The sequence below is a fragment of the Culex pipiens genome, chromosome 3, assembly GCF_016801865.2.
Source record: "Culex pipiens pallens isolate TS chromosome 3, TS_CPP_V2, whole genome shotgun sequence".
In the NCBI taxonomy this organism is placed as follows: Eukaryota; Metazoa; Arthropoda; class Insecta; order Diptera; family Culicidae; genus Culex; species Culex pipiens.
Genome location: NC_068939.1, coordinates 76,143,919 through 76,216,007, shown reverse-complemented (window position 1 = coordinate 76,216,007; position 72,089 = coordinate 76,143,919). Strand labels below are relative to the sequence as shown.

Here is a 72,089-nt window from a genome sequence, read left to right as displayed (position 1 = left end):
AAATGTGCATTGTCCAGTAAAAATCGGTAAAATACCAGGAAATCATACCAAAAACATTGCCAAACTATTATACTCCAATCAGCAGTTCACAGAGAATTATCTCATTGTGATTGTCTGGAACCAAAAATGTAACATGAGTCACATGTGATTTCACAATCTAGTTCCAGTTTATTCCACCAAATATTAACGGTTAACAAGAAGTCACAATCACCGTGCCTTACTCTAAGTTATCTCCTTCTAGCTCATTATTTTTGAAAACCTAATGTCGATAATGACAATTTAAAATCATAAAAAGTAGTAAAAATGTCCCATAACTTTTCGAATAGGTTGTGACAGGTTATCAAGCAATAACTCCTCCGAGTTGCATCATCTATAGATGCCAGATTACTGGTTCTGCTTGAACTGGTTATGTTGAGATTCGTGGTCAAAAGAAATTACTTTTGAACAATTCTCGAAGAAAACGGTCTTTTTCTCAAATTTTAAATTTTTTTTTTTTGATCCGGCTGAAACTTTTTTGGTGCCTTCGGAAAAAATGCCATTTTGTATCATTAGTTTGTCCATAAAATTTTCCATACAAATTTGGCAGCGTTCTATAAAAAACTGAAAATATGGATTTTTTATGGTGTCTTGGGCAAAGTTGTAGGTATGGATAAGGGCTACACTGAAAACATATGATACACGGCATTTTTTTTTTAATTTCACTTTCTGTCACTTAAACTTGATTTGCAAAAAACAATATTCTTATTTTTTTCATTTTCTGATTTTTAAATCAAGACTAACATTTCAAAAAGGCGTAATATTGAATGTTTGGCACATTTTAAATGTTAGTCTTGACTAAAAAAAATGAAAATATTTTTTTAAAAGATCAAAAAATTTTACGAATGTTTCAAATGTTAACATTGAAAATCGGACTATTAGGTGCTGAAATATCGACATTAGAAAATAGTGGGTTGTTTGGGTGAGACTTGGAAAACTTCAATTTTCCTGTTTTTTAATCTTTGCGTGGCAATATCTCAGCAACTATGAGTCGTATGAACAAAGTTCAAAATTGCAAAATGTAGATAATTTTCTCAGCTCTTCAAAAATATTTTTTTCAAGAGTGGGCAAACATGTGTTACCTTAAAAATTGCTATTACTTGAAAACGGTGAACATTTTCCAATTTTCAGTGGAGTACTTTTTGATTGGAAATTTGATTTTACATCGAAAAATGAAGTTGAAAATTTGTTGCGACTAATATTTCGTTTTTTTCAAAAAAATCTTTATGGATTCAAAAATGCATAACTCGGTCAAAGATTTTTTGCCCATTCTGGAAATTTCTGAAAAGTTGGCATTTGATGTCCCCTAAAACATATCTGAAAATAAAAAATAAAATAAAAATATTGTTGTTTTGCAAATTGAGTTTTAGTAACATATAGTGAAATTAAAAATTACCAAAACATTTTTCACCTTGTATCATATTTTTTTCAGTTTAGTCCTTATCCATACCTACAACTTTGCCGAAGACACCAAATCGATCGAAAAAATCCTTCCAAAGATACAGATTTTCGAATTTTCTTAAATCTTGTATGTACAGCTGCCAAATTTGTATGGAAAATTATATGGACAAACTTATGATGCAAAATGGCTTATTTGGGCATACCGAAGGCACCAGAAAAGTTTTAGCCAGATTAAAAAATACAAAAAAACCTAATGACCAAAATCTGAGAATTACTCTTTTTCTAAAAAAGCCAATCAGTTTTAATACGTGAAAAGTAAAAAGAATACAGTTTCACGTTTAAGCCAAATTAGGAGTTTTTTTTGCAACCCATAAAGTGATCATTATACTGAACAAGCAATGCAATGCGGTTCAACAAAGTTTCCAAACCTAGAATTATGAGCCATTCCAGTATGTTTTCACGTCCGAACGCAATTCATTCATGCTACCGGTTACGTTCGTTTTGTTGCACCCTCCAGTTCGACTAAACTACTCATCATCCCATGGAAATAACGACCCGTTACGGGCTCGACACATCGCGTTACGTCGCGATACGGGGAAATTGAAAATTTATTGTGCTTTGTTTAAGGACGACTTGCAAGCTAAAGAAGAAATACATCTTGTTTTGTTTTCAACCATTTCTTAACTGTTTTGTTGAGTTCAAAAATAGGTTTAAGGGTATTGTGAGTTTAGCGCGAACAATTAATCAACTTTTCTTTGGAGTTACTAAATCATTCATTAAACAATGTTACCTAATTCAGCCGTAGCTGCTTGAGGCTTCCCTTAATAAATATAAAAGTATACCGGCATTTTTTGACAATAGTTTCCAGAAATTCAATTAATCGGAACTGCGGAGTCTGGTCTTATTTCGAATGACTCCGACTCCGACCTCGACTCAAGCTTCCTGAGTTAAGCCGGCTCCGACACCGGCTCCGGCTTTCAGCTCCAACCGACTCCGACCTAGAATCCGACTCCGGCCTACCAGCTCTAGCCGACTCCGACTCCGACTCCAGCTTTTAACAAATTGTTGACTCCTGCTCCGTTTCCGACTCCACACCAACTCGGTATTAAAAATATCTTAAAATATAGTATTACTAATATCACTCAAATGTTCAGTTCACAAATGCGCAAATACCATAAACCGGAGTGCAATTACCGGTGGGTAATTCTCCGCCAACTCACACAGCAGTTGCCCCGACCCCTCTTCGATTTGCGTGAAACTTTGTCATTAGGGGTAACTTTTGCAACTGATCACGAATCCGAGGTCCATTTTTTCATATCTCGTGACGGAGGGGCGGTACGACCCCTTCCATTTTTGAACATGCGAAAAAAGAGGTGTTTTTCAATAATTTGCAGCCTGAAACGGTGATGAGATAGAAATTTGGTGTCAAAGGGACTTTTATGTAAAATTAGACGCCCGATTTGATGGCATACTCAGAATTCCGATAAAACGTATTTTTCATCAAAAAAAAAAACACTAAAAAAGTTTTAAAAATTCTCCCATTTTCCGTTACTCGACTGCAAAAAATTTTGGAACATGTCATTTTATGGGAAATTTAATGTACTTTTCAAATCTACATTGACCCAGAAGGGTCATTTTTTCATTTAAAACAAAATTCTTCATTTTAAAATGTCGTGTTTTTTCTAACTTTGCAGGGTTATTTTTTAGAGTGTAACAATGTTCTACAAAGTTGTAGAGCAGACAATTTCAAAAATTTTGATATATAGACATAAGGGGTTTGCTTATAAACATGACGAGTTATCGCGATTTTACGAAAAAAAGTTTTGAAAAAGTTACTTTTTGCGTTTCTCTTTGTTTCGTCGTCCGTGTCTGACGCGGGTGGCGATGAACGGCCATGATCGACGACGACCAATTTTCACAAAATAATAAATATTAATTATTTTTTTCCGAAAATTTTTATTTTTCTCTTGTTTAGGAGGTTATTTTGAGCTACGAAAAACTTACTTCTCTTGTTTTATGAATTTCTTGTTTAATTTTTAGTATTTTAATTTGCTTTCCTCTTGCTTTAATTTTCAAAAACATTGGCTAAGTCACTTAATACAAGTTGAACTTCAAACTCATAAATTTTCTAAAATTTTATGAGTTCTTCTTTCTAATGTTTTTTTATCGATCAAAAATTGTTTGAGAAATTGATTTTCATCGATTTTTTAAATTGAAGCCCGCCTGAAGGCGGGGTTGGGTTGTAGAGGAGCAGTTCTCTCAGATTTATGTCATTCGATTTTTTTTTATTTTTCAATCCGACTGAAATTTTTTTGGTGCCTTCGGTATGCCCAAAGAAGCCATTTTGCATCATTACTTTGTCCATATAATTTTTCTTACAAATTTGGCAGCTGTCTATACAGAAATGATGTATGAAAATTCAAAAATCTGTATCTTTTAAAGGAATTTTTTTTATCGATTTGGTGTCTTGGGCAAAGTTGTAGGTATAGATACGGACTACACTGGAAAAAAAATGACAACTATTCAGAAATTTCCAGGTTGTGCAAAAAATCTTTGAGCGAGTTATGAATTTTTAAATCAATACAATTTAAAAAATAAATTGAAATATTGGTCCCAAAAATTTTTCGATGTAAAATCAAATTTGCAATCAAAAAGTACTTTACTTAAATTTTGATAAAGTGCATCGCTTTCAAGTTAAATCCATATTTAGTTGACTTTTTTGAAAAAGTCACAGTTATTCATTTATTTTTTTAAATTAGTGCACATGTTTGCCACTTTTGAAAAAAATATTTTTGGAAAGCTGAGAAAATTCTCTATATTTTGCATTTTTGAGCTTTGTTGACACGACCCTTAGTTGCTAAGATATTGCAATGCAAAGGTTTAAAAACAGAAATATTGATGTTTTCCAAGTCTCACCCAAACAACCCACATTTTTTTAGTGTCGATATCTCAGCAACTAATGGTCCGATTTTCAATGTTAAAACATGAAACATTCGTAAAATTTTCCGATCCTTTCGAAAAAAATATTTTCAAAATTTTTAAACCAAGACTTACATTTTTAAAGGTCTTAATATTGAATGTCTGGTCCTTTTGAAATGTTTGTATTGACTTGACATTTCTGACAAAGAACTTTGTCCTAAGGGCACTGTCTACGGGTGTCAATCCAAAATTTCGCGAAGCGAAATTAATTGAAAGAAACAATCTATACTATTAAAGATTCAATAACGGTATTTCAATATTTTTAATCACACATATCCCATCAATGATATATGCAAGAATAAAAATATTTTAGACTTATTGATGTTTAGATAAGTTTTAGCATTACTGTTAAAATATATAAAGCAAATATCACGGTTTTGTTTGATACGCATTTGTTAACTGTGTACGCCCCTGTATAACGCCTTATGGGAGGAAACATCCCCCATTGAAGAATCCTGGATATGAGCCTGAATGACGTCTAGATATCATTTCCATCAAAAGTTTGCTTCGACAGTTTATGGCAGGGTTGCCAGATCCATAAATTTATGTTTTTAATCGATTGGATATTTCAACAATATAATTCGAGTTTTTTCAAGAGGTCCTATTCCTATGGCACATCTTAAAAGTCATTCTAAAAGCAAACCATTGGCACAGGAAAACGCAGCGCACACAGCTCAAGCTGGGCGAGAAAAGTTTTACCTCAGGGTTCATTTGCAAAAACAAAAATGTTCATCCGACAAAACAAAAAACAAAAAATGTCTACCACGGGAATCGAACCAGAGTCCTTTGACAGACTATACCAACGTCTTGACTGCTTCGGCCACCACAGCTTGGTGACCAAAGAGTGGTGCGTAGAAGTGTCAGTTGTTGGAGATTTATTGTTTCAATTAACGAATGAACACATTGGTTCTGATGGGTCTGGTTGGTTCTTTCGATTTTGGCACTGAGCCCTCAATAAATTTTGAGGGAACGGTTCTCTCGATTCTAAATTGGTGTGGAATTTTGAAAATTTCAATGTTTCTCTTTTGCTCGATTTTGGCCAGATCTAGATCAAATACGTAATTACTAATAAAGTAAAATGGACAACTCTTCACAGTATGAAAAATAAAAACACAAAGAGAAATTGCAAGAGCAAATCAGAAACCGGGTCAAAATGATGAAGCCCGAAAAATCATTTTACATATGCAAGTTTGCAAATTTTGTTGAAGTTAAAAGTACGCAAAGACACACTCCAACTCATATAGAGAGAGAGAGAGAAAGAGCGGAAAGAGCAGTGCCAGCAGCGCAGCGCCGAGAAAGGAAAAGCAAAGGTAAAAATATTATGAAAAATACCTTTGATACATGTTACGGGTGTATAATTTATTAACAATAAACACGAGATTTGTGCGGTATATAATTTCCATCCACTTATTAATGCGCCGTATGTGTGTGTACTGTGTATGTACGTACATGTATGGGTCATTCCATCTGAAGCGGAACAGCATTTGAAAATTACCCTCTCCGATCCTGCTCAAATTTGGCAGAGCTGTTGATACTATCAAAACATGCAAGAATCCCGAATTTCATTCAATCGGACCACCCCCTCCTTTTTTGTACCTCCCCATAAAATCGACTTTTTGGCGATTTTTGACCAAACCTCCTAGTTTCAAACGACGATAACTCAGGAATCACAAATCTTAGAGGGTCGGTCTTAGACTCAATTTTGAAGGAAATTGGACGTAGAATCCATTTCCGTGATCAACATTTTGATTAATTTATTTTTTCTACCTGTATTGCGCAATTGAAAACTTTAAACGGCCGTATCTCAAAACACCCCAACTTATTTTTTTTATTTGACCTCACCATCGTGTTCCCCGGCCAATTTTACATAAGAATCACTTATCGACAAAAATGAATATGTTTCGTTTCAGAGATATCGAATTTTAAAGTTTTGTGTTTTCGAGATTACCTACATCAGCTTCATTCGCCGCATCTGCTAGAAGCACAAAGGCGGGCTGATCAATAACTGCTACCTGGCCATTTATTGAAATAATATTTCATCATAAATAATCTTTATCAAATTGGACAAAAATTGACTGTATAACACTGTAGGAAACTGGAGTTGAATCACGAATGTTTATCTGCTCAAAAAAAATGAATGAAGTGAATTTCTGTGCTAACCCATAGGACAGAGCAATAACGCGCACAGTAAAGGGCAGAATTGGATTCCGACGGAGCGAGCAGGAAAATGCAATTAATCTTGTTAGTAACACTGAACAATAAGTGCACGATACATTACTAAGTAAAAAATATGAACTAAAATTAATAAAATTTGTTTATACGTTGAACTCTAGTGAAGGACGATCACAAGGAGCAGGAAAAGGATTTCTGGAATGTATAAAACTGAAAAATGTAAGAAAATCACAAAGTTTGATCTGCTGCAAAGCGGCTAATTCCCCAAATTTAGTTGCGATGATTTTGACACCGTCCGAACAACAGTATTTTTTTTCTTATATCAATCTTGGATTCTTTTAATCAAATGGAGCTGGCTCACAATATAAAAATTGATTTAATATGATCAATCTTTTAAACCATAAATCGGATTTTCCAAATTATGGTAAAGTGTCAATAATAAACTATAATAATAATAATAATAACAATAATAACAATAATAATAATAATAATAATAATAATAATAATAAAGCAGGTTTTGGGGTTTTAGCTGAATGGCACTATTTTGCTACCGCCCATGATAAAGGCCCTAGTCATGGCCTCGGAGGTACTCTAAAATGGTTAGCAACACGTAAAATTACCCAATAAATATTCCTTTCACATAAATAGATTGATCAAGGTAGGGGAACAGCATCTAATTCCAGCGTTCCTCTAATGTTGCCATATCAGCGCTTTGGCATTAAATCGAGTGATAAATAGCTCAATAATAAGTGAACAAGCTAGTTTCTATCAAAAGTTAAATAGTGAAAATGAGCAAATTGGACGAAACTAGGAGCGAGGACTTAACCTGCCAAACATACTAAAATTTCTAGGTATTAGCTATATGAATAAATATTTGCGTAACATTATAAAAAGATAAATTAAATTAATCATCTCCCAGAACACCAGGTAGCAGTTATTGATCAGCCCGCCTGTGTGCTTCTAGCAGATGTGGCGAATGAAGCTGATGTAGGTTATCTCGAAAACACAAAACTTTAAAATTCGATATCTCTGGAACGAAACATATTCATTTTTGTCGATAAGTGATTCTTATGTAAAATTGGCCGGGGAACACGATGGTGAGGTCAAATAAAAAAAATAAGTTGGGGTGTTTTGAGATACGGCCGTTTAAAGTTTTCAATTGCGCAATACAGGTAGAAAAAATAAATTAATCAAAATTTTGAACACGGAAATGGATTCTACGTCCAATTTCCTTCAAAATTGAGTCTAAGACCGACCCTCTAAGATTTGTGATTCCTGAGTTATCGTCGTTTGAAACAAGGAGGTTTGGTCAAAAATCGCCAAAAAGTCGATTTTTTGGGGAGGTACAAAAATGGAGGGGGTGGTCCGATTTGGATGAAATTCGGGATTCTTGCATGTTTTGATAGTATCAACAGCTCTGCCAAATTTGAGCAGGATCGGAGAGGGTAATTTTCAAATTCGCACTTTTTCGTGCACAGTTGAGATGGAATGACCCGTATGCAAGTACCCCTCTCTCTCTCCCTCTCTCATATACACAAACAGTTGTTGTTTTTTTTTCTCTCTCGTTGCCAGTGAATTTAAAAATAATAACCAGAACTGAAAAATGGCAACACACAAAAAAGTGACTGCCTCCAAGTTCCAGTTCGGCAAGTTGTTCTTGGGGGCACTTTCTGCATATGTCCTACAACATTGTGTGTGATTTTCTTGGTACTGTGTGTGTGTGTTTGTGTGTTCACCTCCAGCACTAAATTGAAACTGTGTTCAGAGAAATGATATTGTTGATAAGATTTCTTGTTCGTGCACGGGGAACAGTGATCTGACCCAATCTGATAGGGTAACCAAACTTGTTGTTCATAATACTTTTTTCAACAAGAGTTAAGTAAAATATCAATATTTCTGGAGTTTTTTTTTTTTGAAAAGGTCCAATAAACCAAATTTTCAGTTTTTTGCTTTTTGGGTGTTTTTTAATACCCCTGACTCAAGGCTTTGGCCGTATTTGGTTTATTTGACCTTTTCAAAAAAACTCCTGATTTGTTTTTTTTTATTTGCATGAATGATAGATAAACAGATAGAAACTTTATGTTGAAAAGATTTTCCTTTAAAATCAGACGACCGATTTGATGACGTGCTTCAGGCTGAACAAATTTTATTTTAAGTTTTTTCCAGCTTTTTAAGCCTTTGCATGACAATATCTCTGCAACTATGGGTCGTATCAACAAAGTTCAAAAAGGCAAAATATAGAGAATTTTATCAGCTTTCCAAAAATATTTTTTCAAAGGTGGGCAAACATGGGCACTAATTTAAAAAATAAAAAAAACTGCTCATATATTCAAAAATGAAACCAAAAAATGACATTGATTTGAAAACGGTGCACTTGATCAAAATTTCACTAAAGTACTTATAGATTGTAAATTTGCTTTTTTTTTTATCGAAAAATGAAGTTGAAAAATTTATAACTCGGTCTATGTTTTTTTGCACAACCTAGAAATTTCTGAAAAGTTGGCATTTGATGTCCCCTAAAACATTTGAAAAATAGTGTTTTTTTTTTTATTTTTTGCAAATCACGTTTTAGTGACAAAAAGTGAATTTATAAATGACTATTTTTTTTACAGTGTATCATTTTTTTCAGTGTAGTTTTTATCGAATCAAAAAATCCTTCAAAAGATACAGATTTTTGAATTAACATACATCATTTTTGCATGGACAGCTGCCAAATTTATATGGAAATTATATGGATAAAATAATGATGCAAAATGGCTTCTTTAGGCATACCGAAGGCACCAAAAAAGTTTCAGCCGGATAAAAAAAATACAAAAATTGAAATTCATAAAATACCGATTTCGTAGACAATTGCTCTGTTTCTTTTTCTTTAAGCCGCTGTACAACCAGAGGTCCAATCTTCAATGTATCTTAGACAATTTTGTAGCTATTTTTCTGAACTATTAAAAAAAAAAAAATATTTTCAGAAATGGTCACTCATGGTCACTGTTCTAAAAAATCGAAAAGCTGCAAAAAATTTGCTAAAATCCAACTATTGGTGACTATATCTTGAAAACGGGGCCCTATTGAGCCAAATCAAAAATACAAAAAATTAAAATGATCGAAATTGGCCAATTTCGTAGGGAATGCTCATCAGTCAACTGAAAATCTTTCTGATAATTAAAAACAAACATCAAAATTACTTTGTTTTATCAAAAATTTATCGGGAATTGAAAACTTCACTTTCAGGCTTCAAATCTTTTTTCGATTTTAAAATCAAATGATTTGTTTGAAAAGGTCCTATGAAAATTCTTGATAAGCATATCTTTTGATTGTTCATTACATAAAAACAACGAAAATTTGTTTTGATTTAAAGCACATGACAAAATATAATGTTTAATGAGAATAATGAAATTCGAATAGCTTCTTCAAAAATTAAAAGGCGGGTAATTCTTGGAATTGTTTATACATACGGATATCTGATTTTTGAAACTTGAATTTTCTGATTGATTTGGTCTCTTAAGTAAATTTTATTAGTTTAAGACATATTCTGGAGGACATTGAAGGCCATATTAAAAGAGAGAGAACGACACGTATTAAATTAGAGTTTTCAAAAACGTTTTGAATTTAAATCTAGTTCAAAAATTGAAATGAATCGAGATTTTTTTGAAATTTATAATATATATTAAGAGTAATGTTGCAAAATTTAACAACCATTTTTTGAAAGTACTGAAAATCGAAGCAAAGTCATAATTAACAAAAAAAAATGAAGCAATCACGATTTTAACAGCTATTAGAAAAATTTTCAAATCTAAAATTTCTTATCCATTCTTAATTCACTTAAACTTCATTAAACAAAAAAGAAAACATCTACTTTACTAAGTATATCAATTAACACCAACTGCCAACTTTTATTATGCTTACCAGCAGCGATACTAAGTGAAAATATCGTGTTTTCCACATCGTAAATAATGACACAAACCAGAGCTGCATGCCGGCCCAGAATGCACGCACTTATTACCATAAAAAAATCATTATGGACCTACCTTTTAATGATCATTTGAAATTTATTTTCATCATTTCATTAGATTTAATAAACCCTGAAATAAGTGCGTGCGTAAACGAACTAAACTCCATTAAATAGAACTACGCCCAAATCCCTGAACCATTTCAGATTACTTCGGAGCAGGGCAGCACATAAAAATTTAATAAACTGCACTGCGTTGGCACTTTCATGTTTACTGATTTTTATTATTACTATTTTCCACAACGAAAACTATATCATCCAACTGACCGTTACATCTACAAAAATTACGACCACGGGTCGAGCCCCTCCAAAGCCAGCTGATTCGGAAGCGATCCATCTGGCTTAGGCGTTTTCGTGGTCATCGGCTTATCTAGTTTATTTGCCCATTCCGTGGCGAGCTAGCTTTTAGAATGTGATTGGAATGATCTCGAGTTAGGCTTAATTTCCCCGCCGTTAACTAGTTTCAGATGGTTTTTTTATTCGACAGGATTTGCATTTATAGCCCATAACGAACGAAAGGTTCAATTAGGGGACCATTATGACAAACTGTTATTGTGAAAGTAGAAATGCTAATTTACGATAAGACTATACTGTAGGTTTGACCGTTTGATTCCATTAAACTAACTAATTTGTTTTGAACTTAACGGAAACAAGAAAAACATTCGAATCTTTCAGTACTCACTTGTTTCTAAAATCATTTTTTTTAATACCGTCACCTGGGGTGACTTTGGTTCGGGGATGAGAATGGGTCATACACCCAGAACTGGGCATCGGCATACGAGAGGATAAAGAGCACGATTCGGTAGTAAAATGGTACTGTGTGCGGACGGAGAGGAAAAATCCCGAAATTACCGAGAGTACTTTACTCATGGTTCATTTTCCAAAAAAGTTCATCTATCAAAAAAAAAAAGTACCGGTACCGAGACTCGAACCCAAGACCTTCGGCATATTGAACCGTGCCTTTGCTGTATGGGCCACCATGGTTCGGTGACTAAGTGGCGGTCGTTTGTCCATATAAGCCACTCATAGGATGAACTGTTCCAATGAACGAATGAACACGCGAGAGGACTATACTCTCGCAATATAGCACTTTCCTCACGTTTCTTTTCGTGAGGACTATCCCCTCGTTCTTTAATTTTGGGTGTACAAATATGATGCAATTTTTATGAGCTACACCCACAGTAGAAAGCCGAGAGAATAGCTCTACCAAAATTAAATGGAAGAATAAACCTCTCGCGGGTGAACCACCACGAAATTGTGTTCATTTGTTCATTGAAACAGTTCATCCCATTGAGTGGCTTATATTGCCAAATGAACATCTCGTAGTCATCGAACTTTGGTGGCCGATACGGCAAAAGTGCGGTTCGATATGTCAAAGGTCTTGTGTTCGGGTCTCGGCACTTTGTTTTTGGTTGATGAACTGTTTTTGAAAATAAACCCATGAGAATAACGCTTTCGTCAATCTCGGGTTTTATCCTCTGGGTTCATTAACAGTACCTTTAAACGACCAGATCGGGCGTAGTTTCTTCCGGCCAATCCGGATCCGGCAGCTACAAAAAAAATTAAGCAATATTTTCACAATTCCAATGTGTTAGGCATATTAGAAAAAAGTTTTGTTTATGCATTTTTGCTATTTTATATTTTCTTACTACCAAAACATGGCCAAGTGGCCAACGGGAATCTGCTCTGAATGTTCCGGCTCAGGGAATCAGTATACACTTGACATATTTATTAATGTTATAAAGCACTTTTTTAATAAAAAGTTTTCAAGATTTCTAGAAAAAAATATCTAAATTAATAGTTATAAATAGATTTTTAACTATAATTATAATTGGAACATTTTAAAACATTATTTATAACAGTTTTGTTTCCAAACATGTGAGCAACTCTCTACGAAATCGGCCGATTTCGACCATTTTTATTTTTTGTATTTTTTTATTTGACTCAAACTTTGTGGGGGCCTTCCCTATGACCAAATATGCTATTTTGTGTCATTGGTTCACCCATACAAGTCTCCATACAATTTTGGCAGCTGTCCATACAAAAATGGTATGTAAATATTCAAACAGCTGTAACTTTTGAGTGAATTTTCTGATCAATTTGGTGTCTTCGGCAAAGTTGTAGGTATTGTTGAGGACTATTGAGAAAAAAAAGGTACACGGGAAAAAAATTTGAAGATTTTTTTATCAACTTTTTTTTCACTAAAACTCAATTTTCCAAAATACGTATTTTTTTATTTTCGAGATTTTTTGATATGTTTTAGGGGACAAAAATTCGCAACTATTGAGCCATAGAGAAACATGGTCAAAAAATCTGCCGCCGAGTTATGATTTTTTGAAAAATAGTGATTTTTGGAAAAAATTGAAGTTTTATGCAAAAACAAGTTTGAAATTACTTTTTAATGCAAAATCGAATTTGCAATCGAAAAGTACTTTACAGATTTTTTGATAAAGGGCTCCGTTTTCAAGATATAACCACCGAAAGTTTGATTTTAGCGAAATATTTGCAGTTTTTCAATTTATAAAAATAGTGAAGATTGAAGATTGGACCTCGGGTTGCTTAGATACAGCGGCTTAAAGAAAAAGAAACACGAAAATTGAAGTTTTTTAAGTCTCACCCAAACAGCCCACCTTTTTCTAATGACGATATCTCAGCATTTAAAACATTCGTGAAATTTTCCGATCTTTTCGAAAAAAATATTTTGAAAATTTTTAAATCAAGACTAGCATTTTAAATGGGCGTAATATTCAATATTTGGCCTTTTTAAAATGTTAGTCTTGATTTAAAAAAATTCAAAATATTTTTTTCGAATGTTTTATGTATTAACATTGAAAATCGGACCATTAATTGCTGAGATATCGTCATTAGAAAAAGGTGGGTTGTTTTGGTGAGATTTAGAAAACTTCAATTTTTGTGTTTCTTTTTCTTAAAGCGGCTCTATCTCAGCAACCCGAGGTCCAATCTTCAATGTCTCTTAAACAATTTTATAGCAAAATTTATGAACTTTTCAAAAAAAAATAATTTAGAAATGGTCACTCATGGTCACTATTTTTAAAAATTGAAAAACTGCAAATATTTCGCTAAAATCAAACTTTCGGTGGCTTTATCTAGAAAATGGAGCCCTTTATCAAAAAAAACTGCAAAGTACTTTTCGATTGCAAATTCAATTTTGCATTTGTTCGGTGATGACCCCGGGACCCCTTTCGACTACAACCCTGGACCGATCTCGCTCATCTCGCGGAGACGATTGCCGCAGCTCGTCCAACGTGCTGGACTCGAGCTGACGGCTGTGGGAGAAAGCGAGAGGTCAACGGTCATCACCGAGGATCGCGAGGATCGTGCCGCTGTATCGAGATTAGGGGGAGCGGTTCTCTACTACGATCCTCTCTGGAGAATCGTAGTAGAGGACGTCGCACGACCCGTTTTCGCATGTTTCGGAGGTTTGCCAAGACCTACAAAATTTATGATAGTTCAGTTGTGTCTGGACCGGCAAGGACACCGGTTTGCAAGGAACCCGCGCGTGACGATTTTAATGTGTTTAGTTTTAAGTGAAATATAGATTTTTAAGCGTAATAAATGTGTGTTTGGTGAAGTGTTACGTGTTTTAACTGTTCGTCGGAAGGATAGAGCTCCTGGGCCATCTCTGCTTGCTGGCCACCGCATGCTGGCCGAAATACGGACTTTTTGGATTTGTCGCCTGAGAGGAGGTCGCTGAACTACAGGCTGAGGTACAACGACCCCGCAGCAGCAAAGCAACCTCTGCTGGCTCAGCAACTGCGCCCGGTAGCACCAGCCGCACACAACGCTAGTGTGATCCTCATCCTGGAGGTTTGGTCGATGTAGGTGTGATTGCACCGAGCTATCGAAGGCCCGCATCACCCCTTCATTCTGGTCCTTCGAGCCGGATCCTGGACCAAGGATTCCGGTTCCAGGATTGAGGACCACGGGGAGGACAAACCACGCCACGCTACGGTTCGCGCCTGCCGAACAATACACCGTGGAGTACAATACGCCTCGCGCCATTGGAGTTGCGGAACAATTAAGTCTTCACGATAACTGCGCGAACAATTACCGTGGGACTTGCGCATTGTTCCTGCTGCGCGCCAAATCGATCGGCGTCGGAAGCGGACCGCGTGCCAGGATTTGGCCGGTTTTCACGACTCTGGAGGACCTGGATCGTCATCGTCGAGCTTCACCATCATCTCGGGTCGGCCTGGAGCGTATACTGCCAGCGAGGGACACGGTTTCCCAGGTAATTAATTACGAACAAGTATATGTCCGGCCGAGGCAAGGTCTTGCAACCCACTAACACCACAATTTTCTCCGGTTCTGCGACGTGACGACGATCTACGGTTTCACAACCCATCCGAACTGGTCTGGAGCACCGGTTCGCCCGCAAGCGGTTGTCAACCACGACAGGGTGTCGACCCTCGGAGTACCTGCGCGGAGGCAGTCGAGAGCACCGGTCAGGACCGTATCGGTGGCTCACCAACGACTCGTCGGCGACATCTGACATTCGCTGCTGGTGTGAACGTTGGCACTGGACACGTGTGCCACGTGGAACGCGACGACGCGCTGCTGTCGATAGGACATCGATCGGTGGCTTGTTGCGTGCACTCATCGGAAGTCGTACGCCTGGAGAGCGCTCGGCTACGCACCGCTACGGACGGAAGCGGTCATCACGCCTGACGTCATCGTGCTACCGTTGACGAGGTCGGCGGCCATCTCGGACACGTGGACGACAAGGATCGAGGAAGAGGTTGCAGCGATTTCTGGTCTCCCGGGTGAGTGACAAAGAGCAGTGTATGTCTCTGCCGAAGCCTCACGGAAAATACACACAAATTAAAAGTATTTCACCCTCTTCGACTCGACTCATCCTTTTGCCACGCATCCCTATACGCCTGAGGGCGGTTGGTTTTTTTGGAATTTCGCTACGGTTACGGCGACGCTGTTAGTTTCTCCAGGTAAACTAATAGTATATGGCCTGCCGAGGCCTCTCTCTTTTGATACTACACCTCTGCGTTTTGTACCTCTTCACCTCGCCCCCGCACACACTGATTGAGTTGCTGCTGTTTGGATGTGACGTCATTGGTTCGACTGATTTTTGGATTTTGGGACGATCGCTCGCCGGCCAGCCGACGTGTTTGTTTTTAAAGGTAAAGCTACACGTATATGTCCGGCCGAAGCGTTCTTGTTTGATACTACATGCTCGTTCTATCCTCTTCGCTTGCCTGAACATCGTTGTTGATTTCGAGTTACTGTTGTTGACGATTTGCCACGTGTACGACTGCTGCGTTGGTACTGGTTGGGAGGTGCGGCTTACTGTTTCCACAGGTAAAGCTGGTATATGTCTTGCGAAGCAAGACCCAACCACGGAGTACTACACCCACGCATCTCTTCTTTAATTTCACCTCAAACACAACACGATGCCTCCGAAAGTGAAAGCGGACAGCGCGAAGACACCGTCGCTGAAACGGCTCAAGGCTCAGTTGAAGGACACTCAATCAACTCTTGGCGACATTGAGACGTTCATCAAGGACTTCAAGGACACCGCTACGGCCAGCGATGTCAGCGTTCGGTTGGAAATTATCAATGACATCTATGAAACTTTTTGCGAAACCCTCATTGATATCACTTCTCACGACGACTTCTTTGAAGCGGAGGATTTTTACGAATCTGCCCGAATGGCTTTTGTTCTAAGTTCTCCCAAAAGACCGGTTATTAGCGTTTTAATACTAGCTTTATTTAGACGATCTTAGCACGGCGAGAACTAGAGAGAGACTGACTCAAGCGTCCAGTGCTGCGAGTGTGTGAGTGAGTGTTAGTGTAATGACGAGGGGTCTGGCAATATCATAACATCCTCTCTTTTCTCTAAAAACAATATTCCAAAACTACAACTTATAATCTTTAAACTTCTCTGGAATTCTGGTAACCCTTTTCGGTCGCTCGACTTTCTGCGGTGTAATCGTCCGATTCCTCTCCTGCCGCTCCTGTCGGATCGGCAACGGTGTAACAGCCAACTCCCTCGGTGTTGACATTTCCGCAAGCGTTGACGTTTCAGGCTGCAGCACGCACGGCTGCACGGCTTGTTGACCTTGTTGACAAACGGTTTCGTCTACCGTGGCTTCTCTGCGTTCCTCCCGGGTGTTGAGCTGTTGGTGATCGTTCTCGTCGGTTGTTTCCTCCTCCCGATAACTCATCACGCAGGATGACGACTGGCGGTCAGGCAGCGTAGCGGGTTCTTTACGCGGCTTCAGATGTACCAGCGATCGGCGGTAATCGGCACCTCCCACGTTCACCTGGTATGAGCGTTCGTTGAGTCGGTTCGTGATGGTGCCCTGTGTCCACAGCTTGGAAGTCTCCGGATTCAGCTGCACGTATACCGGGGATCCAACTTCCAGTTCCGGTAAGTTTCGTGCCTTTCGGTCGTAGCACAGCTTCGATCGCTTCCGATTGGCTTCAATTTTAGCGGGAACATCTTCCTCCACCCTAGGCACAAGGTGGGTTGCGGCAGTTGGCACACCACAGCGAGTTGAACGGGACAGCAAGCGTGATGCTGGACTGGATCCGACGTTGTTCGGAATGTTTCGCCAATGCAGCAACGAAAACCAAAAGTCGGATTCACTTTCAGCTGCCTTCTTCATCAGCTGCTTGGCAATCTTGACCGCGGCCTCAGCCTTGCCGTTGGATTGTTGGTGGTGTGGTGCCGACGTGACAAGCTCAAAGTCCCAGTTGTTGGCGAACTGCACCATTTTTCGGTTGGCAAAGTTGGTTCCGTTGTCGGTGACGACACGTTGGGGCACACCAAACCTCGCGAAGTTCTGTTTGCAGGCGTTGATCACGGATTCCGGACTCAGATCTTTCAGCAGGTTCACTTCGAAAAAGTCCGAGTAGTGATCGACGGTGATCAGGAACTTGTGCTTGACGCCGCTCTGCTCAGCGAAGAAGACATCCATTGACACGAGTTGGAACGGATGAACCGGAATTTCGTGACTTTTCATCGGAGGGTTTTGTTGAGACGCGGCAAACTTTGCACAGACAGAGCACCCTTTCACCGCGTTCTTGATCTCTGACGTCATGCCCGGCCAGAACAGGTTCGCCCTTGCCAACCGTAGTGTTGCTTCGATGCCGTTGTGGCTTGCGTGACAACTCTCGATCATCTTCCGGCGGAGGATATATGGGACCACAATCCTGTCACTGCGGAAGACCAGCCCATCCTGGGTAGACAGTTCATGCCGATATCCAAAGAAGATTTTGACGGCGTCCGGAACTTGATCGGCAGAGGCAGGCCATCCACCTCGAACGTAGCCGATGACGTGCTGGAGTGGGGTGTCCTTTTCAGTCTCCCGCATGAGATCGTTCAGTTTGGCGCTCGACACACCTAAGAAGCTGCTGAGTTTCACCTCTTGGATTTCTTCGAAGATCTTGAAGATGTCCTGCTTCTTGTAGAAGTCGTCTCCTTCTGCTCCGCCGGCTGGTGCACGTGACAAAGCATCCGCAACCACATTGTCCTTTCCCGTAACGAACTCCGTTGACAGCTTGTACCGCTGTAGGTTGAGCAACATGTGTTGCAGCCGCCGTGGTGCTGACAAAAGCGGTTTCTTGAAGATGTTCACCAGTGGCTTGTGGTCGGTCCTGACGGTCGCTTTTGGATTTCCAACTATCAGCTGGTCGAATCTGGTACAGGCAAAAAGTATCGCCAGGAGTTCTTTTTCGATCTGCGCGTAGTTTTTTTCAGTTGCCGTGAGGGTTCGCGACGCGTATCCAACCACTTCGTCGCGCTGATACACGACCACACCGAGACCGATGCTGCTAGCGTCACATTCAATGGTGATTGGCTGGTTGACATCGTAGTAGCGTAGTGTTTTGATGTCGCAAACCAACGATTTCACCTTGTTGAACTCGCTCTCTTCCACAGATGTCCACTTCCAAGTTGCCGACTCCGGGATCAGCATTCGTAGGTGGGTCAAGTTGGCGCTGAGATTGTTGATGAAGCGCCCCAAGTACGTGACCATGCCAACAAACCGGTGCACCTCCTTGCGATTTTTTGGCTGGGGATAGTCACGTATCGCAGCAACCTTGGACTCGTCCGGCTTCAAACCTTCATCGGTGAGGACGTGACCGTAGAATTTGACGGACCGTTCACACAACTTCAGCTTGGCTTTGTTAAGCTTCACGTTGTGGAGTTCCAACCGACAAAGAAGTTTCTCAAGGCGGCGGTTGTGATCAGCTAGGGCCTCCTCCAGCGTGTCGCCCACGCCGAACACCAGCAAATCGTCCGCGATGCATTCAACTCCCTTGAGACCTTGGATTACTTCCTGGAGTTTGATCTGGAAAATCTCCGGCGCTGGTGCAACACCGAACGGAAGGCGAATCCAGCGGTAACGCCCAAACGGTGTCCAGAAGGTGGTGAGCTTGCTGGAGGGCTCGTCCAGCACAACGTGCCAGAAGCCCTTTTTGGCATCGACCGTGGAAAAAACTTTTGCTTTGCCCAGTTCCGGAAGCACTTCATCAAGGGTTACGAATTGGAGGTTGGGCCGCTTGAGAGCTTTGTTCAGCGGAACCGGATCCAGACAAATACGAAAGCCAGAGCCTCGCTGGACGATTACGACGTTGCTTACCCATTCGGTGTGTTTCGTCTCCTTCACGATGATGCCGTCACTTTCGAGCTTTTCGAGTTCTTCCTTCAGCTTTGCTCGGATCGCGATCGGAACTCGCCGAGGCGGTTGGATCGTCGGTGTGACGCTGTCGTCGATTTCCAACGACGCTGTGCCGGAAAACTTTCCGTAGCCCGTGAAGAGGCCTTCGTGGCTGCTGACGATTTCTTGAGCTTTCACGCGGTAAATGTTGAACAGCTTCTCAGAGTGGGGCGACGGCGGTGTTGGTTGAACTGGCTCCTCGAAGGTAACTGCGTTGCAAAACTTCACCAGCCCAAGTTCGCGTGAAGCTCTTGCCGACAGTAGGGGGCGGTGGTCGACATCAACGACCTGGAGAACCAGCGAAAACTTCCTGTTCGGCCGCCGACACGGCACCTTCACCTGGCCCAATACTGTGATGGGGTTTCCACCAAAACTCTGCAGGCGGAATTTCGACGCCAGCAGTTCGGGATTGTCCGTTCCAGTCAGTTTCTTGAGACAGTCCAGGCCAATCAGGCTGGTATTTGCCCCAGTGTCCAGTTCACAGAGCACAGTTTCCCACGAGTTGTTGAATTTCAAGTCCAGTTCAGCAAGAACGCAACCGCCGTTTTGCGAATTGTCGTAGATCTTGCCAATCTCGCACTCCTCTGCAGACTCTTCGGAAGATTCACTGCCGCCGGACGCTGTGTCCGACTCGGAGTAGTAGTCGTCTTTCACTTCCTTGACTCGCTTCGACTTCCGACCCTTCGAGCTAGCTTTGCAGACTGTTTCGAAGTGATTTTTGCCTTTACAGCGGTGGCAACGTTTGCCAAGCGCCGGGCATGCTCCTTTTGTGAACTCGTGAGAGCCTCCGCAAAACTTGCAGCGCAACGTCTTCTGCTTGTGGTCTCCTCTCCCTCGGCTGATCTTGTTGACTTCTGGCGTTGGCAGGAAACCTCCCAGCTCTTGGGATCGTTTAGCTGCGATCTCCTCTGCACGGCACAGATCGATGGCTTTCTCGAGGGTTATGTCCGAAATTGTCAGCATCTTTGTGCGCAGGTGCGACCACTTGTTGGATGTGACGACTTTGAAAGCGAGCAGTTCTGGTTCCAGGGTTCCGAGCTTCGCTAGCTTGGCCAGCGCCTTGAGCCTGGCACAGAAGTCGTCGATGGACTCACTAGCTGATTGTGCGGCGGAGAAGAAATCAAAGCGGTCCACAATTATGTTCCGTTTGGCCACGACCAACGCTTTGATAGCTTCGAGTGCTGCTTTCGGGTCTCCTTGCTGTGCTTCTGTCAACTCGAAGTTGTGGAACTTCCGCCTGGCTTGCTCTCCAATCACCGTCAGCAGAATATTCACTTTGCGGGGAGCTTCCGTTGCCGGCCATTTGTCCAAGCCGCTAGCCTTCACGTAGTTATTCCAGCTGCGCTCGAAGAAATCGAAGTTCTCGGCCATGTCTCCCACAAGAGACAACGGCGACGGCTGGGGTACTGGAACACTGCATGCTTGGCCACGATTCGCCGCGGATCCGGTCGCCCCTGTTGACTCCGTCGACAGTTTGGCCAGCAGACGCTCCATTATGGATTTTTGTTGGTCCAAAAACTGTTTAAACTGATCCGCATCCATTCTGGAAAGTGTTCTTTTTTTCAATTCACTTTGTTATTTTTCACACAGTCACTTTTTCACAACGGCCAACGACGCGACTTTTTCTTCAAAATGGCCGCCGTCGTTGGTCAATTCAGTTCAGTTTCTCAATATGGCCGCCGAAGCGACTCGACACGAATGAACACTTTATTCGTAGGAAAAAAAACTGGTCGTTTTCCGCGATTTCACTAAATGACGCCCGAAAAGACCTAGAAGCTTGCGTCAGCTTCTGACACCATGTTCTAAGTTCTCCCAAAAGACCGGTTATTAGCGTTTTAATACTAGCTTTATTTAGACGATCTTAGCACGGCGAGAACTAGAGAGAGACTGACTCAAGCGTCCAGTGCTGCGAGTGTGTGAGTGAGTGTTAGTGTAATGACGAGGGGTCTGGCAATATCATAACAGCTTTCAACTTGAGCTACATGGAGGCCAAATCGTTTCTTTTGGAGAGGCTCAGGGAGCGCGAAGACCACACGTCGGATCAGCCTAACGTTACGCTAGGTTGCGAGAACTTGAACCATGTGCAGTTACCTCAGATCCAACTGCGGACATTCACCGGAGATGACGACGATTGGGTTAGCTTCCGAGATTTGTTTACGTCGCTCATCCACTGGCGGAACGACCTGTCCGGTGTGGAAAAGCTACAGTACCTGAGGGGTTGTTTGTTTGGCAAACCTGCGACGATGGTAGACAAGTTCAAGATGAGCAACGCGGACTACCAGTTAGCTTGGGAAGATTTGCTGAACTATTACAACAACAGCAAGCAAATGAGGAAGCGTCAGATTCAGCATCTCTTCGAACTGCCAGCCATGTCCAAAGAATCTTCTGAGGAGTTGCGCGATCTCATCCAAGGATTTGAGAAGGTTGTCCAATCGTTGGACCAGATTGTACAACCAGGCGACTACAAGGACTTGCTTCTGGTGCACATGCTGACGGATCGTCTTGACCCGGTATCACGGCGAGGCTGGGAGGAGCACTCGTCTACCAAGGAGCAGGACACGGTTAAGGACATGCTGGAGTTCTTGCAGCGGCGTAGTCGTGTGCTCGAGTCGTTGCCGCCGAAGTCAACTAACGCAAAGAGTACATCCCAGCAACCACATCAACAACCGAAGTCGAAACCGTCGGTGGTCAGGACTAACTACAGCACCGCTCAAGCGTCAGGAGAACGCTGCCCAGCGTGCACGGGAACACATCTTCTTCACAGATGCGCGGTGTTCCAGAGGATGACGGTTTCGGACAGGGAGTCTCTGCTGCGCACGCATTCGCTGTGTCGCAATTGTCTCAAACCTGGACATCTTGCGAGGGGTTGCCAGTCGAAGTACTCTTGCCAGAACTGTAAAGCGCGACACCACACACTTCTCTGTTTCCGCCCTCGGAAGGATCAGGTGAAGGTCGCATCAACTACCAGACGGGAGAATGCTCCCAGGGAAGAACCTCAAGGTACAGCAGGTTCAAACTCATCTCAGGTCAAGGACGCATCTGAGACAGTAGTCGCAAGCGCTGCTCAACGTTTCGCAACACATGTTTTGCTGGCAACAGCTGTCGTCGTTGTTGAGGATGACAACGGGAATCGGCTTCCAGCGCGGGCTCTGCTCGACTCGGGTTCGGAGAGCAACTTTATGTCGGAACGATTAAGCCAGCGACTACGGGTCAAAAGGAACAAGGTGGACATCTCGGTGTCCGGGATTGGACAAGCAGTCTCAAGAGTAAAGCAGCAGATTCAAGCCACGGTTCGCTCACGGATCTCAGATTTCTCTCGAGCAATGCGATTTCTAGTTCTCCCAAAGGTTACGGTCAATTTACCAACGTCGGCCATAAACACTACTGGTTGGACCATACCAGATGGTGTCGTACTGGCGGATCCGACGTTTTCGATGTCCAACGGTGTGGACATGGTACTTGGGATCGAGCATTTCTTTGACTTCTTCGCAAGCGGTCAGAAAATCTCACTGGGAGAACAGCTGCCAGCCCTGAACGAGTCGGTTTTCGGATGGGTGGTATGCGGCGGTTGCGCAGACTCACGGGAGTCTCCAAGGATTAACTGCAACGTGTCGGCATTGGAAAAGCTGGATGCTTTGGTGGCTCGATTTTGGTCCTGCGAGGAGGTCGAGTCAGCAGCCAGTAACTACTCGCCAGAGGAAGCACGCTGCGAAGCTCTGTACGCACAGTCGGTTCAACGTGGTACAGACGGACGGTATTCGGTTGCTCTACCGAAAGCTGAAGACGCTCTGTCACGGTTAGGCGAGTCCAAGGACATCGCCGTAAGACGTCTTCACGGCACAGAACGGAGACTGGCCAGGGACGATCATCTCCGGGAACAATACGTCGCTTTTATGCACGAATACGAGCAGTTGGGACATGTCGTAGATTTAGAACGCATCAAATCTCAACCGAGCAAAAGTCTTTTGTTGTTCCAAGATCCCACCACCCACCACTTAAAACAACACCGCTCGCTTTAACACTAAACACCAGACTCAAGACCTCTCTCCGAATTGCGATGCACGAATCTACTCTCCCGATACCAACGACCCGAAGCGCACAAACACACACAGAACTCTCTCATTACTATCTCACGCGCCGCGCGTCTCCAGCACGACACTCAACAGAATCGCGCCGAATACACACAACCCCATCGACGCACCAATACAGTCGCACCCGCGCTGTTGGTCTATTTCATAGCACACCGACGTCGTCTCCTTCGTGTGCGTCGACGCTCGTTCGAAATTCGACACTAATAATTCAAATGGTCATAAATGGTTTCTCTCAAATACCTCGCACTAATTCCGATATTCCAAGCCATTTCTACGGAATAACATAACGTACACGCTCTATCTGCGACATTCTCCTTCTCCTGTACTCTGTTAAAATAGTTAAAGTAGTTCTACTTTTAGCAAAACAATAACAACCGCAATCTTCATTAAAAACTGGCAGATCCTCTCAAACTTCGCAAGTTATTCTCAACATCATCTCTCAAATTTCCCTATAACCTCAATCAAAGTTCCAGCGCAACGCGCTATCAGGCACCGCCTCTCAAAACATTGCATCAAACTGATCGAAACTCTCCACACATTGATTATTCTGTTCGCTGACATTGTCTTCAAAATTTCGGCTACAAATTAAATTTTTTAACATCATCCAAGAAAATCAATCCAAGACTCCAAAACAATGCGTACAAAATCTCAAGGCAATCGCTTCTCAAATCATCGCTTCACACTGAGCAAAATTCTCAATCACATCGACACTCCCCGGCTCGCAATCATCATCTTAAACTTCTCCCAAGAAGCTCAACCAAAAACTTCAGGACAAACGTTGCTCAAATTTTGGATCGAACCAATCAACACTCTCAACAAAACGACTCTTTACAACTCCCAATCATCCTTCGGTTCTCCATAGAAAGTCAATTAAAGGCTCCAACGCTAGACGTGTAGAGCCTCAGGCTACAGTATCTCAAATTCCTGCCTCAAACTGGGCGAAACTCTCAAACACATCGATGCTCGCCATCGTCATCTTCCAAATTTTTCACAGAAATTAAAATCCTTAGCGATTTCCCGCTTACAACCATTATCCCTTCATTCCTCTTAGAAAACAAATCTAAGGCTTTAACGAAGGCTATTACAATTACGCTCATCAAATCCTCGCATCAAACTGATCGAAATTCGTAAACACATCGTAAACACATTATCCACTAAATTCTCACCAAACATCAAATTCCTAATGATAGCGATTTTTTTTCAATCATGATCTTTTAAATCTCCCTAGAAAATCTATCAAAGGATGTGACTCGATCAAAACTAACCCTTTCTGAATCTTCCCAAAAACTCAATCGAAAGCTCTAACACAACTCATATGGACTTTGAAGCTACCGCCTCTCAAATCCTCGCTACGAACTGATCCAAATTGATAAACTTATCGCTTATTTTCGCTGAAAACCAACCTTTCCAATTCTCTCCACAGAAGCTCAACTAAGGCATATAGGCCATCAAGTGCCCGCCTACCCCAACTGACTGACACTCTCAAACTCACAACAATTCTCGTTCGTAACGAACATCATTCAACCTCTCTCCAGAAACCCCATCATAGGCTTCAACGTAAGCGTGAAGGCTACCAGGACACCGCCCTTCAAAACTCTCGCCACCAACCGACCGGAAATCCCGAAATTCTCACCTCCTCCTGCAACCAGCCTAATCCCCAGAAACTCAACTATCATACCCAAACTCTCTCCAGCAACTCAATCTAAACGTAAGACGTGTTTGTTATTGATCCACCATCCGTCAGAAGTGACTGATACGCTCCTCCTGGAAAACAAATCAAAGGCTTCAACTCAAGGTGTGTTGGCTATCAAAATAGCCTTCTTTGCATCGAATTTATCGAAATTCTTAAACACATCGAGCATTTTGCTTGCTACCATCATCCTTGAAACCTTCACTAAAAAATCAAATTATTAAGCGAAACGACTTTTCGCTCACAATCATCATCATGTAATTCTAGCATTGGTGTCACAGTTGCCTCAAAAAATCACTCCATGGACCACAGATGATAAGAAGGAACCAACCATCACCGCTTCGCCACCTTCAAAAGCCCCTATCATGCAGATCAATCAGAAACTCAATCAAAGGCTGTGACTGAAATCATAAACTCGTCAATCACCCTCTATCAAAAACAACTCTTTCTGAATTCTCCCCAGAACTCAATCAAAGGATCCAACACAACTCATGTAGGCCTACTGTATCTCAAATCCTCACCAAATTCACAAACTCAACGATTGCTTTCGCTCAAAATCAGCCTTTCCAAAATTCATAACAGAAATTCGGTCCAAAGCCATTTAACCTCTCTCCAGAAACCCCATCATAGGCTCCAAGTTTGAAGGCTACCAGACCACTGCTTTGCAAACTTTCGCCTCAAACCGACTGGACATCCTGAATCCCACGATTCCTCCCGCTTGAAACCAGCCTCATTCCCAGAAACTCAACTATCATCCCCCAACTCTCTCCAGCAACTCAATCTAAGCACACAGCGTATGGCGTGCTTGCTATCAATTCGCCGTATATCATTCGACTCGACTGGTCTTCTCCATTTCACCTCTAACTCTCTCTAGAAACACACCAAGGCTCCATCGCAAAGATTGAACTACTCCAACTCCCTTCAAACCTGCAGTTAACAGTCACGCTCCTCCCATGAAATCATTGCAGCAAATGAGCAACGCTCGTCTTATCAACCTTCATACTTCAGTCAACGAACCAAACTCATCATCTGACTGACGTGTCAAAATACATATGCATTCCTGTGGCCAACCTCTCATAATTATGCATTCTTGTTTCCAACGACTAACGCCCGAGTCTTGAATACACCCCTGTAGCCAACGAGCAACGCCCGTCTTTCAAACACCTCGCTGCAGAAATCGAGCAAAGCTGATCTTGTAAATACACCCTTGTGGCCAGCGAACAACGCTCGTTTTACAAATACTCCGTTCTGGCCAACGAGCAAAGCTCGTCTAATCAAACATAGGGGGATGGCGTCGCTATTTTTAGACCACATTTTCCACTTTTTCTCATCGAAACCGACTACTTTATCGACTTAATTTTGCTGGGCGAGATAGGACGCCGTCTATTTTTAGACGATGACTCAGCACTTTTCCACTCTTGCACTTAAAAAAACCAGATGGCAGCACGATGTAACGCCACGTCCCTATGTACCCTTGTAGCCAACGAGAAACGCTCGTCTTACAAACACACCGCTAAGACCAACGGATAGCGGTTGTCATACAACCACGCCGTTGTGACTAAAGAGCCCACTTAACAAACACACCCCTGCGGCCAACGAGAACGCTTGTCTCACAAAAACGTCGTTGTGGCTAACGAGCAACGCTCACCTCACAAATACACTCTGCTGTGGCCAACGAGCAACGCTCGTCTCACAAACACTCTGTTGTGGCCAACGAGCAACGCTCGTCTCACAAATAACTCCGTTGTGGCCAACAAGCAACGCTCGTCTCACAAACACTCCGTTGTGGCCAACGAGCAACGCTCGTCTCACAAACACTCCGTTGTGGCCAACGAGCAACGCTCGTCTCACAAATAACTCCGTTGTGGCCAACAAGCCACGCTCGTCTCACAAACACTCCGTTGTGGCCAACGAGCAACACTCGTCTCACAAACACTCCGTTGTGGCCAACGAGCAACGCTCGTCTCACAAACACTCCGTTGTGGCCAACGAGCAACGCTCGTCTCACAAAATGACCCTTGTATCAAATATCCGTTGTGGCCAACGAGCAACGCTCGTCTTACAAATAACTCCGTTGTGGCCAACAAGCAACGCTCGTCTCACAAACACTCCGTTGTAACCAACGAGCAACGCTCGTCTCACAAAATGACCCTTGTATCCAACGAGCAACGCTCATCTTTCAAATACCCGTTGTGGCCAACGAGCAACGCTCGTCTCACGAATACACTCCGTTGTAACCAACGAGCAACGCTCGTCTCACAAATACTCCGTTGTGGCCAACAACCAACGCTCGTCTCACAAAATGACCCTTGTATCCAACGAGCAACGGTCATCTTTCAAATACCCGTTGTGGCCAACGAGCAACGCTCGTCTCACGAATACACTCCGTTGTAGCCAACGAGCAACGCTCGTCTCACAAATACTCCGTTGTGGCCAACAAGCAACGCTCGTCTCACAAAATGACCCTTGTATCCAACGAGCAGCGCTCGTATTACAAATACACTCCTGTGGCCAATGAGCAACACTCGTCTCACGGTTCTTAACATTGTTAACCTGCAAACAACGGTCGTCTCACATTGATATATCTTTTCCCAATTACAAACATTGAGGTGTTCACCCAAACAGTCACTCTTCTACACAAAAACACATCCTTCAACTCCAAATTTTCACTACAAAACGCAAAATGAGGCGCAAACCATCAAATCCGCATGATATCAACTCAACCGTCAACCCTACGCAGAGAGAAAGCAATACATGTCTCCCGGTTCTTCGCATTGCTAACCTGGAATAACGGTCGTCTCACAATGGTCTATCTTTCCATTTACAAAATTGAGCTTTCAACCCAAACAATCAATCCTCCTCACAGAAACAATTCCTTCAACAAATTACAGTTCACTACAAAGTGCAAAATGTGACGCAAACGATCAAATCCTGTCTCCAAAACAATGCAGGAAACATCATTCTTAAAATTTCACTTCAGTTCTGGATCAACTTGATCCCAACCCACAACCCAGACAAAATCAAATAATTCGGCAAGATGTCGATTCAACATCGGCCCGACACAGGGCAAAAGCACGCCCACATCGGGTGACGCATCGGCCTTACACTCACCCAACTCAGCACAAACACATCACTGTGGGTTTCAATCAGTGTTGTCGTCTTTTTCAAATGCTCCAACAAAATCTCAAGCAAAACTTACCGGTTGCTCTTCGTCATAGGGGGATGGCGTCGCTATTTTTAGACCACATTTTCCACTTTTTCTCATCGAAACCGACTACTTTATCGACTTCATTTTGCTGGGCGAGATAGGACGCCGTCTATTTTTAGACGATGACTCAGCACTTTTACACTCTTGCGCTTAAAAAAACCAGGTGGCAGCACGATGTAACGCCACGTCCCTATTCCTCTCGTCTCGCTTGCTCACCTTTTACACTTCTTGTGGGGGGTGAGGGGACCATGAAACATCAAGTATTTTCGAAGGTTTTCTATTTTGAATCATTCAAATCTACCGGCTACGCCATTGTCGTAGATTTAGAACGCATCAAATCTCAACCGAGCAAAAGTCTTTTGTTGTTCCAAGATCCCACCACCCACCACTTAAAACAACACCGCTCGCTTTAACACTAAACACCAGACTCAAGACCTCTCTCCGAATTGCGATGCACGAATCTACTCTCCCGATACCAACGACCCGAAGCGCACAAACACACACAGAACTCTCTCATTACTATCTCACGCGCCGCGCGTCTCCAGCACGACACTCAACAGAATCGCGCCGAATACACACAACCCCATCGACGCACCAATACAGTCGCACCCGCGCTGTTGGTCTATTTCATAGCACACCGACGTCGTCTCCTTCGTGTGCGTCGACGCTCGTTCGAAATTCGACACTAATAATTCAAATGGTCATAAATGGTTTCTCTCAAATACCTCGCACTAATTCCGATATTCCAAGCCATTTCTACGGAATAACATAACGTACACGCTCTATCTGCGACAGGACACATGACGAAGGTCACGGACACGGGCTCCGCCAAACGGTGCTACCTGCCCCATCACCCAGTGGTCAGGGAGGCTAGCACAACCACCAAGGTACGCGTGGTGTTCGACGCGAGCTGTAAGACTTCTTCTGGTGTGTCGCTCAATGAGGTTCTGCTGTGTGGACCAGTAATCCAGCAGGACTTGAGATCGATAATCTACCGTTGTCGGGTGAAGCAGATCATGTTGGTTGCGGACGTCGAAAAGATGTTCCGGCAGATCGGCATCTGCCCGGAGGACCGTTTGTTGCAATGCGTTCTATGGCGTCCAATGCCCACCGAGGCGATCTCCACGTACGAACTCAACACCGTTACGTACGGTACGAAGCCAGCTCCGTTTTTGGCAACACGGACGTTGAAACAGCTGGCCATGGATGAAAAGGAACGGTTTCCGCTCGCAGCCAAGGTCGCCTGCGAAGATATCTATATGGACGATGTGATCACCGGAACCAACAACTTGGACTCGGCGATCGACCTGCGAAACCAGCTGGACAAGATGACGGTCAGTTGTGGTTTCCGTCTGCGGAAATGGGCATGCAATCGTGCTGAAGTTCTGTATGGTGTGGAGGAGGATAACTTGGCGATTCCCTGCGCCGATGGTATCAACCTGGATCGAGATCCTTCGGTGAAGACGCTCGGGTTGACATGGTTTCCATCTACAGACGAGTTCATGCTCAAGTTCACAATCCCAGAGACGGGCCCTGATGAACCACTCACCAAGCGAAACGTTCTTTCCAAAATTGCGTCGATTTTCGATCCCCACGGTTGGTTTGGCGCAACGGTTACAACGGCAAAGGTGTTCATGCAGCAGTTGTGGACGCCGGGCATCGATGGCAAGCGTCTGGAATGGGATCAGCCATTGCCTTCGATGATGGGTGAGAACTGGCGGAAATTCGAGGAGCAATTACCGGTTCTCAGTTCGGTTCGGTTTGCGAGATGTGTCGTCATCCCTAACGCAACGTCGGTTCAGCTGCATTGCTTCTCAGACGCGTCCACCAAGGCCTACGGTGGTTGTGTTTACGTTCGTAGCGAGAACGCAAAGGGAGAAGTTATGGTTCGTCTGTTGGCCTCAAAGTCGCGGGTGGCCCCGCTCAAGGTTCAGACGATTCCGAGACTGGAGCTCTGCGGAGCGGTCTTGGTTGCGCAGCTGTTCAAGGTTCTACGAGAAGCGCTCGACATTCCAGTGGACGCATATTTCTGGACGGACTCCACGTGCGTACTCTGCTGGCTTGGATCTATCCCGACCACGTGGAACGTGTTCGTTGCAAACAGGGTGTCGAAAATTCAAAACATCACGGAAGGATTTCGTTGGCAACACGTCCCAGGACTTCAAAACCCTGCTGATCTTATTTCCAGAGGAATCTCGCCACAGGACATCGTGGACAACGAGTTCTGGTGGTTTGGACCGGATTGGCTGCGTTTGAGCCCAGAGCACTGGCCGAATGCAGAATCTACAGCTGAAGATGAGAATGCGGAAACGGAAAGACGTCGATCGGTGACAGCAAACACTGTGTCGGTGGTACAGGAGTTCAACGATCTTTATTTTGCAAAATTCTCTTCGTACCCGAAGCTGATCCGTCAAACAGCCGTTTGGTTGCGGCTCATGAAACTTCTCCGCACTCCCAGCTCGGACCGTACATCCGGATTTCTCACCACGGCGGAACTGAAGGAGGCAGAGAACGTGCTGATTCGTCGGGTTCAGATGGAATCGTTCGCTGATGAAATTAAGGCACTATCTGCAAGAAAAACGGTTGCTGTTAAATCACCTCTTCGTTGGTACAACCCTTACCTAGACCAGGACAACATTATTCGTGTGGGTGGGCGGTTGAAAAACTCTGACGAGCCCGAGGACGCCAAGCACCCTGCTGTTCTGCCTGCGCGCCATTACTTCACACGGTTGGTTTTGAAATACTATCATCTCGGGCTGCTGCACGCTGGACCACAGCTGCTGTTGGGAACAGTTCGGCTTCGATTCTGGCCTTTGGGAGGACGGAGCGTGGCACGCACGATCGTGCATCAGTGCAAAACATGCTTCAAGGCCAAACCTACGCCGGTGCGACAATTCATGGGCGATCTGCCAGCGGTACGCGTCACGGTTGCGCGTCCGTTCTCGAGAACTGGCGTTGACTACTTTGGCCCAGTGTTCATTCGTCCAGGTCCTCGGCGCACGGCGATCAAGGCGTACGTGTGCCTGTTCGTGTGCCTGTGCACCAAGGCCGTGCACCTCGAACTCGTGTCGGACCTCTCCACGGAACGCTTTCTGCAGGCTTTACATCGGTTCACCTCGCGCAGAGGACCTGTCGCCGAGATCTGGTCTGACAATGGGACCAACTTTGTCGGAGCACGGAACAGGTTGCACGAGTTGTTTACACTGCTTCGGGACAAACAGCACCAGGAGAAGGTCTTCAGGGATTGCGCCAACAACGAGATTCGCTGGTCGTTCAGCCCACCAAGCGGTCCTCATTTCGGTGGTTTATGGGAGGCGGCCGTACGCTCAGCCAAGCACCACGTTCTGCGTGTCATTGGAGACGAACCTATCTCGATCGAGGATATGAATACGCTGCTCGTTCAGGTGGAAGGCTGTCTGAACTCGAGGCCCATCACTCCCATGTCCGACGACCCCAATGATCTCGAGCCGCTCACGCCTGCGCATTTTCTCGTTGGATCATCGTTGAAGGCGCTACCGGACCGTGATTTCATCAATCTACCTGCAAACCGTCTCAACCATTACCAACAGATCCAGCAGAAACAACAACTATTTTGGAATCGGTGGAAAAGGGAATACCTGAGTCAGCTGCAAGCTCGCACGAAACGTTGGCGGTCACCTGTGCAGATAGAAGTCGGCAAGCTGGTCGTAATCGTCGACGACAATCTGCCACCCACGCGCTGGAAGCTAGCGAGGATCAGCGAAGTCCATCCAGGTGCTGATGGTGTCGTACGTGTTGTCACTCTCAAGACTGCGACGAAGCTGATCAAAAGGCCGGTCGAGAAGATTTGTTTACTTCCACTGGACGAAGAGGAGCACAATGCCAACAAACCGAGTGAACAATAGCTACCCCAATCCCTTCCCTTCCCTATCCCGTCGAAGAGGTCTTCTTTTGTTTTCTTTTCAGAAATGCTGTGATTTCTGGATGGGTGAGGATGTTCGGTGATGACCCCGGGACCCCTTTCGACTACAACCCTGGACCGATCTCGCTCATCTCGCGGAGACGATTGCCGCAGCTCGTCCAACGTGCTGGACTCGAGCTGACGGCTGTGGGAGAAAGCGAGAGGTCAACGGTCATCACCGAGGATCGCGAGGATCGTGCCGCTGCAACAATATTAGGGGGAGCGGTTCTCTACTACGATCCTCTCTGGAGAATCGTAGTAGAGGACGTCGCACGACCCGTTTTCGCATGTTTCGGAGGTTTGCCAAGACCTACAAAATTTATGATAGTTCAGTTGTGTCTGGACCGGCAAGGACACCGGTTTGCAAGGAACCCGCGCGTGACGATTTTAATGTGTTTAGTTTTAAGTGAAATATAGATTTTTAAGCGTAATAAATGTGTGTTTGGTGAAGTGTTACGTGTTTTAACTGTTCGTCGGAAGGATAGAGCTCCTGGGCCATCTCTGCTTGCTGGCCACCGCATGCTGGCCGAAATACGGACTTTTTGGATTTGTCGCCTGAGAGGAGGTCGCTGAACTACAGGCTGAGGTACAACGACCCCGCAGCAGCAAAGCAACCTCTGCTGGCTCAGCAACTGCGCCCCCCTTATTTGACTCAAACTTTGTGGGGGCCTTCCCTATGACCAAATATGCTATTTTGTGTCATTGGTTCACCCATACAAGTCTCCATACAATTTTGGCAGCTGTCCATACAAAAATGGTATGTAAATATTCAAACAGCTGTAACTTTTGAGTGAATTTTCTGATCAATTTGGTGTCTTCGGCAAAGTTGTAGGTATTGTTGAGGACTATTGAGAAAAAAAAGGTACACGGGAAAAAAATTTGAAGATTTTTTTATCAACTTTTTTTTCACTAAAACTCAATTTTCCAAAATACGTATTTTTTTATTTTCGAGATTTTTTGATATGTTTTAGGGGACAAAAATTCGCAACTATTGAGCCATAGAGAAACATGGTCAAAAATCTGCCGCCGAGTTATGATTTTTTGAAAAATAGTGATTTTTGGAAAAAATTGAAGTTTTATGCAAAAACAAGTTTGAAATTACTTTTTAATGCAAAATCGAATTTGCAATCGAAAAGTACTTTACAGATTTTTTGATAAAGGGCTCCGTTTTCAAGATATAACCACCGAAAGTTTGATTTTAGCGAAATATTTGCAGTTTTTCAATTTATAAAAATAGTGAAGATTGAAGATTGGACCTCGGGTTGCTTAGATACAGCGGCTTAAAGAAAAAGAAACACGAAAATTGAAGTTTTTTAAGTCTCACCCAAACAGCCCACCTTTTTCTAATGACGATATCTCAGCATTTAAAACATTCGTGAAATTTTCCGATCTTTTCGAAAAAAATATTTTGAAAATTTTTAAATCAAGACTAGCATTTTAAATGGGCGTAATATTCAATATTTGGCCTTTTTAAAATGTTAGTCTTGATTTAAAAAAATTCAAAATATTTTTTTCGAATGTTTTATGTATTAACATTGAAAATCGGACCATTAATTGCTGAGATATCGTCATTAGAAAAAGGTGGGTTGTTTTGGTGAGATTTAGAAAACTTCAATTTTTGTGTTTCTTTTTCTTAAAGCGGCTCTATCTCAGCAACCCGAGGTCCAATCTTCAATGTCTCTTAAACAATTTTATAGCAAAATTTATGAACTTTTCAAAAAAAAATAATTTAGAAATGGTCACTCATGGTCACTATTTTTAAAAATTGAAAAACTGCAAATATTTCGCTAAAATCAAACTTTCGGTGGCTTTATCTAGAAAATGGAGCCCTTTATCAAAAAAAACTGCAAAGTACTTTTCGATTGCAAATTCAATTTTGCATTAAAAAATCATGTCAAACTTGTTTTTGCATGAAATTCAATTTTTTCCAAAAATCACTATTTTTTCAAAAATTCATAACTCGACGGCAGATTTTTTTTCTCTATGGCTCAATAGTTGCGGATTTTTGTCCCCTAAAACATATCAAAAAATCTCGAAAATCAAAAAATACGTATTTTGGGAAATTGAGTTTTAGTAAAAAAATGTTGATAAAAAATCTGCAAATTTTTTTTCCGTGTACATATTTTTTTCTCAAAAGTCCTCAACAATACCTTCAACTTTGCCGAAGACACCAAATGGATCAGAAAATTCACTCAAAAGTTACAGCTGTTTGAATATTTACATACAATTTTTGTATGGACAGCAGCCAAAATTGTATGGAGACTTGTATGGGTGAACCAATGACGCAAAATAGCTTATTTGGTCATAGGGAAGGCCCCCACAAAGTTTGAGTCAAATCAAAAAATACAAAAAATAAAAATGGTCGAAATCGGCCGATTTCGTAGAGAGTTGCTCACATGCTTTTTGTGTACACGTTTTCTCATGCAATATTAAATGGGTAATTCTCCGCCAACTCACACAGCAGTTGCCCCGACCCCTCTTCGATTTGCGTGAAACTTTGTCCTAAGGGGTAACTTTTGTCCCTGATCACGAATCCGAGGTCCGTTTTTTGATATCTCGTGACGGAGGGGCGGTACGACCCCTTCCATTTTTGAAAATGCGAAAAAAGAGGTGTTTTTCAATAATTTGCAGCCTGAAACGGTGATGAGATAGAAATTTGGTGTCAAAGGGACTTTTGTGTAAAATTAGACGCCCGATTTGATGGCGTACTCAGAATTCCAAATAAACGTATTTTTCATCGAAAAAAACACTAAAAAAGTTTTAAAAATTCTCCCATTTTCCGTTACTTGACTGTAAAATTTTTTGGAACATGTCATTTTATGGGAAATTTAATGTACTTTTCGAATCTACATTGACCCAGAAGGGTCATTTTTTCATTTAGAACAAAATTTTTCATTTTAAAATTTCGTGTTTTTTCTAACTTTGCAGGGTTATTTTTTAGAGTGTAACAATGTTCTACAAAGTTGTAGAGCAGACAATTACAAAAATTTTGATATATAGACATAAGGGGTTTGCTCATAAACATCACGAGTTATCGCGATTTTACGAAAAAAAGTTTTGAAAAAGTTGGTCGTCATCGATCATGGCCATTCATGGTCACCCGCGACAGACACGGACGACAAAACAAAGAGAAACGCAAAAAGTAACTTTTTAAAAGCTTTTTTTCGTAAAATCGCGATAACTCGTGATGTTTATAAGCGAACCCCTTATGTCTATATATCAAATTTTTTGTAATTGTCTGCTCTACAACTTTGTAGAACATTGTTACACTCTAAAAAATAACCCTGCAAAGTTAGAAAAAACACGAAATTTTAAAATGAAAAATTTTGTTCTAAATGAAAAAATGACCCTTCTGGGACAATGTAGATTCGAAAAGTACATTAAATTTCCCATAAAATGACATGTTCCAAAATTTTTTACAGTCAAGTAACGGAAAATGGGAGAATTTTTAAAACTTTTTTAGTGTTTTTTTCGATGAAAAAACGTTTTATCGGAATTCTGAGTACGCCATCAAATCGGGCGTCTAATTTTACACAAAAGTCCCTTTGACACCAAATTTCTATCTCATCACCGTTTCAGGCTGCAAATTATTGAAAAACACCTCTTTTTTTCGCATGTTCAAAAATGGGAGGGGTCGTACCGCCCCTCCGTCACGAGATATCAAAAAACGGACCTCGGATTCGTGATCAGGGACAAAAGTTACCCCTTAGGACAAAGTTTCACGCAAATCGAAGAGGGGTCGGGGCAACTTTTCCCGATTTCGTGTGAGTTGGTAGAGAATTACCCAAATACTATTGCTCCCAAAGGCGATGTGCATGCTTTTGCATGCGATTTTACACGGAAATTTTTTGCTGTGTAATCGAGCAAGTATGACTCTAAACTACACTAAAGTGGTTCAGAATTTGTAAATCCAAGATGGCGTCAAAAATGGCGGGAATATTGAAAAAATCCATTTTGAAAGAGTTAGAAAATTAAATAAGGCCGTTGCAAATATTTTTTGAAGTTTATGTCCCTCTACTGTGACCAAAGCCGTGGGGGGGTCAAAAAAAAAGTATAAAAATTGAAATTACAAGCCATTTTAATGAAAAAAGTGTTTAAAATGCATTATACACCTGTCCAGTTGTTTTGCTATCATTATTTTCCTTAAAATCTTAGTATTGACGAACATTTTATTTTTTGCGACAAATAATAAAATTTCAAAACATTTTAAAATAATCCCAAATATGCATTAGTCGATTATCCGAAGCCCCATACAAACCTTCGGATAATTTAGTCTGGACTGTAAGGGGAATTTAACTATTAGTCATATTAAATAAAAAATAAAATTGAGTTTTTTTCTGGGTAGTAGAAAGCTTGTCTTGCACCACTTTCCCTACTTATTTTTTTCTAAAAAAACCAATAATAACCTATAACTTTGCTGAAGATATCAATCAGAAACCCTCTACTGCCCAACTTTTTTTTAGATTTTTTCATTTTCCCGTGTTCAGGAGGTAACGAGTTGTGGCGCTATAACCACGGCACATAATGTCCAGGACATTCGTGGAAATACAATGTCCCAACCCAGAGGGTCCCGGAGTACCAAACCTTCTTAGCATGGTGCTCCCAACGAATACAACCAAAAATCTCGGAGCGTATGGTGGTGTGTCCCCACGCTCCTTCCTCCCCTGTCGATTCAGAATTGTGTTGTTGTTCGAATACTCAGTGCTCAAACTCAACCCAATTACGAGTCATCTCTGCGATACGGCTTTACGCAGTAGGCCTGGCCGCTTTAACGCTTGTGATGTTTCAATGCATTCTAATGCAATGGCGCACTACAAATGTTAATAAATGACAAGAAGCTAGGCGTCATTAAGAAGAATTAAGGCACTCTCCAGGATTCCTTCGAAAGATTGGCTGCGCTAGGGTCTGATTAGATTAGATTAGATTAGATTAGATTTCCCGTGTTCAGAAGGTAATTTTGAGCAACTTTAGTACTAAGAAAAAATTTAACTCTCTTGTTTTATGTTATTTTTGTTTTATTTTTAGTATTTTAATTTGCATTTAGCTTGTTTAGTTTATGTTTTTTTTAAGTATTTGGCCTATTCAAAGTTGACAATGGCAAAATGGCATTTTTTTTTAAAAAAATTGGCAAAGTTACTTAAAACAAATTAAACTCCCAACCCTAAAATTTTCTAAAATTTTAAGAATTCTTACAAAAATTTGTTGAAAAATTGAAAAATTGGCAATTTTTTAGATCGAAGTCCGTCTAGAGACGGGGTAATGTTGTTGAGGGTTAATGATTTTTTGAACAGTGCTTTTACAAAAATAGTTACGTTGATTTTCTTTTTAAATCTGGGATGGTCACTGTTTTCAGAAAGGGTTTTTTGTTTCCAAATTTTAACAAATTTGAGATCAAAATGCGTTTATCTTCAAAAATTCTGGTCAAAGTTGATCAAACTTAATTTTACAAAATGTCGATGCATTTGCTAAACCATACACAGTGAAACAAAAAAAGAGAGGAAAAAACGAGAAAGAATTCAAGAAATGGAAAAGTCGTGAAGTACAAACAGGGCAATTTGCGGTCGTAAAGTTTTATTGTTTAGTGGTTATTATTATACATGTGAGAGTGTACGGAGCGGTGCACGACTCCAAACTAACTTCGCCGCCTAATCTTGAGGCAGAACATGCTGTTTCTTGGAGAGATGTTGCAAAATATGTGTTGCTTTTTCTGCTGCGCCTTTTTGACGCAAACGCTGGTCCGATTCACCTGCGTCAAAACAACTTGCGGCGCGCGGTGTCTCTCGAGGCTTCCCGCTCTCTGAAGGCGATTATGAACGATAATGATGATGACGGTTGGGGATGGTGATGGATTGCACGATTGTTTGTGATTAGCATATCGACGTTGATGGATCCATCTGTTGGGATTCTCTGGAAAAATGAAGAGAAATCATCATAAATAGATAATATAACATTTTGTAAGTTAAAATGTTCAAACATTAAAATTTATACTTTTAAAATGTTGAATCATAATCACAAATACTTTTTTCAATTTAAAAGAAATACATAAAATATTGTAAAAAGCAGAGAAAGATCACAGCAAAGCGCAATTTGATCTCTTCGACTGGTCGCACAAACGAGAAGCGAATAAGGAAAGAAAAAAAACTTGTTGACAGTCCAATCCAGTTTCTAATATGTTTCCTTTTCCCGTTCTCTTCCTTTGCCCGGTTCGTTTTGATTCACTCGATGTTGTTGTGGTGCTGCTTTCTTTTACTTCACTTCTTCTCCAGATTCCGACAGATCCCATTCCGTTCACTATTTCGAGAAATTTATTAATAAAATATGATAATTTTATTTCAAAAATATTTAAATATTTAATGACTTTAAACGAACTCCAAATGAAGTTGGACAAGCGCAGAGAGAGAGAGAGAGAGAGCAGAGAATAAGAAAGAAAGAAGAAGTGAAAAAGTAATATCAATAAAAAGTAATGATACACAATAAAATTTGAATGGGACGTGTGGCTATATGAGAGAAAAGATGTAAAGTAAAATGATGTAAGAAGAAAACCTTTAGAAAACATCGATTGTTACGAGCCTACTAAGGCAGCAGTGTGTTTTGGACGGGAAAATAAGTCTGAAATATGAAACCAACTGAAAGATATGATTTAAAATAATTTATGACATGCACTTGCCTCAAATTTAACTGTCGGATGATGTTCTTATCGTTGACTATTCCAATTATATTTTACTCATCTTTTTAGTTAAAGTGGCAAGAGTTAACAAAATAAACAGTTTCAGTCAACTCACATACTCGGAATACCCACAATCTCGGAACACTTTGGTGGTAAATTATAAATAAGATGCAAAAATCATTTTTCCTTTCGACTCTGCTATATTTACTTTATTTTTAAGTTTAAGTGGCCGTATTCCTGCAATTTCACTGTTATAAGTACACAGTAAAAAAAATCATGCTTATATTACATCTAGGAAGGGGTAAATCTTTTACGTAAAAAAAAGTGTAATTTTACCTCTGAAGGTAAAGTTACATCATAAAAGAGGTAATATTCATTCTTCTTCTTCTTCTTCTAAGTCTACTTTCAAGCTTTAGAAATAAAACCTTAAAACTCTGTCTGAAGATTAAAATAAAATCCGAGCAAATTTTTAACGTTTTGCAATTTAAAAAAAATATTTGAAAGGTAAGGTAGAATTTGAACTCTGAACAAAAATGTAAAATTGAAGTCTGGAGCGTCCAATTCCCCTTCCCGGGAAAAGTATTTCCCGTTTCCCAGGAAATTAGAAACACTTTTTGGGAATTCTTGAAATTCAAGTATGGGTCATTCCATCTGAAGCGGAATAGCATTTGAATATTACCCTCTCCTACTCTGCTCAAATTTTGCAGGGCTGTTGAAACTATCAAAACATGCAAGAATCCCGAATTTCATCCAAATCAGACTTTGTAAGATTTGTGGTTCCAGAATAGAGGGGGATTCTTGCATTTTTTGTTGGTATCAACAGCCCTGCCAAATATGAGCAGTATCGGAGAAGGTAATTTTCCAATTTGTTTGTTTTTCTTCACACTTCAGATGGCGTATACATTTTCCTAACTTTGTTTCCACAACATATTTAGATTTTTATTAGTTGAAATAAGATTTGTTCAAGTAGAAAAAATTCAATTCACAGATCGGAAAAAATAAAACCTTAGGGAAAAAAATATTTCAATGAATTCAACGATATTTTGCGAATTTCAATCACTATGCGCAAATTGAGGACTAAACAAATCGTTTTAAAAATTTGGGGACTTGTTTAGGACCCCAAAAGTAACTGGAAAATTAATTTGCTGGAAAATAGATTTGGATATTACCGCCTAATAAAGCATATTTTGATACATTTTGTTTTAAAATGTTAAAATATTTGCTTAGAATCTGAAATTTTTTGAAGTAATATTTTGTACGTTTTTTTTTTTATATTTTATAAACTTATTCTAACTTATTTTCAAACAGTATGATTTTTCAAGCTATAAATTGATACTCCCTTTTAATATTACCTTTAATGTAACTGTATCATAAAATTTAGTTGCAACAAAAAAAGATCAGAAACCGGATCCAAACAGTTTCCAATAAAAAAGTGGAAAAGATTAACGCTTATATCAACTTGACTTTTCGGTCAAGTAGGTTTTCCAATCTGTTAGGCTACATAAAATAAAATATCTTTTTTATGAAATAATGCAAACATTAATTCTCACCAAGGCCTTTTACACGCAGTTGGACTTATACTTTTTTTGCTGTGTCATTCATTATTCTTCTTATGAACTGGCGAGATACTACTAAGGGAGCAATTCTCTACCAAAACCGGAAATGAATTTTATTTGTATTTTTTTATTTGGCTCAAACTTTGTAGGGGCCTTCCTTATGACCAAATAAGCTATTTTGCGTCATTGGTTCACCCATACAAGTCTCCATACAATTTTGGCTGCTGTCCATACAAAAATTGTATGTAAATATTCAAACAACTGTAACTTTTGAGTGAATTTTCTGATCCATTTGGTGTCTTCGGCAAAGTTGTAGGTATTGTTGAGGACTTTTGAGAAAAAAGGTACACGGAATTTTTTTTTCCAGATTTTTCAATCAACTTTTTTGTCACTTAAACTCAATTTCCCAAAATACGTATTTTTTGATTTTAGAGATTTTTCGATATGTTTTGGGGGACAAAAATTCGCAACTTTTGAGCCATAGAGAAACATGGTCAAACAATCTGCCGCCGAGTTATGAATTTTTGAAAAAAAATTGATTTTTGGGAAAAATCGAAGTTTTATGCAATAACAAGTTTAACTTAATTTTTTAATGCAAAATTGAATTTGCAATCGAAAAGTACTTTACAGATTTTTTGATAAAGGGCTCCGTTTTCAAGAAATAGCCATCGAAAGTTTGATTTTAGTGAAATATTTGCAGTTTATCGATTTTTAAAAATAGTGACCATTAGTGACCACCTCTAAAAATATTTTTTTTAAAGTTCAGAAAATTTGCCATAAAATTGTCTAAGAGACATTGAAGATTGGACCTCTGGTTGCTGAGAAAGAGCCGCTTTAAGAAAAAGAAACACGAAAATTGAAGTTTTCTGAATTTCACCAAAGCAACCCACCAATTTCTAATGACGATATCTCAGCAATTAATGGTCCGATTTCAATGTTAATGCATGAAGCATTTGTAAAATTTTCCGATCTTTTCGAAAAAAATATTTTGATTTTTTTTAAATCAAGACTAACATTCTAAAAGGGCCAAACATTGAATATTATGCCCGTTTAAAATGCTAGTCTTGATTTAATAAAATTCAAAATATCTTTTTCAAAGAGATCGGAAAATTTCACAAATGTTTCATGTATTAAGATTGAAAATCGGACCATTAGTTGCTAAGATATCGTCATTAGAAAATGGTGGGTTGTTTTGGTGAGATTAAGAAAACTTCAATTTTCGTGTTTCTTTTTCTTAAAACGGCTCTTTCTCAGCAACCAGAGGTCCAATCTTCAATGTCTCTTAGACAATTTTAAAGCAAATTTAAAAAAAATATATTTTTAGAAATGGTCACTCATGGTCACTATTTTAAAAAAATCGAAAAACTGCAAATATTTCGCTAAAATCGAACTTTCGGTGGCTATATCTTAAAAACGGAGTCCTTTATCAAAAAATCTGTGAAGTACTTTTCAATTGCAAATTCAATTTTGCATTAAAAAATTAAGTTAAATTTGTTTTTGCATGAAACTTGGATTTTTTCCCAAAAATCACTATTTTTTCAAAAATTCATAACTCGGCGGCAGATTTTTTGACCATGGCTCAAAAGTTGCGAATTTTTGTCCCCTAAAACATATCAAAAAATTTCGAAAATCAAAAAATACGTATTTTGGGAAATTGAGTTTTAGTGAAAAAAGTTGATTAAAAAATCTGCAACTTTTTCCGTGTTCCTATTTTTTTCTCAAAAGTCCTCAACAATACCTACAACTTTGCCGAAGACACCAAATTGATCCGAAAATTCACTCAAAAGTTACAGTTGTTTGAATATTTACATACCATTTTTGTGTGGACAGCAGTCAAAATTGTATGGCGACTTGTATGGGTGAACCAATGACGCAAAACAGCTTATTTGGTCATATGGAAGGCCCCCACAAAGTTTAAGTCAAATAAAAAAATACAAAAAATAAAAATGGTTGAAATCGGCCGATTTCGTAGAGAGTTGCTCAAGGGAGCGTTCCTTTACTACGTAACGCAGTTTGGGGGGAGGGTGGTTTAAACTTTCAACCGGTTCAAATTGTCGAATACCACAGATTAAGACTAATATTAAGACTTTTATAGATGTATACATTTAATGTTAAACTATTATTTTTCAATAATATTCTGATTTTTTTGCTAGGTTATCCTTTTCCCGACAATGGAATTTTGAACAAAATATTTATAAAGTACGTATTTTACTTTTACACATTTCTCGAAAAGCATTAGGAGCGGCCGTGGCTGACTAGTTAAGCTGTTCGCTTTGTAAGCGAATGGTTAGGGGTTCGATGCCCTTCTGCTCCCAACGAGAAAGTTTAGAACATAGAAATTTGAAATGATGAATATGAACGAAAAATCTAAATCGCTCGAGGCGGGGTTCAATCCCCGTCCTTTGGATTGGTAAGCAAAAATGCTAACCATTAGGCCATGACGACTTGATGAGCTTAATCTGGAATTAGAAATACTGTTACAGAGAGCGAGTTGTGGCGCTATAACCACGGTAAATAGAGTCAGGGCATTCGTGGGAAATACAATGTCCCATCCCAGAGGGTCCCGGAGTACCAAACTTCTTAGCATGGTGCTCCCAACGAATACAACCAAAAATCTCGGAGCGTATGGTGGTGTGTCCCCACGCTTCTTCCTACCCTGTCGATTCAGAATTGTGTTGTTGTTCGAACACTCTGTGCTCAAACTCAATCCACTTCAAAACGATTCATGTCTCTGCGATACGGCTTTACGCAGTAGGCCTGGCCGGTTTAACGCTTGTGATGTTTCAATGCATTCCGATGCAATGGCGCACTACAAATGTTAATAAATGACATGAAGAGTGCTAGGCGTAATCTAACCTAAGGCACTCTCCAGGAACCCATTCGAAAGATTGGCTGTGCCAGGGTCTGATTAGATTAGATTAGATTTACACATTTCATGAAAAACATTTAAACTAGGGGAAATATGCCCATTCTAATCACTCTAAGCCGTTCGACCAATTCTCATCACTTTTCCGTTTTCCGCTATTAAATCAACATTTTCAGATGTTTCAACAATGGAGAGTTGCTTGCTCACTTTTATTTGAGATATTCATTACTTTGGAACAGTCAAAAACACTTTATGCAAGTTGTAATTCATGACCAAAGTGCTGATAGGCCGATAATAGAAATAGGCTGAGAAAGGGTATAGTTCCCCTATGTTTCAAATGTTATTATCACTCCAGGGGCAAACAAATTGCAGATATTTTTTAATTTATCGACGTTTTCATCTTTTGCTTCGTATTCCCAAACGTCACATTTGTAGTATTCCGATAGCATCATGTTAGTTGTAACTGCTTGGGAAAAGTTGAACTAAAGTCAGTTCGTTTCCGCTGGCCAATTCATCCTTACCTAAAAGTATGCTGCCAGCAATCGGTCTGCTTTTGGCGGCTGTCGCCAACATCAAGCTGCAGGAAGATCCTGCCGTTCCGCTGGTCTGTGTCGTCAACTTAAGGACCGAGTTGGACCTTGTTACGGATGCGTTGACATCCAGGTCGTGTAGTCGGAATCATCTCGCGGGATTTCCCACGGACATCCTGGCAGACTTTTGCAGTGCTAGTGCGGGTTTCTATCGTAATCCTCTAGTGGTACTAAGCTCTGAGTTTATCGTGGGGAACGAGATGTCGCCGAAAAAGTGCTCCTTTATGCTTGTTATGTTGCCGCGAGATTCGTTGAACGCACCGTACAACACGCTGAAAGAGGTCGAAAAACTGAACCTGTGGAGTCGCTTTGCAAGCATTGTTTTTGTAGTGCAAAATACTCCGCGTAGCTATTTGAAGATTTGTGTTAACTTTTATAAAATTTTAGCTTTGACATTTGAGCTAGTTCGGTCGATATTAGTAACGGTGACTCCTGCTTGTGGCCATTTGGGTGTTTATTCGTTCGATTTGTTCACTGAAACGATGTTGGAATCCAGAGACGTTGGGTGGATTCCTTTTTTTCTAGATCGAGATATTTTTAAGGATATTGGAGGGTTCCCATTAACTGTGAGTAAAGTAAATGTTTTCCCTTATCTAATTACCAATATCGACGGCTCGTTGGAAGGGCCATTCTACGAAAATGTGGTAGCATTTACAAAGCATATCAATGCTACTCTTCAGTGGACTCAATATTTAGAGGATATTAGTGTAGAAGACGCTTATTCAAATTTATTAAATGAAAGAAAAGTGTCACTTGTTCCGTACATATATATTCCTGGACACGAATACATCAACCCACTTAATTTCGACGGGTTGTGTCTACTTCTATCGGATCAAATGATTACTTCATATTTCGAGCATTTGTACGTCCCATTCACCTTGCCCCTATGGATTGCCATTATGCTGGTAGCAATAATTTGCGTTATCTTAAATTTAAAGCTACCTACGGTGTTCCCGAGAAATATACTAGCTACAGTATTCTTTGGCAGTGCTATTGCCGAACATAGCCAGCAAAGAGTTGAACGATTCGTTATCTTTACGATAGCAACAGTAACTTTCCTCTTGTCGGAAGCATACCAGGCGAAGATGATAGCATTTATGTTGTCCGTCCAGCATCATCCTAGGATTCAATCCTTGGCAGAGTTTGAACAATCCGACGTACCCCTCTGTTACTCATTACCGATCGTAATTGACTATCTTCAAGAGTTCCATCCAAACCTTCTGAAAAAAGTTGTCAGCCTGCGTGAAAACCCTGACCACCAATTTTTCACCTGTTCCCATCTGCTGACATGTGAACAAGCTTACAAAATAGCAATCTTTGGGATAGATCCAAAACACGGATTGTACGAATACTATGTTATGCCGCAAAGAGTTTCGTGGGTACTACGTCAATCGACTATCGCCAAAAACAGTCCATTCTTGGAGCACTATCAACTGATCTTTCATCGGCTCTACAATACCGGCCTCTGGTCATACTGGGCCGCTCCGTACATTGATGAAATCAAACCGCCTGTCGATTATGCTAAAGATCTGCTCTCTTTTCGGGATCTGATCTCGTTGTGGTGGATTCTGGTGTGCGGATTTCTGCTTAGTTCTCTCGTGTTGGCAGGGGAGATTCTAAAAGCAAAACGAATCGCATTAAGTACCGCACAGCTTTCAAAACAAGCTTGAATCCAAACGAAGGACTGTACGAAAACTTACCCAAAAAATAAAACAAAAAACTCATGAAATTACTCGGTTGTCATAAATTACGAAGTGCAACTCAAGCAAAACAATGTAATGAGGCCATGGTTGAAGTGTAAACAAAGAGTCCGCCCTGCTTACGTCAGTTGATGTTTACATTAGGAACGAGCAGGATTGACTCTTTGTTTACATTTCGACATTGACATTGTTTTGCTAAAACTTACAGAATCCTGCAAAAGATCAACAAAAATAGTCAAAGTAGGTGTGCCGTGACATGTCTGGAATAGCGTTAAATAACTCAGTTCATGTTAGATTAGTACGTATCTCAACAGATCTAAACGTAACAGAAATTGAATTGTAGGTTTGTTAAACGACAGTTTTTTCTTCAAAATGTTATGCAAATTATGTTAAGGAAAAAAATAAAATTATATCAATTGTGAATCACACAGCACGTTTCAATTTATCTAAACTATCTGTAGCCTAGGCGGCAAGGCGTTATTCAACATGAAAATGAAATAATAAATCAACTTATAAAAAAAACCATACAATAACTAGCTCAATTCAGTAGGGGAGAGTGGGGAGACATGATCCCCGGGGACACTTGATCCCAAGCCTGTATCTCGTCAGCATGTGGGTAAAACAATTAGCTTTGTTGTAGAAAGTTGTGCGAAATTGACTAAAACTCATTGTAGAAAACAAAGAAAAAAATTAAAAAAATGTTTAGATTGAGTTACACACATATTTCTAAAAAGTGCTGCAAAAAACTTCAAAGAGATCTTTTTTCTTTGTTTTGTTAAGTATAGAAAGCACTCAAAAATTATTTTTTATACATGAATTGTTTGATAAATATATCCAAACCCTTACGCATTTGACGTTAAATTTATCGTCATACTATTTTACAATCAATTGTTTAAAAAAGTGCGTTTAGGGAGACTTGATCCCTGCATTTTTACAGTCACTGGAATCAGCCTGAAGATTAAATAATTGGGCTGGGTTTTCGTACATAGTTTCCTTTAGTATAGTTGTACACAGGGCTTGCGAAATTTCAAGCAAAACAATGTAAAAGGACCGAAGCCGAAGTGAAAACAAAGAGTCTATCCTGCTCACGTCAGTTGATGTTTACATTTGGAACGTTTGTTTACACTTCGGCTTAGGCCCTATTACAATGTTTAGCTAGATTTCGACTTTTTTGGTGATAGCTGACAGAACACTCCAATCGTCTTCACCACGACAACCTGATTTTAAAATTCTACCTTCGTTCGCTTCACACACAAAGGAATTAGTGCTACGCAAAGTCACTCACACAATCATTGACTTCCCTCCAGGAGAAAAATCGCTTGGAGAGCGTTCGTTTGACATTCTACAGAGATTCCGATCATCTCTCCAATGATAGCAATCATATGACTCCTGTCACCACGCAGCATACATTAGGAAGAGAGAGACAAAAACGAGAGAAAGAGAAAGAGCACGTTGTCTCGTTCGGGCGGCTGCTTGAGCTTGAGGCATTTTTCGTTCGTTTCGTCTTCGTGTTTACGTTCACTGACCGTCGCCAAGCAACGACGATCATGATAGGCGTTGTGTGTCAGCGATCAAATATCGTTTTGGGAAATGATCGCTGACAGAAAGTTCTATCGAATATTGAGCAGTCCCTTTCAGTGATAGATCCCTTTTCAAGCACTGGTTGTACATAACTTACTGCAGTTTGAACCATTTTTCAAAAGTTTTGTAAACAAAAATTAGCGGCTAAATATGTCCCGAAGACACCAAAGAAAATTTAAGTTATTAAATATTTTGCATGCTAAACTTGTTATATTTTGAACACAAACGTACAAGTTCAATGTGAAATTGCTGTAACTTATAGAAAATTAACAGTTTGGATCAATAAGAAACATTTTGCTTCAGATTTCTTAAAAATGTTGAAAGGGGGATCAAATTACCCCCAACATTTTGAAAATGCCGGTTTAAAATATTTTTTTTAAAACGCTTGGCTTGATTCAAAGAGTTTATCTGGTGAAATACCCTAATCAGCCAAACATAGTTGAATGTTTAGGCTTTCAATTCATGCAAAAAGTTCAAAGTTTTGTGAGAAATTGACAGAGTTATGTACGATACAAAAAAAGGGGATCAAGTCTCCCCACTCTCCCCTACTGTAGATGATGCACTGTTTGAAGATAAGTGTCATTTGAATAAAATAAAGAGTTTGCTCAATATCGCTTAGCAGTACAAGTTGTCTTCAATTGCAAGATAAGTTCACAGTCCACAGTTTACTTATATCCGCATTATAGGGTACGTTGTTCACCCTTTCCTAAAGTGGTCATTCTGTAGGTTTTCTGATGGAAATTCAATAAAATCCCAATTTAAACCGTATTTTTGTCAACAAATCCTTTATTTAGCAAGTGCAGCATCATTTAAAACAATGTTGACTGACATTGAAGTGTCTTTTTCGCCAAAATAAGTGTTTTGATTTCGACGTCTGAAATCAGCAATGGCTACTAGCATTATAACAACAAATCAGCATTATTTCACCTCAGTAAGTGGAAATAATGTAAGTTTTACCCTCTACAACCTAACCCCGCCTCGAGACGGGCTTTGATCTAAAAAAATCACCAAAAATCAAATTTCCAACCGATTTTTGATCTTTAAAAAGCATTGGAAAGAAGAACTCTTAAAATTTTAGAAAAATTCAGGGTTGGAAGTTTAATTTGTTTTATGTGACTTTGCCAATGTTTTAAAAAATGTCATTTTTTTCAGGGGTCAACTTTGGCTGTGTTTTTAAGTAACATTTTCTATATTTTTAGTAAAAAGAAGTATGCAGTAATTTTTGTGTCCCAGACTATGCATCTACGCATTTTTTTGCAATTTAAATGATGATGGTGACATTCTATAGCAAGAAATGTGAAAAACATGCAAAAAATTGAAAAAGTGACTGCAAAATCGTGAAAAAATTAGATAGGCAAAATGTAATTATATTAGGTGGTAGAATAGGCCAAATACTACCAGAAACAAACATAAACTAAACAAGATAAATGCAAATTAAAATACTAAAAATGAAACAAGAAACACATAAAATAAGAGAAGTAAAGTTTTTCGTAGAACAAAAGTTGCTCAAAATGACCTCCTGAACACGGGAAAAATAAATATTTCCGAATAAAAAATTTGGGCAGTAGAGGGTTAAGGAACTTTACTAAAATAAAACGAAGAACTGCTCGATTTCAAACAAAATTAAGGAGGATCAATATAGGACAACGAGTGTATTTAAGCAATAGTTCTTCAGTAGACTTTCTGGCTGTCTATCTTCTCGATATCAATATTACTCCAGCTGCCAATAAATTTTTCAGATTGCTTTGCTTTTTTAGTTCTATAATTTGATAACTCCCGCTCTCGATGGTCCCTTCAATATCGACAACGAGGGAGTCCACTGTATTTCAACAATGAGTATAAATATACCTGTTTTCATGTTTAAAGTACTAAAGTTACTGAAACTGTAATAATTTATAATAAATCAAAACTATAGCTCGAAATGGTATTTCATGAGAAATCAATAACATGTTTTTGTTAATAAACATGCCTGGTTTTATCAGCAACTGTAAACATGGACTATTAATAGAAAACTGCCAAAATTCAATGTTTCATCAAATTAATCAATTCATGATTTTGTAATTTGTAAAGAGCAATGTAACCCCTGCTGAGGGTCATCAACATTATCAACCTATCAAAATTAAAATTATTTTAACTGTGACAGAATGTCAAAGTCAAATTTACCTAGTTAACGAAATGTTTTCATTGATTATGCGTGATTTTAATGTTTAGAATCAAACTAAATTAAAAAAAAACCTGCCAATTCAGAAAATGTTGGGCCATTGATGTCCATCATAATGGCATCCAGTGTTTATTTGCCAGTCACCGTTTACTTTTTCTTCCCCCTTTTGCGTACGAGAACCGTGTGTTTAAGTGACATTTGACAAACACTATTGTAAAATACTTATCCATCATATTTTTTTTGGGTTAGATTTGCATTACAAAAGGAAACTTATTTTATTAATCGATTTAACTTAATTAAATAAAAAAAATCTAGATATTGTGCAAGAACATTGCTATAACATCTGTCCCAATTTGCCCCAGTCAACGGTACCAAGTGCACTAAGTGCACCGAAGAAAAATAAAAACAACACAGCAGAACCTTTCCTGCAAGCTGTTAATTAATTCTGCGAAATAATAATTTAAACTTATCTCGAACAAAGCGTTTTTCAGATATACTGTTACTGCCTCTCCGTACTTGGCCGCTCGGACGACGAAGGAATTTCTGTGACCAGGCCACACGGAACCGGGCCACATGCCATGGCCCATGGATCGGGAATCGAGAGCGAGAATATTTTTTCGTGCACATTTTTCTCGATGAGTTCGACATGATAAACTCTCACTCATCCGTTCGCATGATGACAAGATGAGTAATTGTCTTGTGTTTTTTGTTGTTGTTTTGAGGTTAGGTTCAAAGAATTGCTTGACCGATGATGGTCAGTCATGGAGGGAAGAGCACTTGCACTGGATTGCGGAAGAAACGAGTGCAAACTGCACTGATGATGCAAAGACTGCGTGATGGTTTTTTGAAGAATTCATTTTGTTTGAAGTAATTTATTATTTTAAAATAATAGCAAAAAGCAGAAAAACAAAAAACAAAAAACAAAAAACAAAAAAACAAAAAACAAAAAACAAAAAACAAAAAACAAAAAACAAAAAACAAAAAACAAAAAACAAAAAACAAAAAACAAAAAACAAAAAACAAAAAACAAAAAACAAAAAACAAAAAACAAAAAACAAAAAACAAAAAACAAAAAACAAAAAACAAAAAACAAAAAACAAAAAACAAAAAACAAAAAACAAAAAACAAAAAACAAAAAACAAAAAACAAAAAACAAAAAACAAAAAACAAAAAACAAAAAACAAAAAACAAAAAACAAAAAACAAAAAACAAAAAACAAAAAACAAAAAAACAAAAAACAAAAAACAAAAAACAAAAAACAAAAAACAAAAAACAAAAAACAAAAAACAAAAAAACAAAAAAACAAAAAACAAAAAAAAAAAACAAAACACACAAAAACAAATTATTTTGTTAATTTTGTTAATTTTGTTAATCTTGTTAATTTTGTTAATTTTGTTAATTTTGTTAGTTTTGTTAATTTTGTTAATTTTGTTAATTTTGTTAATTTTGTTAATTTTGTTAATTTTGTTAATTTTGTTAATTTTGTTAATTTTGTTAATTTTGTTAATTTTGTTAATTTTGTTAATTTTGTTAATTTTGTTAATTTTGTTAATTTTGTTAATTTTGTTAATTTTGTTAATTTTGTTAATTTTGTTAATTTTGTTAATTTTGTTAATTTTGTTAATTTTGTTAATTTTGTTAATTTTGTTAATTTTGTTAATTTTGTTAATTTTGTTAATTTTGTTAATTTTGTTAATTTTGTTAATTTTGTTAATTTTGTTAATTTTGTTAATTTTGTTAATTTTGTTAATTTTGTTAATTTTGTTAATTTTGTTAATTTTGTTAATTTTGTTAATTTTGTTAATTTTGTTAATTTTGTTAATTTTGTTAATTTTGTTAATTTTGTTAATTTTGTTAATTTTGTTAATTTTGTTAATTTTGTTAATTTTGTTAATTTTGTTAATTTTGTTAATTTTGTTAATTTTGTTAATTTTGTTAATTTTGTTAATTTTGGTAATGTTGTTAACGTTGTTAATGTTGTTAATGTTGTTAATATTGTTAATGTTGTTTATGTTGTTAATGTTGTTAATATTGTTAATGTTGTTAATGTTGTTAATGTTGTTAATATTGTTTATGTTGTTTATGTTGTTAATGTTGTTAATGTTGTTAATATTGTTAATGTTGGTCATGTTGTTAATGTTGTTAATGTTGTTAATGTTGTTAATGTTGTTAATGTTGTTAATATTGTTAATGGTGTTAATGTTGTTAATGTTGTTAATGTTGTTAATGTTGTTTATGTTGTTAATGTTGTTAATGTTGTTAATATTGTTAATGTTGTTAATGTTGTTAATGTTGTTAATGTTGTTAATATTGTTAATGTTGTTAATGTTGTTAATGTTGTTAATATTGTTAATGTTGTTAATGTTGTTAATGTTGTTAATGTTGTTAATGTTGTTAATGTTGTTAATATTGTTAATGTTGTTTATGTTGTTAATGTTGTTAATGTTGTTAATATTGTTAATGTTGTTAATGTTGTTAATGTTGTTAATGTTGTTAATGTTGTTAATGTTGTTAATGTTTTTAATGTTGTTAATGTTGTTAATGTTGTTAATGTTGTTAATGTTGTTAATGTTGTTAATGTTGTTAATGTTGTTAATGTTGTTAATGTTGTTCTTTTGTTAATTTGTTAATACAAAATTTACAAAATGAACAAATGAAACATGAACTTTCAAGTTATTTTCAATCGTGAAAATGCCAATAAATTTGATGGATTAAAAAGTTTTACTCAAATTACATATTTTCCCAAAAAAAGATTATTAATTACTAAGTCCTCATAGCAAATATTGATAGTGCATTTGAATAACTGCTCCACCATGAACACACATCAAATTATCCAAAACAGACAACAGGTATGTGACCCACTAATTGCAGTGCATTCCATCGGACTTCCATGCTGGTGCAAATAACCCAAAGACCACAACGAGGGACCACCCTTCGTTAGCGTGTCTGGTCATCTGGTCTGGCAAAAAGGGGCGCGAAATTTATCTATGCACTTGACCAAACCCATGCAAAACCCCGCTCCATTATCCTTACACACAGCACCGGGCCTGTCAGTTTTGAACGCCGTCGATGATTAATGGTTCCCTCCTACTACCCCTTCTATGGTAAGGGAAGCTGTGTCTATAGTGGACCAGTGTACCATAAATCACTTTGGCAGCTTTTGGGCTTTTTGCATCTCTCTTCGTTGCAATTCGTGAAAAGTGTATGACAGTGATATCGAAATAATAAGCTGATCAACTTGCTCCCCAAATATATTTTAAATTTTCAAACATTTTACTTCGAATGTAACAAAGCGAAGTGCTGACGCCCACCCTCGACGTGACAGGTAGAAGATTCCAGCAAAAACGGAAGCTCTCCGCCTCCAACCAAATTGGCACTGCTGTGTCGTCTCCGCCAGCAAAACCACCGAGTCTGCAATTACTGACCTGCGGTAATCCCAATTGTTGACTGCTGCCCAGCAATGAAATAAATTATCGAAATAGAACATTATGTTTGTCAAATTAGAGCCTTGGAAGGCAGCAGTGGGTGACAGCGTCGAGTTGGCCCTCATTTGCCTACCGTTCTGGAGGTTGACCCCCGCGGCGGGGAGCTGGTAGGGTCGGCGGTCCGATGTTGGACTTGCTAGGAACGGTGGACAGAGGTTGGCTAGCTGGGGCGAACATGGGCGCGTGGAGTCGCGGATTTCCTGTGTCGTCTTCAACACATTAGTGCGAACGCAAAACCCTTTGATTTACTCGATTCCATTGAGGGAAAATGATGACCGGTTTGGAGTTGAGGGAAAAAGTAATGTGGATGAAGAGGGCAAAATGGGAGATAATGAAGGCGTTTGCATTTTTTCACTCATTTGTGTTCCAACTGGATGAGCTGGGAAGGGGATCAACGAGAGGGAAGTGGAAAACGTTTCATTGTGGAACTTTGCTTTATTTTCTCTCTCTGATTCCATTCAGAAATTAAAAATATGAATCGACTAGAACTTGATTACGTGTATCGTCAGCGAAGTGGTCGCAAAGGTACGCGAATCAGTACGACAGATCCAAGCCGGTTGTTGTTGTTGGCGGTGAGCTGGTCGGTAATTGCTACTGTAAAATTAATAACATTATTTATCGGCTGAATGAGAAGAGAGTGCCCGGGGATCAGTGCCAGAGGGTTTATGTTGCGGTTCTTCGGAAATACTTCACTGTTCAGGAATGGGAACTAATCAGTGGCATTTTGAGATGAACGGATAAATTCTATAATAGAAATCATCAACTCAACAATCAACAATCAACAATCAGCAATCAACAATCAACAATCAACAAATTGTGGAATTTCTAGTTTGATTCCAAAATTAAATCTCTTTTAAAATTATTCAAACCCGCACAAATTAAACAACTCCACCTCAAAAATCAATGAACAACCTGCCCGGAAACTGTGCTTTTCACCCCTTAGCCCCAAACAATGGTGGCTCGATAGTTTTCCTTCTTATCATAGCCAGCAGCAACAGCCCAATGGTGCACCCTGCATTTCCGACGGTTGCATTCTCTCCGGCCGGCATCGATCCTGGTGCATGTGTGTGTGTGTGTGTGGGCGAGAGGAGTCGAACATGCATGAATTGCTGATAAGATTGCAATCGAAACCGGAATCAATTTTCATTTCAATGAATACGGTGAAAAGCCGATTGATATCGTTGGATCATCGTGCCAAATGGGGGGTGGTTCGGGGTGGTGGTAAAGAGGGTGCTCGTTGAGTACACTGGAATTTGCATATTTGCTATTCATTGTGAACAGACAGTTATCGATAGGCACATGGACGACGAGGGGAAAGGCTTTTCGGCCTCATCCGGAACAACTACATCGATGGCTGGCAGAATGGTTCAGTTCTTAATAAAACTATATTGTAAGTAGAAAGTTGGAATTGATTAAAATTACGAAATAAAGCATATAAAAGTCAACAAAATTATATACTTTTTATGTGACCGCCAGTAAAAAAAAATCATTCAAATCACCCTCAATATTTTGAACCATTCTAAGGAATGTATTTTCGGAAAACATTCATTCACCATCAGACAGAGAACCAGCGAATGGACAAATGTGTGAATGAGTTCAGCTGGGATATGCATCAGCAGAAGTGCAGCGCACTGATATTTCTGCAAGCTTGAACTTTTGCGGGCTATGTTTGCTAGAGCTGTTCAGGACTACAGGTCAGGGATGAAACAGCGTGAGTTGAACCCTGAAAGACAGTAAATGGAGTTGATCGCAAAGTATTTAAATATTGGATTTAAAATCGAAATATTTTGAAATTATTTTGCAACTTTTTCATTGAATTTAATTTAGAAGAGCTTCTCAATTATTTTTATTTTTTCAAATGAGTCATTCTCCGAAAACTAGTACGAAATCGGGAAAAGCTGCCCAGCCCTGTTTAATTTCTTAAAAAAAATCCTAGGGTGTATTTTTAATTCCTGATTGATCACGAATCAGAGGTCTATTTTTCGATATCTCGTGACGGTGAACCCTTACATTTTTCTTGATTTTACTAAGCCACGCTATTCAATTATTTCTAGCTCTAACCGGAAGAAGATAGAAATAGATTTCAAAGAAACTTGAATGTAAAATTGGATGCCCGATTTGATGGTGTACTCAAAATTTCAATAAATATAATTTCCATCAGAAAAAATATATTTTAAAACCACTTGCATTTCTTTTTATTTAACTGTCAATAATCGAGAGACATTTAATATTGTGGAATAATGAAAAATAATTAACTTTTAGTACGCCATTCAATTCGGCGTCCAATTCAACAGACACCAAACAGGACCAACAGGACCAAAATAACCCATAGAACAATGTTTCATGTAAATCAAAGAGCGGTTGGAAAATTTATTTTTCAATTTCGTGTGAGTTTGCAAAGAATGACCCAAATGGAGAAATGGCAGTTACATATTTTCTTAAAATTTATTTTAATAATGAATTTTATTTGTATTAATCATTTTCCATTTTCGTTTATTTTTTTCTTTGATTACTTTTGACCAATTTTCTGAGATTTCAAACATTTTTAACTTTTATGTGTGACATTTTGAAACATATGTTCGTCCATGCAAATCCGCTTTAAATGTTGGTAGCTGTCTATCCAAAAATGCCATCATAATATTCAAAAATCGTTATCTTGATAACAGATTCGATCGATGGCTGATAAGATTTGCATTAAAATGATTTTCCATTTCTTGGTTTGAATTTTTCAAACAAAAAATGTTTTTGCAAAAAAATAAATTAAAAAAAATATATTAATTTGTGAGTTTTTTCAATGATTTAAAATGTAAATTTTTGAGCTATTTATATGAAACTGATCACAATTACAAAGTTTTCGAAATCGTAACATTAAGCCGAATGTTTTCTAACTTAAGTTGAAAATCTGAAATCAACCTCTTAAAATTTCCTATAAAATGCATTCCTTCGTCAGGAGTGACATTGGGTCTGGGGGGTGAGATTAGGTCATACAAATTTCAGCATTTTTGTGTGACCTAATCTCACCCCCAGATCCAGTGTTACCCCAGATGACGGTTCTACACGTCGTTTACACTATATATTTTTTTAATGATGGTCAATGGAGTATAAACAAACTTTGCAGCCAATTAATTTTGACTATTTTCCAAATCTTGGGAAAAGTTGGATTTGAACAAACATTCGATTAAGTGCTGAAAAATAATACCTAAAAAAGGTTTCAATAAATTAAAATGTTCCCAAGTCCGGTTTTGGGGGGAGCGGCCGTGCATGACTGGTTACGGTGTTTGCTTTGTATGCGAATGGTTCTGGGTTCGATGCCCATCTGCTCCCAACGAAAAAGTTTAGAACATAGAAAATTGAAATGATGAACGAAAAACCAAAGTCACTCGAGGCGGGGTTCGATCCTCCGTCCTTTGGATTGGTAAGCAAAAATGCTAACCACTAGGCCATGACGACTTGGTGAGCTTGGACTGGAATTAGGAATACTGTTACAGAGAGCGAGTTGTGGCGCTATAACCACGGCAAATAGTGTCCAGGGCATTCGTGGAAATACAATGTCCCATCCCAGAGGGTCCCGGAGTACCAACGAATACAACCAAAATCTCGGAGCGTATGGTGGTGTGTCCCCACGCTTCTTCCTCCCCTGTCGATTCAGAATTGTGTTGTTGTTCGAGCACGCAGTGCTCAAACTCAACCCAATTACGAGTCATCTCTGCGATACGGCTTTACGCAGTAGGCCTGGCCGCTTTAACGCTTGTGATGTTTCAATGCATTTTCAATGCAATGGCGCACTACAAGTGTTAATAAATGACAAGAAGAGTGCTAGGCGTCATCTAACCTAAGGCACTCTCCAGGATCCCGTCGAAAGATTGGCTGCGCTAGGGTCTGATTAGATTAGATTAGATTAGATTAGATTAGATTAAAATGTTCCCAAGTCCGGTTTTGTTCTAATTTGAAAAATATGAACAAGATGAATATTCGGATTAATTTATCTGTCAGTGGTAAAATGGAATTCAGAAGATTAACAACTCATACTTCATCTCTAGGCTTTTGTATTTTTCTAATTAAAAAATAAAATAAGTAGCATTTCAAAGAAGAAATAACACTCCTGGCTAAGAAAAACTGATAAATTATAATTACTTTTTTTACTTTTTATTACCAGTGATCGTAAGCATGATAAATAAAGAATATAATTTTGGTTATTCTAATTGGAGAAACTCCTCAGAAATCAGTCATCTTTTACATGTTTTGTTGCTTTTTTTATTTGCTACAAATTTTTTATAGGCCTTCCCGACGAACAAAGAGCCTCTTTGCGTTATTAGTTCGGTCATAAAAGCTTTATACAAATTTAACAGTTATAACTCAATATTCTAGAACCTGTTTCTTGAGAACGGAATTTTTAATGAGTTGTAAGTTTAATATAAGGGTCCATTAGGGAACAAATAGTTAGACATCAAAAATAAAAAAAAAATGTTTTTTTTTTTTGTTGATAATTGGACTTGAAACCAAAAGACACATAACAGATAATTGATATAGTTCAGCAAATTAAAAAAAATACCTTAAGTTTCTATACATTTTTCAAAGAAGTTTTTAGATTTCATTGAAAAAAACATTCAGATTTCATTGAAAAAAAAAATGAAAACCCTCATGAGCTATATATGTTTTTTTGGAGACACTTTTTCAAAAAGGGCATAAAGCCGCCTTATCGTATCAACAAGTACACAAAACATTCACTCTTAAAATTAACTCAATAATTGAACAAAAATCCTTCCAAAATTTTCGCAAAATATATCTTTTGTTAGACTTTATTCGGTAAATGGGTCATTCCAGGTCAACTGAGTACACTTTTGGACTCGACCTTCACCGATTTGGACCAAACTTGGAGGGAACGTTTATCTATCGATAGCACTACTCGACAAAACAAAACTTGTGTCAAGGGATTGACGATATCTCATCGGTTCCTCAGAGAAAAGGCATCCCCGAATCCGATGCAATCGACAGAATTTGATTTTATGTCCACGCGGACTGACGAGAAGCTGGTAAATTTTTTAACATAAAAAAATCGAACAATTTAAAAAAAACTTGCGTCTCCTCCCAACTATATGAGCCATCTACAAAAATATGGAGGCGCCTGGTGCATAGCCATTTCCTTTAAGCACAACGGAAACAACCAATACAAATGTATAAAAAAGTTGTCAAGTTCGGGGGGTCCACAGCTAGCATTTTTTGTACGATTATAAAAATAAATATTAAAAGTTTAAAATTAAAATATTTGAAAAACATTTTTTTTAAATATATTTGTTTACTAAAATTTTATGTTTCTCAAAGGTCTATGGGTACTTCGGGATGTCCATGGTAATCCAAGGACTCCCTAGAGTTAAGATCTATGAGTCTACCGCCGTAACAAGCAAGAGGTCGTCGGATTTTGACCCCGGATTATGTGCGTATAGCATCAGTGGATATGGTAGACTACTATATGAATGTAATGGGATGTACATGGTCATCCAAGGACTCCCTGGAGTTAAGATCTACGAGTCTACCGCCGTAACAAGCAAGAGGTCGTCGGATTTTGACCCCGGATCATGTGCGTATAGCACCAGTGGATATGGTAGACTACTATATGAATGTAATGGGATGTCCATGGTCATCCAAGGACTCCCTGGAGTTAAGATCTACGAGTCTACCGCCGTAACAAACAAGAGGTCATCGGCTTTTGACCCCGGATCATGTGCGTATAGCATCAGTGGATATGGTAGACTACTATATAAATGTGTTGGGCTCCCTGGAGTTAAGATCTACGAGTCTACCGCCGTAACAAGCAAGAGGTCGTCGGATTTTGACCCCGGATCATGTGCGTATAGCACCAGTGGATATGGTAGACTACTATATGAATGTAATGGGATGTCCATGGTCATCCAAGGACTCCCTGGAGTTAAGATCTACGAGTCTACCGCCGTAACAAACAAGAGGTCATCGGCTTTTGACCCCGGATCATGTGCGTATAGCATCAGTGGATATGGTAGACTACTATATAAATGTGTTGGGCTCCCTGGAGTTAAGATCTACGAGTCTACCGCCGTAACAAGCAAGAGGTCGTCGGATTTTGACCCCGGATCATGTGCGTATAGCACCAGTGGATATGGTAGACTACTATATGAATGTAATGGGATGTCCATGGTCATCCAAGGACTCCCTGGAGTTAAGATCTACGAGTCTACCGCCGTAACAAGCAAGAGGTCGTCGGGTTTTGACCCCGGATCATGTGAGTATAGCATCAGTGGATATGGTAGACTACTATATGAATGTAATGGGATGTATATGGTCATCCAAGGACTCCCTGGAGTTAAGATCTACGAGTCTACCGCCGTAACAAGCAAGAGGTCGTCGGATTTTGACCCCGGATTATGTGCGTATAGCATCAGTGGATATGGTAGACTACTATATGAATGTAATGGGATGTACATGGTCATCCAAGGACTCCCTGGAGTTAAGATCTACGAGTCTACCGCCGTAACAAGCAAGAGGTCGTCGGATTTTGACCCCGGATCATGTGCGTATAGCACCAGTGGATATGGTAGACTACTATATGAATGTAATGGGATGTCCATGGTCATCCAAGGACTCCCTGGAGTTAAGATCTACGAGTCTACCGCCGTAACAAGCAAGAGGTCGTCGGATTTTGACCCCGGATCATGTGAGTATAGCATCAGTGGATATGGTAGACTACTATATGAATGTAATGGGATGTATATGGTCATCCAAGGACTCCCTGGAGTTAAGATCTACGAGTCTACCGCCGTAACAAGCAAGAGGTCGTCGGATTTTGACCCCGGATCATGTGCGTATAGCACCAGTGGATATGGTAGACTACTATATGAATGTAATGGGATGTCCATGGTCATCCAAGGACTCCCTGGAGTTAAGATCTACGAGTCTACCGCCGTAACAAACAAGAGGTCATCGGCTTTTGACCCCGGATCATGTGCGTATAGCATCAGTGGATATGGTAGACTACTATATAAATGTGTTGGGCTCCCTGGAGTTAAGATCTACGAGTCTACCGCCGTAACAAAAAAGAGGTCGCCGTTTGGCTAAAGTGGTAAGCAAGGACTTTTGTTCATCGTTCAAACTTAAATATTTCGATAACTTTACATCGATTGTAGATCTTAACTCCAGAGAGTCCTTGGATGACCTTGTACATCCCATTACATTCATATAGTAGTCTACCATATCCACTGATGCTATACTCACATGATCCGGGGTCAAAATCCGACGACCTCTTGCTTGTTACGGCAGTAGACTCGTAGATCTTAACTCCAGGGAGTCCTTGGATGACCATGTACATCCCATTACATTCATATAGTAGTCTACCATATCCACTGATGCTATACGCACATGACCCGGCGTCAAAATCCGACGACCTCTTGCTTGTTACGGCGGTAGACTCGTAGATCTTAACTCCAGGGAGTCCTTGGATGACCATGGACATCCCATTACATTCATATAGTAGTCTACCATATCCACTGATGCTATACGCACATAATCCGGGGTCAAAATCCGACGACCTCTTGCTTGTTACGGCGGTAGACTCGTAGATCTTAACTCCAGGGAGTCCTTGGATGACCATGTACATCCCATTACATTCATATAGTAGTCTACCATATCCACTGATGCTATACGCACATAATCCGGGGTCAAAATCCGACGACCTCTTGCTTGTTACGGCGGTAGACTCATAGATCTTAACTCCAGGGAGTCCTTGGATGACCATGGACATCCCATTACATTCATATAGTAGTCTACCATATCCACTGATGCTATACGCACATGATCCGGCGTCAAAATCCGACGACCTCTTGCTTGTTACGGCGGTAGACTCGTAGATCTTAACTCCAGGGAGTCCTTGGATGACCATGGACATCCCATTACATTCATATAGTAGTCTACCATATCCACTGGTGCTATACGCACATGATCCGGGGTCAAAATCCGACGACCTCTTGCTTGTTACGGCGGTAGACTCGTATATCTTAACTCCAGGGAGTCCTTGGATGACCATGTACATCCCATTACATTCATATAGTAGTCTACCATATCCACTGATGCTATACTCACATGATCCGGGGTCAAAATCCGACGACCTCTTGCTTGTTACGGCGGTAGACTCGTAGATCTTAACTCCAGGGAGTCCTTGGATGACCATGTACATCCCATTACATTCATATAGTAGTCTACCATATCCACTGATGCTATACTCACATGATCCGGGGTCAAAATCCGACGACCTCTTGCTTGTTACGGCGGTAGACTCGTAGATCTTAACTCCAGGGAGTCCTTGGATGACCATGGACATCCCATTACATTCATATAGTAGTCTACCATATCCACTGATGCTATACGCACATAATCCGGGGTCAAAATCCGACGACCTCTTGCTTGTTACGGCGGTAGACTCGTAGATCTTAACTCCAGGGAGTCCTTGGATGACCATGGACATCCCATTACATTCATATAGTAGTCTACCATATCCACTGATGCTATACGCACATAATCCGGGGTCAAAATCCGACGACCTCTTGCTTTTTACGGCGGTAGACTCGTAGATCTTAACTCCAGGGAGTCCTTGGATGACCATGGACATCCCATTACATTCATATAGTAGTCTACCATATCCACTGGTGCTATACGCACATGATCCGGGGTCAAAATCCGACGACCTCTTGCTTGTTACGGCGGTAGACTCGTAGATCTTAACTCCAGGGAGTCCTTGGATGACCATGGACATCCCATTACATTCATATAGTAGTCTACCATATCCACTGGTGCTATACGCACATGATCCGGGGTCAAAATCCGACGACCTCTTGCTTGTTACGGCGGTAGACTCGTAGATCTTAACTCCAGGGAGTCCTTGGATGACCATGGACATCCCATTACATTCATATAGTAGTCTACCATATCCACTGATGCTATACGCACATAATCCGGGGTCAAAATCCGACGACCTCTTGCTTGTTACGGCGGTAGACTCGTAGATCTTAACTCCAGGGAGTCCTTGGATGACCATGTACATCCCATTACATTCATATAGTAGTCTACCATATCCACTGATGCTATACGCACATAATCCGGGGTCAAAATCCGACGACCTCTTGCTTGTTACGGCGGTAGACTCATAGATCTTAACTCTAGGGAGTCCTTGGATTTCCATGGACATCCCGAAGTACCCATAGACCTTTGAGAAACATAAAATTTTAGTAAACAAATATATTTAAAAAAAATGTTTTTCAAATATTTTAATTTTAAACTTTTAATATTTATTTTTATAATCGTACAAAAAATGCTAGCTGTGGACCCCCCGAACTTGACAACTTTTTTATACATTTGTATTGGTTGTTTCCGTTGTGCTTAAAGGAAATGGCTATGCACCAGGCGCCTCCATATTTTTGTAGATGGCTCATATAGTTGGGAGGAGACGCAAGTTTTTTTTAAATTGTTCGATTTTTTTATGTTAAAAAATTTACCAGCTTCTCGTCAGTCCGCGTGGACATAAAATCAAATTCTGTCGATTGCATCGGATTCGGGGATGCCTTTTCTCTGAGGAACCGATGAGATATCGTCAATCCCTTGACACAAGTTTTGTTTTGTCGAGTAGTGTAGTTAACAGAAATCCCAAGTTTGGTGCTGATTGGACCATCCCTTTATTTTTGGCACCGCCCTCTTTTTTGGCGATTTTCTAAAAAAAATATTTTTCTTTTAATCGTAACTTTGCCACTATTTGGGCAAAACAATTTCTACAGGTTGCACTTTATAGAAAATTGTCCAAGGAATTCGATAAAAATAAAATTTTAACCCTTAAATGCCCACTAATATTAAATTTTAACGTTTTAAGTATAAAAATTCATTTTTGGCCAACTGATTATATTTTATTTTTTTTATTTTATCGCCATCGTGTTCCCCGGACAATTTTAAATAATAATCAATATAAACTTCAAACTAAAATGAACTATTGGCGAGATACAGCGATTTTACTGAAAAAACTAACTTAATCCACCTATGTGGTTGTTGCCTTCCTCACTTTTTACCAACATTTGGTGATGTGATGGGTTTGGACACAAATTCTATCTATCTTCTATATATATATATATATATATATATATATATATATATATATATATATATATATATATATATATATATATATATATATATATATTTTATATATATATATATATATATATATATATATATATATATATATATATATATATATATATATATACAAAATTTCGACGGTTTTGTTCGAACGCGAATCAATCCAACACGGAACGTCCGATCGAGGTGCTGGATTTTTTTTGAAAAGGTCCAATAAACCAATTTTTCAGTTTTTGCTTTTTGGATGTTTTTAATACCTCTGACTCAAGGCGGTTTCAAAAACACCCAAAAAGCAAAATACTTGAAATTTGGTTTATTGGACCTTTTCAAAAAAACTCCAGATATCAAGTTTTGATCGCAGGAGGCTGAATAAGCAAAAAGTCAAAAACGTCAACAAACGAAGAAAGGCAGAACGAAGTTTGTCAGGTAATGCTTGTTTCTCAATAAAGAAATACAAAAATGTCACTTAAGTAGTCATAACTTGAGACAGGGTTGCCAGATCTTCAATGTTTTGGATTCATTTGAAAGCTCTTTCGATTACCTATCCAACGATGGGTTGTATGATGGATCCGGATATAGTTTACATACATTTAAGTGAGATCCGGCTGCAAAAAAGTACATAAATATCACTTAAGTGAACATAACTCGAGACAGGGTTGCCAGATCTTCAATGTATTGGACTCATTGGAAAGGTCTTTTGATAACCTATCTAATGATGGGTTGGATAATGGATCCGGACATAGTTAACATAGATTTAAGTGAGATCCGGCATCAAAAAAGTACATAAATATCACTTAAGTGGTCATAACATGAGACAGGGTTGCCAGATCTTCAATGTATTGGACTCATTGGAAAGATATTTTGATAACCTATCTAAATCCGGATCCGGACATAGTTTACATACATTAAAGTGAGATCCGGCATCGAAAAAGTACATAAATATCACTTAAGTGGTCATAACATGATACAGGGTTGCCAGATCTTCAATGTATTGGACTCATTGGAAAGGTCTTTTGATAACCTATCTAACGATGGGCTGGATAATGGATCCGGACATAGTTAACATAGATTTAAGTGAGATCCGGCATCAAAAAAGTACATAAATATCACTTAAGTGGTCATAACATGAGACAGGGTTGCCAGATCTTCAATGTATTGGACTCATTGGAAAGGTCTTTCGATTACCTATCCAACGATGGGTTGAATGATGGATCCGGACACAGTTTACATACATTTAAGTGAGATCCGGCTGCAAAAAAGTACATAAATATCACTTAAGTGGTCATAACTCGAGACAGGGTTGCCAGATCTTCAATGTTTTGGACTCATTTCAAAGAAGAAAAAAAAACACACTGCACTCTGTCCTATGAATTCAAATCCGAAATAAGTTTCTCACATATAAAAACCGAATTATGCGAGATTCATTCCTTTTTGTTGAAAAGTACAGCATGAACTTCTGAGTGCTGCGCAAAATCAAACTTTTTTCAGTAAAATCGCTGTATTTCGTCAATAGTTCATTTTAGTTTGAAGTCTACATTGATTATTATGTAAAATTGTCCAGGGAACACAATGGTGATAAAATAAAACAAATAAAAATATAAGCAATTGGTCAAAACTGAATTTTTATACTTAAAACGATAAAATATAATATTAGTGGGCATTTAAGGGTTAAAATTTTATTTTTATCGAATTCCATGGCCAATTTTCTATAAAATGCAACCTGTAGAAAGTCTTTTGCTCAATAGTTGCAAAGTTATGATTAAAAGAAAAAAAATAGAAAATTGCCAAAAAAGAGGGCGGTGCCAAAAATAAAGGGATAGCCCAATCAGCACCAAACTTGGGATTTCTGTTAACTATCGATAGATAAACGTTCCCTCCAAGTTTGGTCCAAATCGGTGAAGGTCGAGTCCAAAAGTGTACTCAGTTGACCTGGAATGACCCAAATTTATCTAAATATTTGTATAGAACCTATTGATTCGAAATCTGAAATCGCAACTAAAATTGAAGTGATGTTTTTCAACCGCTTTTTCAAAGATTACGAATATTTTAGATTCTATTAAATAGGGGAAAACCCGTTCTCATCACATTTTGATTGTCGGTTTAATAGCACTTTGAAAAAGAATTGCAATTAACATAAAGTAATAAATAGGTATACCAAAAGTAAGCATTCAGCTCTCCTTTTTGCCTTCCTCACCTCAATGAGGAAAGGCTATAAAATCACTCGAAAAATGAACTTCTTTATTAGACCTCGTAGACCCACCATCACGTATTCTTATCGACTCAGTCTTGGGGTCCCACAAGACCCTAGTTAATATTATGAAGTTTAGTAAAGTACTTCAATAGTTATGCTAAAAAAACGATTTCGAATAAAGTCCGGAAGATTGCAAAAAAGGTGGTTTTTGTAAGAAAACCCGTCATGCTATACATTTTTAAAAAGGTATTTAAAAGACCTTTCCAACGAGCCCAAAACCTTGAAGATCTGAAAACCCTATCAAAAGTTATAAGCACTTAAGTGTTATTTATGCACTTTTTGGAGGCCGGATATTTTGAAGAAAACGTTGTCTGGATCCACCATGTGACCTGTCTTGGTAAAGTTAATCAAAAACTTTTCCAATGAGCCTAAAACGTTGAAGATCTGACAACCCTATCAATAGAACCACTTAAGTGGTAATTATAAACTTTTTTAGGCCGGATCTCAGATATTTTGATGAAAATAAGTTTTATTTATACTCGGCTCTGTTTTATATTAACTTTATGAATGTAAGGAAGGCCCCACCCACCTAATGGTGGATTAAGCAACGTTTTTTTATATTTCTCTTACTTTCAAATATTTTTTGCCCTTGCATTGCTCAAAAGTTTTGTTTTTTAATCATCTAAAACATTTAAAAAATAATATTAATTTGAAATAATTAATATTTTTACGCAAACATATTTTTTCTGTAAAAATGTGAAACAAAATAGTAGTTTATGCAAAAAACTGCAAAAAGAGGATTTTTCAGCACGAGTCGTACATTTATCCAACGAGGTTCACCGAGTTGGATAAATACGACGAATGCTGAAAAAATCAAGTTTCGCAACGAGTTCCATACAATATACTTTGCAATTCCGAAAACACCCTTTGAGTTACATTTTAAGTCAAATGTTCATGTATATTGTCAATAAATCTTATAAATAAAAAAAAAATTGAAAATTGTTACTTTTCGAAACAAGTGCTGAAAAGTAGAACTTTTTAGCATTAATTTTGAAATGTGTTGCTATTCGGTTCTGTTATTTTTGGTACAGAAAAGTAGGCTATTTCGTCGTTCAAGACTGACAGGAAAAGTAAGTAGTTTCACGACGGAATTTCAAAAATAGTTTCAGAGATTTTAAATATTTTCCAGAACAGCATTTAATTACACAGAAAAAAATGATGGTAATATTCATAAGGAAATGGTGACAGATTTTGTGTGAGTAAAAATGATTAATTTTACCCCAGAAAATGATGAATTTTCATCAGTTTTTTTTTATGAATATTCATCAGGTTTACATATTTTCTCAGTTTTTCTGTAATATTACTCCAAAAAAGAGGTAATATTCAACCTACCAAATTTTCAACATTCCAAAATTCAACTTTTTTTCTGTGTATCTCTTCCCTCACCTATCAACTTTACAGATGTCTCCAAGTTAAGCATAAGCATAAGCACAGGTGCCCACCCGCAGTTGCTACTCCGTTATTGACCAGGACCTCCAGAAGTTACATCCACGAGCCGTGGAAGATGAGTAGGTGCTATCTTTCCTCGCTTCGCAACTTCTCAAAGGCTCCTATCATGCTGATCAATACCGGTGCCGGCCACGACCAGTGGTAGGGTCACGGGGAAGTGGATGGGAATGTTAGTCCGATACTTGAGTGATAGAGACCGCCCAATCGACTGCATCTCCGACAAAGTATCACATGAGTTTTGAGGGGGTTAGTAGATGGGTTTGAGGTAAGGATTCACGAGTGACAGTGATGTGACCATGAGCATTTTGTTTATCGGTTGAAATTTTTAAATCTTAGGCAGCCGGCTGCGGAAAGATAGATAATTGATTATTTAAAAAGTTTTTTTTTATCGAACGCGTGCCAGCCGAGCAGTAGTGCTATGGGCTGGACTTATCAGTATATTTTTACTGTTTTTACAATTTAGATAACGCGAGCAAATTTCAAAAATGGTAAATAAATGACGCTTTGCTCTTCATAAAATCGTTAGTTTGATGAGTTGGAACTGAAAGTTGGAATATTTTTTTTACGATCATTTACGACGAAAATTATCGTGAAAAACCGGACTGTGCGTCCCAAGAAGCACTGCACTTATGAAGGCATTATTCAATTATTATGACCAAACACCCCATGCACACAAACAGCGACACAAAAAAGACGATAATTATCGCGAAAAAACAGGACTGCGCGTCCCCAGAAGCACTGCACTTATCATGGTCACAGGGAAGGCCCATGTGAAGATTAAGCAAAAAAGCAAAAAATCAAATTATAATCGATCACTAAAATTATGGAGAATGGCTCGATTAGAAAGTATTGTTAATTTAATATTTTGATTGTTAAATTTGATGATAAGTTAGTATTTTCAAGTTTTGCTGCATATTTGGTTTATTGATTTTTTTATTTCATTGACAAAAACTTTTTTTTCAATTAATCACATCAAATCATGAAAATTGCGTATCCAAATAGACCAAGTTCTCAAAAACTTTCCTTTTTGGTTATCGACAACATTATGTTTCTCGATATTTTGTGGATTTTTTTTGCTTTTTTCCTCGTTCTAGAGACAAAATCATTAAAATAGTAGTTAATGCAACAAGTTGCAAAAAGAGGATTATTTCAGCACGAGTCGTACATTTATCCAACGAGGTTCACCGAGTTGGATAAATACGAAGAGTGCTGAAAAAATCAAGTTTTGCAACGAGTTCCATACAAATTTTTTTGCAATTCCAAAAAACACACACTGAGTGAAATTTTATGTCAAATTTTCATGTATTTTGTCAATAAATCGTTTAAATCGGGTGTACCCCATTTGGCATAATGGACATTTGGCATAACGGGTTTTTAAGAAGGACGTTTGGCATAATGGACGTTTGGCATAATTGGTCCAAGACATCAGGGACGTTTGGCATAATGGACATTTGGCATAATGGACGTTTGGCATAACTCGTTCAAAAAATTATCAAGGACGTTTGGCATAATGGACATTTGGCATAATGGACGTTTGGCATAATCATTTCTAGATTTTATTTTTGTTTTATTTTCACGAATGAAAATGTATTGTTTATTTGCCTTTTTTATTCAACCTTCAGAGATTACTATTAGTTTTTTCGAAAAACTAGGTATCTGTTTATTTTTTCCCCAACAGTAAATTGTTTCCTTTTTGAATAATTCACAATACATCTTTTTAATGAAATTTTGATATTTTTGATGAAAATTTAGTTTAATGAGAGAAAATATCTCTTGTTAGCTTTACATTTTCCCCTTTCAAAATAATAAGCAATAATATTTTTTGAATAACATTTTCCCTTTTATATGAAATTCAACTTAATGATGAAAAAACCTCTTCAAATTGTCGACAATTGAGCTGTTATAATGCAATTTTCCCTTCTTTTGATCATAATTTAACTTGAAGAAGGAAAAATCTCTATATAAATCCACAGTTCTAGATGACCGAGAGAATTATGCCCTCGAGTCAATTTCAAGAAAAAGTTCATCCTTCAAAACAAAAAGTGTTGTCTACGGGAATTGAACCAAGAACCTTTAATAGAATAACTCAATAACTAAACTGCCTTGGCCACAACAGCTTGGAGACACAAGATGTCGATGTATGACCCATGTTGAAGATTTACTGTTTTAATTAATTCATGAAATTAATTGTTTTGCAGATTTCGATTTTACTTTTCATTAAATATTTTGCAATTTAGTTGTTTTATGAAATTTTCCCATATTTCATATACAACTTAAGAAGGGAAATTCTCTTATAGATGTTCTCTTTAAACATTTCTATCATTTTTGCACATTTTTTCTCTGTTGCTTTATTTTTGCAATAAAGTTGTGTATGCAATTTTCTCTTCTTGTATTTATTTAAAACTAATCTTAAAGAAGAGAAAACTGTTTAAAAAATTAATTGCTAATTAAATTGATTTTTTGAATAGAGGTTGGTGAAAAACATAAAAATAATGCGATTGTCAAACATTTGAAGAGTGGCAAAATGTGAATCTTTAAAGAGACTTTTCCTTCTATAAGTTTAATTTTATATAAATGAAGGGAAAATTTCATAAACTAAACAAAGGCAATTGTCAAGTATTCAAAACGTATTTTTTATGAGATTTTCCCTTCTAAACGTTGAATTTAAACTAAAAGAAGGGAAAATTTCATAACAACTCATTTGTCAAATATTTAAAGAATGAAAAATGAACATCCCTTATTAAGGTTGAATATTAAAGAAGGGAAAATTGCATAAAAAAACAATAATTGCAAAATATTAAAAAAAAACAAAAACTGCACATCTTTTGAGAGATTTTACCTTCTTTTAGTTTTAAAATTAAAGAAGAGAAAATTGCTTTAACAATATTAATTGCATTTCTTTAATGAAGAGCAAATGTACATACATTCTTCAGGTTGAATTCAAAAAAGGAGGGAAAAGGGAAAATAGTGTAAAATCTTTATTGCAAAATATTTAAAGGCTGGCAAAACTTACATCTCTTTGTTAGTTGAATTTAAAATAAAAGAAAGAAAAAAAAATACAAAAAATTAGCTGCTATTTCAAAAGGAGAAAAATCTTAATTTTATATAGACACATTCTAAAAAAGAATTTTTTAATAATTTTATGAAAAAAATGCATTATAAAGCTTTTAAAGTAAAACTATCTGTTTAGAAAATAAAAAAAAAACCTATAAGTTATTGTTCTTTACAAAAAATTATACTAATGTAACAAAACAAAAAAAAAGGTAGCAAACGTCCATTATGCCAAATGTCCATTATGCCAAATGTCCATTATGCCAAATGTCCATTATGCCAAATGTCCATTATGCCAAACGTCCTTGATAGTTTTTAAACGAGTTATGCCAAACGTCCATTATGCCAAATGTCCATTATGCCAAACGTCCCTGATGTCTTGGACCAATTATGCCAAACGTCCATTATGCCAAACGTCCTTCTTGAAAACCCGTTATGCCAAATGTCCATTATGCCAAATGGGGTACACCCGTTTAAATCAAAAAAAAAAAAAAAGTTGAAAAGTGTTACTTTTCGAAACAAGTGCTGAAAAGTTCAACTTTTCAGCACCCATTTGAGTGCTGAAAAGTAGAACTTTTCAGCATTTATTTTGAAAAGTGTTGCTATTCGATTCCGTTATTTTTGGTACAGAAAAGTAGGCTATTTCGTCGTTCAAGAATCACAGGAAAAGTAAGTAGTTTCACGACGGAATTGCAAAAAAAAATATTATAGCGGTATTGTTTCAACCCTGGCTGTCCCACCCAAACCCCACCGAAATCTCCCAAAAAATTCAATCTCTAATCAAATCATCATAAAGCAATTTCTATGCACTTTATTGAAACGCATCCGTTTAGGACCGAGCCGAGAGGGCGCAAATCTGACCGTTCCTAAGTCAGGCGGCATTTTGGACGGATCGTTCTAGCCCGGCGACTCTAGAGGTCGTCCCCGCACGTGACTTCATTTTGGGCATTCGTCCGACGCCAGCTTGGTCAGTTCTTTCATGTGGTCGAATCGAAAAGGTTGGTAGTTTTGGTTTGCTGTTTGGAAAAAAAACATCGACTTTTGTACTATTTTCTCCCCAAAGATTCGCGGTAGCGTGATTTGCATGGAGTTGAATGGGTTATTCGCTAAAGTGCACTGCAAGATCTGTGAAAAAATATGTTTGATGATTTGTTGAAATGATGATTTTCTTTTTGTTGAATCCAAGAAGAAATGCTGAAAGCTCATCGCACAGTTACCCAAATTCCATTAATCTAGCTCAGCGTCAAATAATTAAGAATAATGTTTTCCTAATTTCCAATGCTGCAACCTTTTTTTCTCCGCTTGCCTTTGCATTTTCTAATCAGCCTTATGCTAATGAGTTGAGAATCCCCGTCAAGCGTGAAATAATTTCTCGGCACTAATTTATGTGAGAAATGCTTCCCAGCGACAAATTCTAACGTTCATTCGCTTTCTTCGACTAAGATGTCTTCACGAGGAACCCTTTTTCTGCTGATTATCGACAGTGATGGTAAACTTCTTTCAGTTTGAATACTTTTGAAAGAAAATTAAATGCATTCAATCATTTCTCATATTGAGGGAATCATAACTCATAAAGAATAAATAAAGAATTTCCCATCCCTGCCCAGCATCTCCAAACACGACCAGTTCATCAGTCCCAAATGATGCCAAATTCAGCTTGATATGCAAATGACATCGATTAAACGATCCCAAACCTCGCAACTGAAAGCACCAAAAAACGGGACTCCCTTGCCGTCCCGTGCGAGCAAACGTAAATCGGCGCCAAATCCTATTAATCAACATCCTTCGATGGGAGATTTTTTTTCTGTTTGCTTTCTTTTCCTCCGTTTGAACCATCATGAACCAGAAGAATTTGGCTGCTGGGTTCAGCAAAATCAAACATCAAACACCGCAGGGAACCCTTTCCGCAGGAAGGCCAGGACCTGCGTGTAATCCCGCGCAGAAGAAAGAAAGCCAACGACGAAAAGAAGGTTAAATTAATTTTGCTTTTGCTGCAGTTTAACCCCTCGTGCAGTTTCTACGCGATTCTTTGCGATGGAATTTCGTTTAATGTTTTGCTAATGCAATTATTGCACAAAGGTGATTTCGAGAGGAAAGGTTGATTTGCGGTGCATCTTGAAAGGGAAGCGACCCTTTCACGGGACAATACTGTTTTGATGGGAAAGAAAATATTGTCACTTTGTGAAAGGAGTGGATTTTTGCACATGAATTGAAAAGTGATGGTTTTTTTTTGGAATAGTGGTTACTGTGGAATATGTTGAGGGTTTGATGTTGGAGTTACGTATGATATAAAAATGTTTATTTTTTATTTCAAAGTATCAGAGTACAATTACATGGATCATGAATCAAAAACAAAGCACT

The 72,089-nt window shown here is 38.9% G+C and overlaps 3 protein-coding genes across 3 annotated transcripts; 2 read left to right on the top strand and 1 right to left on the bottom strand.

Annotated features, from left to right (window-relative positions):
• Nucleotides 1-16,290: 16,290 nt before the first annotated feature.
• Nucleotides 16,291-26,547, top strand: LOC120415747 (uncharacterized). Its single transcript, XM_039577353.2, has 2 exons — nt 16,291-16,408; nt 21,159-26,547. Exon 2 carries the CDS (start codon nt 21,276-21,278, stop codon nt 23,310-23,312), a length of 2,037 nt encoding a protein of 678 aa, XP_039433287.2. The 5' UTR covers nt 16,291-16,408; nt 21,159-21,275; the 3' UTR covers nt 23,313-26,547.
• On the bottom strand, nt 16,294-21,252 carry LOC120415754 (uncharacterized protein K02A2.6-like). Its single transcript, XM_039577363.2, has one exon. It carries the CDS (start codon nt 20,833-20,835, stop codon nt 16,486-16,488), a length of 4,350 nt encoding a protein of 1,449 aa, XP_039433297.2. The 5' UTR covers nt 20,836-21,252; the 3' UTR covers nt 16,294-16,485.
• Nucleotides 26,548-29,082: 2,535 nt separating the features above from the next.
• Nucleotides 29,083-32,166, top strand: LOC128093372 (uncharacterized). The gene has a single exon (XM_052709912.1). The coding sequence runs from the start codon at nt 29,083-29,085 to the stop codon at nt 32,164-32,166; it is 3,084 nt and encodes a 1,027-aa protein (XP_052565872.1).
• Nucleotides 32,167-72,089: the final 39,923 nt, after the last annotated feature.

Coding starts and splice junctions, on each gene's coding strand:
- LOC120415754 (XM_039577363.2), bottom strand. CDS start 20,835: ATGGATGCGGATCAGTTTAAACAGTTTTTGGACCAACAAAAATCCATA.
- LOC120415747 (XM_039577353.2), top strand. CDS start 21,276: ATGGAGGCCAAATCGTTTCTTTTGGAGAGGCTCAGGGAGCGCGAAGAC.
- LOC128093372 (XM_052709912.1), top strand. CDS start 29,083: ATGACGAAGGTCACGGACACGGGCTCCGCCAAACGGTGCTACCTGCCC.